The sequence below is a fragment of the Taudactylus pleione genome, unplaced genomic scaffold (assembly GCF_031769625.1).
Source record: "Taudactylus pleione unplaced genomic scaffold, aTauple2 ptg000212l, whole genome shotgun sequence".
Taxonomy (NCBI): Eukaryota; Metazoa; Chordata; class Amphibia; order Anura; family Myobatrachidae; genus Taudactylus; species Taudactylus pleione.
In genome coordinates this window covers 700,519-765,884 of record NW_028284614.1, presented here as the reverse complement: position 1 = coordinate 765,884, position 65,366 = coordinate 700,519, and the positions used below count along the sequence as shown (strand labels likewise).

Below are 65,366 nucleotides of genomic sequence, written 5' to 3'. Positions count from 1 at the left end.
AAATCGTTTAGAAAAATCATTGGTTTCTAAATTAACGATTTTTGCAATGATTTTTATGAACGATGAACGATTTTTTAAACATGCATACAGTGAATGTTCATCGTTCATTCTGTACAACATGAACAATTTTCTGAACGAAAATCGTTCTGTTGGACAGTCAGAATGGACAATGAACTACAAACGGAAGCGCGCATGAACGATTATCGTTCACCCTAAAAAAAATTACTATTTTTCATACGATTTAACGATAACGACGTTGTTATAGTTAAATCATTAAAAAAAATCTTTACGTGTGTACGAATCTTTAAACTTCCAGCTCTATTTAAAAAAAAAAAGAAGTAAAAAAACTTTATTTTTAAAACAGGCTGTTTTTAGGGGAAAAAAAAAAAAGACACTGGTCAATAGCGTCTCCAGCTATTATCATCACTAGATTGAGTTAGTGCTTCACCCTATCTCTTTCAGAATCACCCTTTAAAGGGATTGTCTCCCTTTAATAAATAGGCCTCCTTGTCTGAGACATAATGGGATGTCAGAAGCAATGGAGACTTGGCCAGGTGTGACATGTACAGGATACAACTGTGTGTGTTAGAGATAATCTAGTGTCACATGTTAAGCTGGGTACACACTGGGCGATATATATCGGCTGTTCAATCAAATGGGCAATATATCGCGAGTGTGTACCCCCGATATGATAGGCCGGCCTAGTGCATACCCAGCATTAGACATTGCCACAGCCAACGCTGGTCCCACGCTGCAGTACCATAGAGAGGAACTGGGCCTGGGTGCTGGAGGGGCCCCTCAGCTAGATGCAGATTCCCGGTGGCGGGGGGGTTCACGTGCTGGTCTGGGGTGAAAGGTGGCTGTGACAGGTGGTAAGAAGTGTTAGGATGGGCTAGCCCAGCCCCATCCAACCAGCCCAGGGTAATTAGTACCCCCGCATCACCCTTCCCTTCTTGGCGCCCCTGGCAGGTAGTTGGGATGCTTGGAAACTCCTTAAGGCTGTCCCAATAATACATATATAGGCAGGAGCCCAGACTACGTACATATTGGTGTCAGCATTCTGCCTTTAAGATGGGTTTCTAATGATGAAGTTTGTGACAATTCTTTTTAATTGATACCCCTTTTCCACCTAAATCATGGGTCTGACAACAGATTTGGAACACAGTTCCAAACCGGGTCAGATCCCTTTTACACTGCGGCACTGATCTGGGTTATTCCCGGATTGGCGCCATTCACATGGGTGCAGTGCTGGCCTTGGAGATGACATCATCTGCTTGTGCTGGAATGCAGCTCTTCACGTGCTGTAAACGGGTCCCATGTTGGATGACCCAGGAGCCTTACCGGAGTCCTTCCCGTGAAAACCCTACTCGACTTTTTTTTTTGGAGCCATTTTCACTGACACAAATCTCTGGTTGATACGCGTTCACCTGCAATAACCCAGGATTTTCAGGAGTATGAGTGACCAGTGTCAATGCAGTTGAAAACTTACATTTATCTTAATAGGATCACATTGTACACACAATAAAGAGCAAAAAATAAATACCCAAGTTGCTTAGAACATTTAAAATGTGGAGCAAAGGAAAGTTTGTTTTTCTTTGTATTGCATGATTTAAAAAATATATGGGCAGGCTTCCCCCTTCCCCAACTGAGTAAGAAGCATTCTTTTATTGTCTCAAATGAGTGTTCACTGCACGACGACTAAAAAAAGACACGCAACGCAAAATTTTACACAATCCATAAAATGCAACTTAACCCCCCCCCCCTCAAGTAACGTATACGTCTCACTCTAAGGCCCATTGTGTTCTTCGTAGTGACAAAATGGTCCCACAGCTGGTTTGGTTTCCACCTGCTCTCGTTTAACTTTTACAAAATATGATGCTTTTTTTTGTGTGTGTTTGTGTGTCTGTCTTCTGCCTTTTTTGCCATTACACAACTCAACAAAATGGGATTTCTTTTTTTATAGGATACAAAACATCAACAATAAACAAGTTAGCAGTGTGCATCACGTCTATCGGCATGTACAGCAAACCACTAAATTAAGTTATCTATGGGAGAAAACCCCTGCAGTGCACCATGATTTGCTCATCTGCAAATTCCCCCCACCCCCGTTAAAATTTGCACAAAACTTTATATTATTATTATTATTAGACATTTCAATTTTAATTTCATTAATAATGTACTTGCTAAGGACACATACAGTATATTATTATTGTCCTAGTTCTGGGCCATTTTCTCAGCACTAAACTGCATCATCAGAGGCAAAAGAATTGACAATTTACCCTATGGGGTATATTTACTAAAGTGAGAGTCTTCAGAAGTGGAGATGTTGCCAATAGCAACCAATCGGATTCTACTTAACATTCCACTAGCACCTTCTAGACGATAATAGAATCTGATAGGTTGCTGTGGGCAATATCAGGTTGCTGTGGGCAAGATCTCCACTTCTGAAAACTCTCACTTTAGTAAATTTACCCCTATACCCCATGTCTGGAATTCATGTCTAATAATTAGTAATCACACAACAGACTCTGCAGGAGTTTAGAATGCTAATATATTCGGAGACTCTTTTCTTACCTTTATCAGTAGATAAGTGACACCTTACCTCTCCATTAACTTGTGTTTGTGTTTAACTGTGGGCACATTTATGTAGTTTGACTGTATGTTTTGTTTTATAGTTTTGCTTATTTCCATTCAAAGGGACAGTATCCTATAAAAGTGAGTGTATTGCATATGGCAGAGTTCTGCCATCAATGCTATAAAAGATAAGCTGATGTTATCATACTGTACTTCCCTGTGTTTCAGTGTTCAGAATTACTAGGCTCTATTTATTGACCCAGCATTCAGGGATAGGCCCCGGCAGGAGAAGATTTGTGTGTGTATTATGCAGCACTAATCAATCAGATCTAATCAGTCTTCATTTGTTCACAATTTTATTCTTAGCTGGCAAAACCATAAATGACCCCTTATTGTATAGTACTGTATGTACTATCAGCCTTTAACGGATACATAAATATTCACAAAAAAAATTCCATTTGTATTTGTACAGACGTCTTCCACTGAGCGAAAATAACTAGGTGGTGCACAATGTAATGAATACCTGTTTTATTATTCATAGAATATATATATATATATATATGTATATAATCAGTTGCACTGTCTGGAGAGAACTGGGGTTTTAAGTATAATGTGTCAGGGAGGGGACAGGGGGAGCTGCTCTGGCAGGCGCCAGGTTTCATTTATTTACTAATAAATCTCTATAAAACAATAGGTAGGAGCTGATTGGTTGCTATGGGTAATGCCTCCTCCTCTTCAGGGTTGTTTAATGTCCCCGATAATGAAATGTGTAGACCCGCAACAGCTGCGCCCGCACACCCCTTAGCCTCTGTCCCAGGGGGGTAGTTAGGGTGAGCAGCGCATGTCCTGGAGGGCGTTATCATATTCCCATTCGCCCTGAGCCTGCGTACGCCTATGCTGGAGAGCAGCAGGTGCCCTAAATGAAATGTTCATCCGATATTACTTGGACGTCATGTGGCTTTCAAGCTGTTATGGAACTGCAAATCCCAGCATGTCCAGTGTAAACTTCAGGTTCTTATTTTATTTTTAACACGTCTTTATTTTGCTACTGACAGCTCCAAAAGAGCTAATCTAATACAGCGGGTGGTCTTATGCCGATTATTCTACAGCAGCCCTGAATGTAGAGTTTGCCTCAGGGAGCTATAGCCGTGCTTTTTATATACAGTCCCCAGAACACACTAAAGCTGGGCACACACTAGACGAACGGCGGATTGGACTAACATAACGGGAACATTGTCTAGTGTGTACCCACTATGTCGCTGACGATGCTCGTTCCCACGGATCATCAGCGACATCTTCCATCTGCCCTACACGCAGGGTTCGACGGGGGATGTCGTTAGCGAGGCCCATGCTGCTGAATGTAGCATGGCCCGCGCCGTCGCTCCCCGCATTGGCAGTATGTATGCACTTGACGATGCCGGCTCCCATCACTGTATCAGATGACGGGCTGGGTACACATCGTCTAGTGTGTATACCCAGCATAACAGTACATGTTTTACAGGTCTCCTTGCTGGAACACAGGTGGCAAGAGTGGAAACCAATGGAGGAGTTGCCCATAGCAACCAATCAGAATCTACCTATTATTTTGTAGTGTACTTGATAAATGCTACCTAAAAGCTGATTGGTTGCTATGGTCCACGTCTCCACTCTATTCACTGCTCGATAGATCAACCTTTAATAGTTTTGATGGCTAAGGGGTCTATTTACTAAGCAGTGTTAGGAGACAGAGTGAAAAGTGATGAGGTGCCAGCCAATCAGCTCCCAACTGTCATTTTTCAAACACAGCCTGTGAGATGGCAGTTGGGAGCTGATTGGCTGGCACCTTAGTCAACCACCTTAGTCAAGACTAGTCAACCAGCGTATGACTGAGAAGGTCAAGATCAGTATTATACAACACGTCATTGTATCCATATGGTCCTTAATGTGTTTTTTACTTCTTTAGTTTATTAAACTAAAGCTTTATTTGGATTGCCTTAAATATTTGAACTATTATATAACATATACCCATATAATGTAAGGGCCTGATCTGACTAAAAACACTTAAAATGTGATTAAAAATTTTTTTTACTGAAATTTATGGTTTTTTCGTGTGTGAGTAAGATCTATTCCTACATCTATATCAAAGTTTCCTAAGGTCTGTCCTATCTCCTGAATGAATGCACAGCGGGATCCGGGGCAGGCAGCCACCCCTCCAACGGCTCCCATTGCGAGGGAGACAGAGACCTAGCGCTGCGGAAAAGGGACGGGGTCAGTTTGGGAACAGGCGGACAGGACGGAGCAAAGGGGATGGGGTGGAGCAGAGCAGGGAGTGTGGGTGGATGGATGTGAGGAGCAGCAGAGCTGGGGTCTGGGCAGTGAGGGGCGGCGCGGAGCGGGCTGGGGTAGGCATATGTTGGGTCCCTTTACTAGTAAATAATATCAGACAACATACACCACACTGGGATTTTATTCTGGTTTTATTTTAGTTGATGTTGCATACAGCATATTAGGAAGTCTAGTTTCACAAGATGGAAGACACTACAACGGATCGGTCACATTGCTAAAAATATTTGTTGTATAAATGGTGCAGGAAAATAAAACAAGTTAAAGTCTTTTTTTTTTTTTTGGTGAGTAATGTCTACAGGTGACGTCACTGTGAGGACTGGAGAAACAAAGTCTCTTCCCTTGCATATGGCTCTTCAGGCTTTCCTGTAGTGTTTCAGGGAAGGGCTTAACAGTGTGCAAAATGGTAAGACGCAAAAAATACCTTAAGATGCTCTATGAACAACGTTTGTGATGTCAGACAACTTTCCTGTAAGACTATAACAGTTCATGAAATACTTGATTCTTGAAATCCCTTTATGTGCGGTCAATGGCTGCGCACACGGGTGGTCCCTAAGGACTGCAAAATCCTTACGACCCTTTTTTTTTTTTTTTCCGTCATTTAGGATACTGACAAAGATATGCTGGGTAAGAGACCTATATGCTGTTTGCTCACTCTTGGAAAGAATTGAATAATCTAAAATATACAACTGCTTTTATCTTCAATATTATTTTAGAACTACTGTGGTAAAAAAACTAAAATAACAAACAAAACAAAAAAAGGCGATTGTTACCTTCTTCACTAGCATGGTATAAATGTGAATATCAAGATCTGTTCCCTAAAGTTTCTCTGTCTGGCATTCGAACGATAACACTTTGAAGCTCAGCTGGTCTTTATTTTAATATTTTTTCCCCCAATGGAAGCACTCGTCACTGACCCAGAAGGTTGTTTGCATCCAGGACACTGAACATAACAAAGGTACACTAGATTCGTAAGGATATCTATGCTGCAGAACAACTGGACAATGAGCTGGTGCAGAGCGAAACGCGTTATGCTTCAAATTCCAGTCCTAGACCCAGTTTGTGGCCACCTGCGTTGATGTTCTTGCCATCGAGCAACGTAGATAATGTTAATTTGATACCTGGAAGACATAAACACTGTATGACAAAAAGCTGGATACACAGTTGCGACATGGGATTTATAGTTCCCTAGAGCTTGAGATGGAAAAGTTGTAAAATACATAAAAACCAATGTGCCCTTACACGCGTTTTACTGACAAGCTCAGGATCAGTTTTATAAAATGTACATATTAAAGTCAATGATCTTGTAATTAGCCACATGGATTATTTTTCATAGCATTAGTAAAAATTTATATTCTTAAATACTTTGAAAGGTGTAATTTCATATGGACTATCCCACAGATGCGAACCAGTCAGCCTAGTGAATGCAAGCAATAAACTAAGCTGAAACGCGTCGGAAAAGTGGAACAAACTGTGGACTGCAAAAGGGGATTTTGTGTTACCTTTTGTAACCCCTCTACAAGTTGCACCTTACAACTGCATCCAAGTACAAATGATTTATGCAATAAAGATCTGTGCACGGATATATTCATTGCTAATTAAATTGGCATTCAGAGTAAATTGGAATAAGTGTACTTGGAGACCTTCCACTAGTTAACAAAGGGTCATACAAATTAAATTAGATCATGTTCTGTCATGGTATGTGATCTCAGGCCCGGCGACAGGGGTGTACTAGGGGTACACATGTACCGGGCACGAGCGTCGGCGGGGCCCCGGCACAACCCTCTTTTTCCCCATGATGCACTGCATATAAATGTACTTTAAGGGCACGCCGCAAAGTGAGATCCTCTGCCTGGTTTGTGGTCACGTCAGCAGCAGCAGCCTGGCTCTAGCATGCATTGAATACGCCAGACTTCAGTCATCTCATCAACCAATGAAATCCTTGCGCTGCCTTCATATGGGAGGAGAGCCGGGACACGCCTGCCCAGTGGTGTGAGGATAAGCCTGCCCCGTGCGCAATGCAGGTCAGGTGGGGAAGAGTTCGAGATGGGACGGAGGAGCTTGGCCAGTGTTCGGAAGCAGGGTGCAGACCGCGCAAATGGAGGGGAGCTGAAGCGTCACACATGTGTGAAGGTTAGCTCCAGCCCTGCAAGGGGATTGCAGTTTGGTCTTAGTGAAAAATGCTTTCCCTAAAAGAACACAGGGAGGGGGAGGGTGGGAGTAGGCTTCCATGGGAGATCTGGGGGGGTGGGATGTTATTCAATTTTCCAAGACAGAATTAGAGTGGGTAGGGTCTGAGATGGAGAAATTACTTTCATGATAGAATTTTGGGGGGGGCGGAGACATGACTTCCATGTGAGAATTGAGGTGGGGAACTGACTTGCAAAAAAAATAGTGTTAATAAAAAGTGTTCAGTTACAATTATAATCATAATAAAATTACATAAATAGGATATTGTTCATATACTAAGCAGGGTCCTAAACAAGCAAATCATTTGCTAACGTAAAATATCCAAATATCCAACTATAAGTAATAGTATAACAGTCTAACAGAGACACAGGGGTCCATGTACTAATAATCGAGGTACTTCCGCGATTATAATGTGTCTTATCTCGCCGGGAATATTTACATTTTTAATGAAAATATCCCTGCAACGTACCAAGGGAAACTCGCAGGGACAGCGGTTGTGGTTGTCCCTGCCAGTTATATCCCCGGCAAATTGTAGAAATCATTCACATAAGTGAAAGACTTCCCAGGGGGAAGCTGACACTGCACATGCGTACAGTGGGCCTGATTCAGACCCGCTCGCAAGCGGGTCGATGTTGGGCCAGTGCGCATGCGCACGACGGACGTGGCTCCGTCGTGCGCAATGCGCTAGACCCGGATAGCGAAGGGCAAGCCGTCGCTATGGGTCTCGCTACAAAGGGGGTGTGCTGTCGATGGTGAGTGACAGCACGCCCCCTTTGGTGGGCGTGGCTGGCCAGACGGAGGCGTTCCCATGGGAACGCCTACTGTCTGGGGTCGGCCCCACTGACATCACAAATGATGTCAGTGGGAGTGCTTTTGGCTCTGATAGAGCCAAAAGCACTCCAGGGCTTGCGGCAGACGAGACCCTACCACAAGGGTCTCGTCGCAAGCCCGATGGTCGCGATGGTCTTGAGCATCGCGACCATCTTTTTGGCCGCTCGCTATAGCTGTGGGTGGTCACCCACAGCTATGCAAGCAGCCAGGAGGCCGCTTTAAAATCAGGAAGGATGGCCCTGATTCAGAGCGAGCACTCTGTCAGAGCGTCCGGCTCTGAATCAGGGCCTGTGTCAGCTTCCGGAGCCGTGCAGGGACTGCAGGGGGATAGATCGAAAGATCTCTCTCCTGCCCCTGCAGCTTCCCATAAGCTTACAGTAGTTTACACCATCTGAAGATGGTGTAAACTATCGGTACTAAACGCAGAAAAGCTTTGCTTTTTGGAGTTTAATACATAGGGGTCAGATTGTAGTCCCCCATTGACAATAATGGGACTGTGATCTGAAGTGCTAATTAGCACTTTGCCTGAGATTTCTGTGCTATTAGCACATAGTAATAATACATAAAATTATGCAGAAACAGCAGTTCCTGCATAATTTTATGTAAAAATCAGCTTGATACATATACCCCACAATCACATTAACAAATAGCCTAATATTTACCGTAAATGGGGGTGTTAGGGTGATTTATATTGTGCTTTAGTACTTCTATATGCAAGAGTCTTTTGTATAAATGGTTACACTACGACTATATGAATACGTCTTAATGATGTTCTTTTATTTTTTAACGGTACCAAATTTTTGTGTTATGTGCTGATTTTTCTGCTCAATTGTATTTTTGATGTTTAGATTTATTGTCTTTTTTTTGTTTATTTTAATTATTTTTTTTTGTTTTCTTATAAGTATCTATATGTTGTTTATGAAAACCAATAAAACAATACTCAATTTAAAAAAAATAAAAAAAAATAGCCTAATATATACAAGTTGCCACATATTGGAGAGGGTGTGTTGCAGTGCAATTTTGTTGGAGAGGACACTGGTGTTGTGGGGATGATATTATTATTACTACATCACCAATTCCACATCACTGTACATTGCCCTGCTTATTTCAACTTTGTACCTACAGTGATAAGGGGGTCCCAAAAATATTGGTGTACTGGGCACCAAGATTGATTGAATATAGGCCCTGATTCAGAGACGGACGCTCTGAATCAGGGCGTTTTTTCTTTTTGTGTGGCCTCCTGGCCACTCGCATAGCTGTGGGTGACCACCCACAACTATAGCGAGTGGCCAGGATGATGGTCGCGATGGTCAAGACGATCGCGACCATTGGGCTTGCGACGAAACCCTTGTGGTAGGGCAGGGCCAACTCCAGGGTTTGGAGCACCCTGTGCCGGCCCTCGAGATGGCGCCCTAACATTGCGACAAATTTTGGGGCGTGGCCTAATTACCATAAGCCACGCCCCCTATGTGACGTTATGGTACGCCTCCAAATAATGTCAGGCTGGGGGTAAAGCCCAGCACTCCGCTCACTCTCCGGGGGTCCGGCACCTCTGCGGCGGTGGGGGTCCCCAGCCTCCCGATTTGACCACCCGTGGGCCACTTCGGCCCGCAGGTGGAACAGCGAGACAGTATTGTCCCGCTGAAATCGGGATGCTGGGGAGGGGTGCCGCCCCTCTACGACCGCACTGGTCAAACACCCCTAGAGCCGGCCCTGTGGCAGAGTCTCGTGGCCGCAAGCCCCAGAGAGCTTCTGGCTCTAATAGAGCCGGAAGCTTTCCCACTGACATCACTGGTGATGTCAGTGGGGCCGCACATAAACGGTAGACGTTCGCTTGGGAACGCCTCTGTTTGTGAAGTCACCCCCGGTCATGCCTACCAAACAGGGCGAGCTGTCCTTTGGTGCGAGACCCGGAGCGACGGAGCGACCGTCGCTAGCCGGGTCTCGCGCATGCGCACAATGGAGCAGGCTCCGTCGTGCGCATGCCCAGTGGGCAAACATTGACCCGATTGCAAGCGCTCAGCGCTCGCGACCGGGTCTGAATCGGGCCCATAGTTTGCTGCATTCCAAACATAATGTGTTCGTAGTATATACCTTGAGGTAACAGCATAAAGGGATGGCTTTCATTGGTCTTTATGGCATAAGTAAAATTAATATGGTTACTTCTGGCATATAGGGATCTGTGCTGCCCATATTTACCTGGAGATTTGGATTGTTCTATGTTTGTGTTGTGTGGAAAAACCCTTCAAAATGAGAAACTTTTTCAAACTGGGTGAATCTATTACAGTGTTTTTTAATGCAAAACCACATATATCCTCAAGAATTCTGGAAATCAGCTCACATTTCATAGCTGTGTAACTAGGTAAAAGTCTTAAAAAATGGTTTAGTAGCCTTTCGAGCCTGAGTTTTTGTCTAATTGACTGACACTCCTAAGAGGTATATTTACTAAAGGTCGATTTTAATTTTTAAAGCACTCTAAATCGATGTTGTGTTTCTGGGGTTGAATCACGAATTTACTAACAGACAATTTTTAACTTTTTTTTTTTTAAGCGATAGTAAATGTGTGATTTAGCCGTAGAAACATCGGCGATGATCGACTTGAAATCAATTAAAATCAACCTTTAATAAATATACCCCTAAGTAAACCCTGAACCGAATTGATAATCCTAGGAGGTTCACATACTTTTATTGATAAAGTAATTCAATACTGGATCACTCTGAACAATAAATGAATTCAAAAGTAGATGCTTTTGTGTGTGTGTTCGATTTACTGGGTTCTCGTCATCTATTACTATTACTTCGATCTCAACACATTTAAGGACACATTTATGCAGTAAATCAAAAACAATTCTCAAGGGTTCATAAAACTGCTAGCACCACAGTCAGCTTTATAAATAACATGAAATAAATCTGGCGGTAAGCTGAAAATAATGTGCTGTCTTCGTTTGTCGAACATTGTGACGCTGAGCATTTACATCAGACAGTTTGGTAGGAAGGGGTTTGAAAATCATTACCTGGCTTCAGAGTTTGAGTATATCCTAATCCAATGAGGCTAGAGTTATTCACTTTCGCCTGCACAAGAAAAACAAATGATTCAATATTTTGAATGACCTCAATTATTGCAGCTATTACTTTCAAGAAAATACACATTTCTAACACTTACAAAATTAGTAACAATATATATAATTGCAATAAGCACAGACCACTTTGTAACTCCCTTTACTTTGTTATTATGATCTATGACAAGGGTTGGATTGGCCCATGGGAGTACAGGGGAAATTCACCGGTGGGCCCCACCACTTACCCTAGTCGGGTTCCAGACTGTTCACTTGAACTAAACATTGTTACTCTATTAGAGGGTCAGTTACATGGTCTCTAATGTCTGCCCAAACCTCTTTGGGGGAAGGCCTCATCCTCTTTAGAAACTGACCACACCCCAAAGTAAGGGCCTCTAACATTGCATTCCCCAGGTGGACCCTTCATGCTCCAGTAAGACACCTTCTATGACCGCGACTCAATTCAACGCGATGCTGAATAGCCCCAGGAGAGCGCTGATAAGTCGGAGAATGCCGGTTCTCACGACTTATCCTGAATGGCGGTTCTCGCGACTTAGTCGCGAGAACCGGCATTCTGCGACTAAAGTGCTGGCCGCAAGGCTTTTAGCGCCGCGCTAAGCCGGCAAACAGCCACACAGCCGGCACTTTTGTAGGATTTCTCCTCCCACCCTCACGAGTGGCCAATTAAATAGCTCAGCCAATTGAGTAGCTCTGGGAGCACCCTCTTGGGACGTTTAGCATTGCATTGAATTGAATCATGGCCTATTGGTGCAAATAATTTGTTAACACAAATTATTATTAAGAACAAACATTTCCCTAATTATAGTGTTATCCCCCTGTAAACCCCCCCTACACATACACACACACATTCTCAGTGGCGCCGAGAGGCAGTGGGGGAGCGGGTTCTGTTTACCAAGGTCTTGGCTTTTTGTAGGGGGTCGGGTCAGTTGCTGAGGCGGCATTGTCCCCCTTCGTAGCGTGCAGCGTTGCGGGCCGGGGTCAGCTGCTGTCCTTTGCAGCGTGCGACGCCCCCCTTAGCAGCGCACGATGACGCAAACGCATAGTATCATTGTACTTTTCTTTTAAGGAGGCGTGAAAACGCCTCCAGTCGCCGGGCTTCTCCCCGCTGCCAATGGCCCTGCATATTCTGAGCCTGGTAAATGCCTAGGGGGCATCTATTTCAGTTATATCTATGCGGTTTTTCATAAAACCGATAGTTGGGATGATTTTTCTGCAAAATCACGATCCCGCTGTATAGTGTGTAGCACAGATATCATTTAAATAAAATACCTGGCGAATTTCACAGTGAATTTGCATATGTACAACCACAAGGATGATGAGGTAATCAGGAAAAAGCATAGGAAATACGGCCAGATTATCGAGAATGCGCGGACACTGCACGATATCGAGAAATTGAGGCCGAGATTTTCGGTCTTGACCAACAGATCAGATAATGGAAGGAATTTGTTTCTGGATGTTTTCTAGCTGTTTTACCGCTGAAACGATCGTTCATACACATTATATAATAAATGAGGCCGATCAACCGATTATTGGCAAATCGGACCAATGATTGTATAGTGTGTAGGTAACGTAAGTGCCGATAATAGCGATGACAGTAGTTCTAGCGGGCAGAGGGCTGGGGGTGGTACAGCTGCAGAGATCCGGGAGACTGAGAACACGGGTGAAAACTCGCATTAGGCGTTTGCGACCTAATTAAATCGCTGCGTGTACGCAGTGCATCTTTCACGCATGCGCAATGGCTAAATAAATGCTCTCAAGAAGGTATGTAATATAAATAGCTGTGCAGACAAATACAGATTTGGGTGCCCTGAATGCCCAACCATTGATGTCCCTCGGTTGACTACGATGGTCTTGTGTATACTTATACAATGGGCTCACAGGTGAATGAGCTGCTCATTGTTCCAGGCACCCAAAAGGACACAGGCACCTTAACCAATTCACTGGCAATATTTCAATTAAGCTGAAAACATATTGTTACGAATGTATTAAAATACTTTATTGGAAAAAAAATATGCTTAGGGTAGGTGCCAGCTGCCCTCCATCTGCTGTTGTACTAAACATACTAGTATCACAATCCCTCCCCCCTCCTACCGTGTCCATAGGCCACCATTGGCAATAGATATCCCACAGCGATTATAGATCTCATTAACATCACCCCCCACTCGCTAATAGATACCCCTGTTGTATAACCTCTGCATACCCAATGTAACATATCATTGCTTTAATAAGGCATTACCTCCCATCCCCCACTCCAGTGCAAATAAATCCTCCCCCCAGGGGTATTACTCTCCACCTACATTAGGGTATTACCCCCACACACATGCAGAGCGCAGTGGAGCCTGTGTCAGGGAGGACTGATGATCAGTCTGCACTGCTGCAGCTGACCTCCGCACTTGCAGAAATCAGCCATATAGTGCTCGGGAGAACAAAGTTCCCCTCCTCGCACTTTAAGTCCCCGATGCATGCTCTCCAGAATACTGTTTGCACAGCATTCTGGGGCGCAATTCCGGCACTGGTGTCGAGGGTCACGGACCGCTACATCACTGCTTGGGGGGCCGGGGAGCCAGAGCAAATCCGTAACGCACACATGCAGAACGTCCTTATTTAAACCTGGGGAAGCCGCGTGGCATCACGGTCGCATGGAAGGAGACTGTCAGCTAATACTAAGCTATAATGATGTCAGTGGACAATATAGCGTTTCATTTTTTATTATGCAGGATGGTGAGTGGCTTGCAAGGTGGGAGTGGTTGTGATGCTAATAAGAATGACTGGGATTGGTGGGTAGCTAGGCGGAGCTGTATCAAGCCTTCTAAAGAGGAGAGAAGTAGTCAATAGCAACCAATCAGCTTCTACCTATCAGCTAGGAGCTGTTTGGTAGCTATGGGAAACTTCTCCACTTCTCTAAAAGACCTGATAGATCTCCCCCATAGGGTTATATAGTAAAATTGTATTTAGGTGACATTTTTTTACTAAACCGCAGCAAGCTGCACATTTTTCTACATTCAAAATAGAAATATAACGGTGTATAATGTGTTGTGGTGTTTAGAATGCCATTGACTTACAGAGAAACAAGCATCTGAATCGATCTGATATTTGGCTGCAATTCCAAAACGTGTGTTGCTGTTTCCTGCTGTCCACGCCAAATTGATGGCCGTCTCCAATTTGTCATTTACCTTCTGATATACAGAGCCGCCAAACTCTGTACCGTCATTCCTGTTGCAGCACAATACGTGCCCGTTGAAGAAAAGAGAACATGCTGTATAAGTGCGGTTACATGGGCAGGTTGGCATATGCATTAAACATAAAACCTTAGCAAATCAGACTTTCAAAGGTCACCTCATTTTTTAATGCAGCTCAACCTTTGCAGTTATAGGGCTTGATTCAATTAGCCGCGGTTAATTACCGCGGGCTAATTGATCTGCCGGGGTTGTTCAATTACAGCCCATGGTAGCCTGCGATCTGCTGCTAACACAGATTTCAGTAAGAGCCAGAGGAGGCTCGAACATAAATTTGCGTTAAGTGCCCTGATTGCCGGGGCCGCAAACCTGTTATGCCATAGCTTTGGGAACTTATCCCGGATGCTATGGGATAAAGCGCGCAAGCGGGTAATTTACTGCACGAGGAAAAAGGCTTACACCCTTTTCCCGGCGGGGTAAATTTACTGCATATAATTGAATCCAGCACATAGGCTCCCAACTAGAGTTCATAAAAACCCATAATAGATACTAAGCAATGAATGTATAGGATGTTGAACTTATTCGTAATCTCACCCATGGAAATACAGCACTTTCCACTGGATTAAAAAAAAACCATGTTCAATGTTTCACAAATATACCTGAAGGATTGGTATTGATTATATTGTTATAGCAATATAGGAATAGCGTATATAACTGCTACCTGTGTCATTTATGCAAAGGTCCTAAAACACTTGGAAGTGTATTTAATACTTTTCTTTACTTACACATTAGTGTGCAGCTGGAATTCATCCGTTTTATAGCCCACAGCGAAGTTGCTCTGTGAGACTCGTGACTTGGTGGATTCGAAAGTCATCTGGTAGCCGGCTAGCCATCCCTCGTAGCCAAACACTGCCGCTCCCCGTATCGATTGACCAGCGATATCGAAATCCATATCACAACCCAAGTTAAGGTGCTCCCGCTTGAATGCCGTCTTAATTTTCGCATTCTTCTTTCTAAATATTTAGGTAAAAAGACACCGGTCAGGTCGCTCTTCACGGTAAACAAACTAAAATGGCTTTTGGGGAAGAGTCCTGTAATCTCAGCTTCAGCGGGCAATGGCAGACGGACCATTAATGACCCTAAATTGAACATCCCTCTGTAGAAGACGGTCTTCCAGGGTAACAGTAGGGATTAGGAGAATATCAAATATGGAAAATAAAATGAAATTTCATTACGCAGCCAATCAAAATGAGTGAGGACTTTGATTAAATAAGTAACATTTCAAACTGATGCTAATCAGCCAATCACACGGAATAGCATCTGAGCGAGGAACACATGTCCTGGCTTTAATAGCAGCAATGGGCACCATGCTAAACAATGGCCTAGCTATAGAGGGTGCAAGGGGGCGCTTCCTATGGGGCCCGACGGCTTAGGGGGCCCGTCGGCCGAGCTAGCAACCCCCTGCAGGGGATGCCTGGTCCCAATACGAATGTTGTCGGCTGCAGATGGAAAAACATTGGGGGGGGGGGCGTGACCTCACGCATGCAGAGGCATGGATACACTGGCATACACGGGCGGATACTCACATTGGCATAAAATAGTGAGCAGTCTGCTGAGGGCCAGAGGGAAAAGCAGATGAAGATACGTCCGAATTAAAGTCGGATGTTCCTACTAAATGGGCAGGATAATAGTATCATTTCCCACCTTCCTCAAATTGGGGGTGATTCAATTCAACGCAACTTGAATAGCGCCTGGAGCTATTCAATTCAGTGCGCTGTTTGTGCGGGCTAAGGATTTTTTCTCGCACCCCCATGGGGATGCGATGAGAAATCCGACCAAAGTGCCGGGCTCTGCTTAGTGCGGCGCTAACAGCCGCGCGCCCGGCACTTTGGTCAGAGAATGCCAGTTAACGCGCCTTAACACCCTTGTTAAGGCACGATAACCGCCATTCTCCGACCACAGAACTCACTGAATTGAATAGCTCCGGGAACTCGCTCCCGGCGTTATGCAATTTGTGTTGAATTGAATCGCCCCCATTGGGACTGATGCAGAGTTGAACGCAAGTCAGTTTTGCGGACGCACCTAGCGCGCTGTCACACTGTGCCAGCTCTGGAGTTCAGCTTCTGTAACTACCAGCTATGCAGCGGTTTATGTAACTCATTCGCATCTCCACATGCGGATGAAAAGGCATAGCTGGGCGGTAAAGGGGCGTCACAAGTAGGCGGAGTTTAGCAGGGGGCGTGCTGACGTATTATTGGACTATGCAGAGCTGTGCACATGTATAAATACACCTGTTTCCAGACGCAGGTTAGAGCTGAAGAAAGTGCGCTCTGGTTATACTGACGGGTACGAAACCAAGCACACCGATAGAGGTGGTGCGGCTTCAGAGATTTGTACAACTCAACATTCAGGCGAAGATCCACATATTTAATTCCATGAGGGTATGTACATAGATGTGGAGTGCTTGGAAAACAATCCACCATAGTCATGTGCATTCATGTCAATTCCACATTCTTATTTCAGAAACAATTCATCCAGTGCTTTCATTCATAGCAGATCACGGCTGCATAGATTACAAGTGTCGATTCTAATATAACACTGCCGATTAAGTTACAGGTCTATTGCCTAAAAAATAAAGAAAAAACTTTTAGATACGTCAGTAATGGTCTCATGTAATGGTGGCGGTATGCAGGCGGCAGTTAGAGCTCTGCCCTGCAGCCCAAACTTCTAAAAACATACAAAACAGTTCAGCACCTGTGAACGCAGTGTTGTGCAAGGTGCTGTCATCACACTAATAACAGGGTTTTGTTTTCTCAAATCTACTCAAGTTTCAGCTCAGTACAGCTGCTGGACCCGGAGAGATCAACCGTCGTTGCTGCTGCCATCTCTGTGTCACCCTTCATTCCCCTTGGTAGCTGCAGTTGCCACCACAACAGGAGGAGGAAATAAAACTGCCCTGGCTCTGTGTGCAGCGGTGAGTCTGATGCCGACATTAAATACCGGGCACACAGCCACGCTGAGGTGAGGTATGACCTTGCAGCATAATAGTGAAAGCCTTTTCCAGAGCTCTTAGATTGTAAGCTCATTTGGACAGTGACATCTTTACCTGCTCTTACAGGTCATATATTGTTGCATCATGACCCCCTTAATGTAAAATACTAAGTATTACATTTTGGTGGAGAAGTTTCCTATAGCACCAATCAGCTTCTAGGTCAGTGTTGGCTAACCTTGACACTCCAGCTGTTGTGGAACTATATATCCCAGCATGCCCGGCCACAGTTTTAGCATGCCCTAATAGCAAAACTGTAGCAGTGCATGCTGGGTTATGTAGTTCCATAACAGCTGGAGTGTCAAGGTTAGCCAACACTGTTCTAGGTAGCATCTAACAAGTACACTGGAAAATGATAGGCAGCAGCTGATTGGTTTCTGTGGACAACTTCTTTTGAAGATTTCATAATTGTCCCCGTTAGTCAGATATGATCCCCTCCCCAGGTGGTTAAGCTGAATGTTCATCTGCTCACTGGTGACTCGGGGCTCACCGTGCCTGCGGGCAGCCTTAAATTGTGGGCAGCGATAACAAATCATGGGAAGTTAATTCTCTTCACTGGTTGTGGGGAAAAAATGCTGTGTAATGTTGGAGGCAAAACAAGTGGTGTCTTCTGGGTATGTGGATAAAAAAAAACACTCGGGATGTAATAAACAGAACAGCTATGTAATGCAATGTGTCTCTGCCTGATGTAACCATGTGCAGGGAAGGAAATCGTTACAGAGAGGGGACAGTGACAGTCTGATATCTATTGTTTTATTGTAGAGCAGGGATGGGGAACCTCAGGCCCGGGGGATGTATAAGGCCCCCGAAGTAATTTGGTCTGGCCCTCTAAGCTGTTTTCTGCTAGCCTCATCTGGCTAGCAGGGTGCCTAGAATGGCACCCTGCAGCCAGAATCTATGCAGCAGTGCCGCCTGAAGCGTCCTTAGGACGCTGCAGACGGTTACAGCTCCCCGGAGCATCCTCAGGATGCTCCGGGCATGGCTGTAATCACTGGGAATTGTGGCCCCGCCCCCTTGTGACATCACACGGAGGGGGCATGGCCTGCCCCAGGCCTGCAAATAATGTTATATATATCAAAATGGCCCTTGGCAGAAAAAATGTTCCCCACCCCTGTTGTAGAGAATGACAGACTATATGATAGAGGTTTGTAGTGGAATGTACAAAGGGTTCACTCTAATTGCCAGAATGGTAAAGTGTGTGATTAATGAGGTTTATAAACACATTAATGGCACCTTTCAGTAGGCAGAGCATAGCTCAGCATCCCATCCGTTAAGCTAGCCACAAACTGATAGCTAGCTATATATCGATCGCTCGTTTGAACGGGTGATATATCTATGTGGCATTGCCGGGTGTGTACAGCAGATATGTCTGTGAGCAGATGGCTTACATATCTGAAAGATAGAGCGGCCATCTGCTGGTGTGTGCGGGTGACACAAGCTGTGGGACCCGGTGGTGATTGACAGCTCAACTGGGTGGACGATCTAAATGCCCGCCCATTTGAGCTGTCAAACCCGTCGACCTAGTGTGTACCCAGCTTTAGCATTACTTAGTGAACAGACTTATCAAGTGGAGTGGAGGTGTTGCCCATAGCAGCTAAGCAGCCAATCAGATTCTATCTATCATTTATAACATTATAGCCAGAATCTGATCTTGTGCCATCAATTTTTTTTTTTTTTTTTTAATTTATCCAGAAAACGGTCTGCAGAAGTGCACCTAATCCAGCAAGGTTCACTTCACCCAACTGCCCCCACGATGTGGCACAAATCAAGGTGCACGGAACCCCCAAAGAGGATTTTGTGCTGCCACTCGGCTGTTTTGTTCTTCATAATTGGGATCCACTGAGTAATTTACAGTACATCACCCTCCACATAGTGGAAGCAGCTAATTTGTAAGCTAAAATAATATGTATACAAAGTAGATGGCAGTAGTACTACAACTTTTTTCTAAATCTTAAATCAGTTTTATAATATTCAATCAATTTTTTTTTTTTTTTTTTTTAGAAACCATTAATAAAGCAACACTTTGATCATTTACCTTAAATGTTATTATATTTCATTATTACCATGCTCAAAACATGTCCAGCCATAGATGAAAATTGGGGACAAACGGACAGCGCAGACCTAAAAGTGAATACAATTAATAGAGGAGCAGGACGCACCAGTGATCTGAATCAGGTAGGGGAGCACACAAACATCAGGCCCAGATCAACAATGGGTCAGAAGGGGGTACAGCCCAGGGCTGCCAAATAAAAATAGGCCAATCATCATGACAGCAGGATGATGACAGGCCGCCCAGCCGGTCACGGTCATCCAATAAATCATACGTTTTCAAATTGTTTATTTTTATAAATTTTCTTAAAAAAATTATGCAACTTATAAGTATTTAAGTATTTAAAGAGATAATGGGGCTGACAGTGTTGGGGGGTGGGGGACGCCTATGTGGCCACAAGCAGCACTGGTCATAGCTCCTCCGCTTCTCAAAATAGGCCCCTGGTCATTTTCAGTTCCCCAGGCCCATGTTGCCCTTAATCCGCCCCTGGAAAACTTGACCTGAAACTGAGGACAATAAGCACTGACACCCTAGTGTTATGCCCTGAGAAAACCTGTATGCAGAATGTTAAGCGATTAATGTCAAAAAAGTCAATAAAGATATAATACATTTCATGTTCTTATCAACCCAGCAAACATGTACCAGCAAACAAAGACTCCTTAGTGCAGACATTGAAGCACAATCACTTCTTACCCAGTGTTAGGAGAGAACGAAGAGTCAAAGGTCAACTTCAGTCCTTTTGCAAGCTGAACAGAAAAGAAATTGGCCAGTTGCATTTACATAGTTCAGAAACAGACTAGTAATGTGCATGTACGTTAGAGGTCTCTAGTAGTCATTACCTGATCTTCTACAGTGATCTCTGTGCCTAGTGTGTTGTCTGTGTTCCACTTCTCTGTGAAAGTCAGGCCGTATTCTGACCACTTGTATTTGGTTTCCAGGCTGCCAGTGACCTTACTGGTCTCGGCATTTGCAGATCCTGAGCTTGTAAATTCCTGGAAAAGGGGGAAAATGAAATGGTAATGAACTGGCAGATTATATATATATATATACACACACACAAACATGTTTCATTGCGTTATCCACCTACTGCTCCGACTGTGGAGCCACAGCATCAATTTGCAGACCCTGAAGGGGGCAGAGCTTATGAGAAGTAGGTGGGCTTCAAGATCATGTGAGTGCGGCTGGGTTGATTGTTGTGTGTGTGAATTGGAAACTTGATTGGCTTTTAGGGGAGATTTATAAAACCTTCTAACCAAAACAAGCCCATAGCAACCAATCAGATTGTGGCATTTATTTAGTAAATGCTGTAAAATGACAGCTAGCATCTGATTGGTTGCCATGGACAATTTCTCCACTTGTCCTCTGTTAGGTTTGATAAATCTCCTCCTTCGCTTGGACGAACAGCAGGCATCAAATATTTACCCAGCTAAGATAAAAAGGTAACTACCGAGGAAAATCAGCCAAACTTGCTACGTTCTGGGAGACCTCAGGAACTTAGGGGAATAGGGCGGAGAAACACACCGTCCCTAATGAAGACGAGGGCATGATGGTATGACGTGATTTATAACTCATAGAACAGGGCTGGGCATTTGAAACTTGCATTTGTTTCCATGATACCTCCAGCATCCCCCCTAGCATTAATGGGGCCCCACACAGTCATTATAAATATTTGGGAGCCCATTGAACATTTCTTACAATCATGAGCAGAAACAATAGCGTTCGCTGTATAGCAGATCCTGCAACACAGCTATCAATCCATCTATATCATTTAGACAGTACTTCATGAGTTAAAAAGTTACGTGTCTATGATAAATGGTGTGCCAAGGGTGTTTAAGACCCAGCGCTCCAGCTGTTGTGGAACTAGACATCCCAGCATGCCACGCCACAGTTTTCACATTACATAATACCAACACAGTGGCAGGACTTGCTTGGATGTGTAGTTCCACAACAGATGTAGGGGTGGAAGTTGAGCATCCCAGGTGAAGCTGAATAGAGAATACAGAAATAGGATTATTTTATTCAATAGGATTATGGTAAACTCCTGATTTATAAGGAAAAGAAAAACAGCGCTGCTTTCACTCACTTGCTCAGAACTAAACAAAAAGATGATGCCTTGTCCACATAAAATTTATATTTTAATACATATTCAATAAGTGCACACATTGGGATAATACATAGCATGCTACGAAAAAAGAATAAAAATATAATTTATAAGCACCTCTCAGCAGGAAAAATGTATATAACATCGCTCTGCAGAAATCTCGGGTCTTGGGAAAAAACCTTTCAGGGCTGTGTTACTGGTGCACTCAGTGCCTCTCTGGCACTTTCCTATCTCACTACTCTGCCATCTGAACCCAGCTACCTTGAATGCTGACCTGTACAAGGAGCTCCGGTGTCAGTGTGCTCCCCTGTGTGTGAGCACCCCGTGCCATGGTCACTGCACACTGCTGCACAGCATATTTGGCCGGAGCTCCAGGAGCTGCTCACCTTTGCAAAATATGCAAATTACAGGGCTTGGAGCTGTTTTTTTTCTGAAAACTTCTCCAAAAGCCCTTTAATACATTCCATTGAAACTAAAATAATGTGAAATGGGTGTGAAAACACTCTTTTTACGTTTATTTAGTATTAAAAAAATATAAATTAAAAAAAAAAAAAAAAGATAAATAGGACTCTAAGAGAGGATTCTTTTATATACATTTCTCCTGCTGAGAGGTGCTTATAAATTGTATTTTTATTCTTTATTTTTAGTATGATATGTATTGTGCCAATTGGTGTGTGCTTATTGCATATGTATTAAAATATTAATTGGTCAATGCATTATCTTTTTATTTCTTAGTTCTGAGTGAATGCAGGGCTGTTTTTATTTTTCTTTGGGCTCGATTCTATTGTGCGCGAAGTGAATAGCGCCAGGAATCAGCTCCCGGAGCTATGCAATACACCTCACTGCTAAGCCCGACTAAGGATTTCTTCTCACACCACTCCAGGGATGCGAGCAGAAATCCGACAAAAGTCCAGGCGCAAGGCTGTGTTCTGCCCTTCGCGCCTGGAAAAACAGCATCTCGCCGAGAAGTTAGGTCGGGGAATGCCCGTTCTCGCGCATTAAACAGGGTGTTTAGTCGTAAGAACGGGCATTTTCCAACTAAACACCGCTCAGAACTGAAAAGCTCCGGGAGCTATCTTCCGGCGCTATTTACATCGCGGGCACTTAGATCAAGCCCTTTATTTGCACTATTTTGGTTAGCGACCATTTACTACAGCAGCTCGATTCACTCATTGTTATTATCAAGGTAGATTTATATACAACTTTTTGGTATATTGATTTTTTTTTTTCTTTCTGAGTTACGAGACCTGGGCAATAAAACCTTCTAATTTATAATCAGCAAAATCTTATGACGTCCTGCCGTGTTACTTATGTAATTCTTATTTCTTATTACATTGTCCCAAGCTATAAACAGAGAGTGTGCTGTAATTGTACACTGAATGAACGCTAATACAAATTGCCAATTTAGGGTATATCATTTCTACATAAACTTCACACCGATCAATGAAAAAGAACAGAACTGACGAGCCAGGGAAATTCACACTGTGCCTTTATAGTTCTGCTCAGGGCCGTAGCTAGGGTAGTGCGGCCGGTGCCATCGCACAGGGCACCACAGGTCAGGGGGCGCTGTTTGGGCCTGTCAAATTTCTGTTTATTATCATTCTTGCTTGTAGCTTCCTCTTATTTCATCCCCAGCCTCTCCTGGCCTCTCCTAACTCTTCCCTGGCCCTTCCCCATGAAGCCATGGCCCTTTTTTGGGTGCATTATGTCCCTTTGAAAAATGAGGGGGGCGCCAATGCCCTTTCTGGCACAGGGCACCAAAAAGTCTAGTTACGGCTCTGGTTCTGCTGATGGGAAAAAAAAAATATATATATATATATACACACACACACACGCCCATAATTAAAGTTTAATCATTAAAGTTTTCATATTTAGAGCTGTCCGCAGCTATAACTAGTAGGTAGAATGCTACCAAATTTAGTGAGTATACTATTTAAGTCATGGGGAGAAGGATTGAAAACAGAATTTAGTTCCAAATTCTGCCAATAAGGGAATGTATGGCGCCTTACAAGGTAAAATGGATGAAAAGGTACCAACAAATTAATTACTAAGAAAAATCTAAAATTATATTTCACCATTTTTTTTTTTTTTTTTATTATTATTATTATTATTATTATTATTACATTTTTGTTTCCCTTTGCAAAAACTGAAAAAGGAAAGAAAAAAAAACTGAACTGAAAATTTGTATTCCAAAATAAAAAAAAGTGTCCAGATTTGCATAAATCTAAAGCTTCACTAATATATATATATATATATATATATATATATATATATATAATGGATATTCTCCATCTAACTTGAGAACCAACCGCTGCCCCCAGGCTCTTCCCCGTACAGTGTAGATGCCATGCACACAGCATCTATTCACCCGCTGCTCTGCTATGCTGGCCAATGTGTATTTGTGACATTACGCAGACAGGTTTAGCGTATTTATCATTCACAATCAAAAAGAAAGTTTGTGGAACCTGTGCTTCAAAATGTTGCTGCTGAGAAGGATAAAAGGGGGTAGTCCCTAGAAATACCCCAACATAAAAAGGAAACAGTAAAGAAAGAATACACTAAGCACAAACAAATTAGGTAAGATAAGAGATATAAAACATATAAATATCTCTCTCATATATATATATATATATATATATATATATATATATATATATATATAAATATTTAGACCCGTAGGTCCGCAATAAATGTCTCAGTCCACAAAAATAAATGAATAAATATGGACGGATATAAAAGGATTACTTTGCCCCAAATAGTAAATATCCTTTCAGTTTGGAAATTCTAACAGGTACGTCAGCCACCAGTTCCAATGATGGTACGGAAGACGAGGATTCCTTCAACTCCCACGATTAGAATTCCATATGTAAATAAAGCAGTGAGGGATCGTCATTTTATTACAACAGTATAAAAATCCACTGAACATCAGTATACAGTAGAAGAATAACTATAAAAGGAATCATAGAATAAAAATCCACAAAACAGTAGATATTCAAGGCGTACCAGATAGAGTGGAACATACTTGCATAACAGAAAACCACATCTCCCTGGATCAGGAATCTGTAGAACTGGAAAAACAGTACAGAGTGGAATCTTCTCACATCCCCAAAAGCAGAATGGGTCGCCTGATATCCTATTACCAACGCATTTTGCTGTTGGGGATGTGAGAAGATTCCACTCAGTACTGTCCCACTTCAGCCCGCGGGTGGTCAAATCGGGAGATTGGGGACCCCCACCGCCGCAGCTGTGCGGCAGTGCCGGACCCCGGAGTGTGAATGGATGCAGAGCGCATGCACGCGGCAACCATTCACTGACGGGAGAAGGCTGGGGGAAGCCCAGCCAGTGACGGAGGGCTAGGCTTTACCCCCAGCCTGACATTATTTGGAGGCGTGCCATGTGGGTACGCCTCCTAACAACGTCACTTAGGGGCGTGGCCTATGGTAATGAGGCCACACCCCCAATTTCGGCCGCACGTGATGACAGGGCGCATCCTAACGGTCTGGCACAGAGTGCTCAGACCCTTGGAGCCGGCCCTGCGTACCATCATTGGAACTGGTGGCTGACGTACCTGATAGAATTTCCAAACTGAAACTACAAGGATATTTACTATTTGGGGCAAAGTAATCCTTCTATATCCGTCAGTATTTATCCGTTTGTTTTTGTGGACCGAGACATTTATTGTGGACCTACGGGTCTAAATATATAGAGATATATATTTTATCTATTTTTCAATGCAAACAGATTAGGTAACATGAGAAATATATTATATTTCTCATGTTACCTAATCTGTTTGGACTTAGTATATTCTTTCTTTACTTATCAATCACAATGTCTTCTGCTTCAGGAAAAGGACGGCTGCAGCGTCCAGTCTTACCAGTCCATTTTCAGACTTTGTTTTTAGATCAAGCTTGATGAAGCCAAAACCTGCAAAGATAATAAAAAAAAAAAAAAAGATAAATGTGTGACTAATATAATAAAAATATAATATAGCACACATCAAAAACTGGGCCTGATTCAGACCCGCTCACAAGCGCTTGAGCGCTCGCGAGCGGGTCGATGGTATGCTCTGCGTATGCGCAGCGGCCGCAAGCCCCGGAGCGAGATAGAAATTCTCTCGCTCCGTGGCTCACTACAAAAGGGGCGGCTGTCTATGTTGATCGACAGCTCGCCCCATTTGTAGGCGTGGCTTCACAAACGGAGACGTTCCCATGCGAACACCTGCCGTTTGTGGGCGGCCCCACTGACATTACCAGTGATGCCAGTGGGAGAGCTTCTGGCTCTATTAGAACCAGAAGCTCTCTGGGGCTTGCGGGAACGAGAGCGTCCGTCTCTGAATCAGGCCCACAGTTCTATACAGTAATTTATTTGTGAGTAGTAAAAGAAAAATGAATCTGTAGAATGATGTTACAGGTTGAGTCTCCCATATCCGAAATGCTCGGGACCAGGAGCATTTCGGACTTTGTATTATTCCGGTTTTCGGAATACCTGGGGGGGGGGGGGGGACCGGCGGGTGGGTCCGGAAGGTGTCGCGCGGGTGTTGCGGTGGTCCAGCGTGTGCTACAGATGTCCGGCGGGTTTCGTGAGGGGTCCGGTGACTGAGGCGGAAGGGTCCGGCAGGTAAGGTGGAAGGGTCCGGCGGGTGCTGCGGCTGTCACGAGGGTCCGGCGGCTGCCGTTGGGGGTCCTGAGGGTGATGCGGGGGGTGGCCTGGCGTGTGGACCACACTCAGGCCGCTAGTCATTGGCCGCTGATACTAGTGACGTCACATATGCACCGAAATATTCCGGTTTTTGGAATAACGGATATGGGAGACTCAACCTGTATACAGTTAGCCACACTGACTCCACATTTCAGCAGGATAATACGTATAATACAGAATATAACAAACGTTTTTCCTCTCCATGAGTACATCTACTGTTTGTTTATAATAATAATAATTACAGCAATTTCATAGATGGCATTTTCAATAGAGGTAGCAGAGCCAAAATTGATAATAGGAGTTTCTCACTGTAAAAGCAGCGGCTCTCTCCATCTAAGGTGATTTATTCTGTGTGGGTCCATCTGAAATCAGGAGCCAAGGGGCAAACGCAGGGGCCAAACATATGGGGAAAACAGCTGCATGTAGGAGCCGCTGGAAATCCAGGGGTGCCCCATTACGGTATCATTACGGTCGACAGTAAAAAGGTTGACAATGAATAGGTTGGCACCAAATTGCCAACATGCAATAAGGTCGACAGGGACAAAAGAACAACAGGTACAAAAGGTTGACAATGACAAATTGTTGAAACATGATTTCTTTTATTTGCTTTTTCAACATTTTTAAGGTTAGTGGTCAGGGTTAGGCACTATGGGGAGAGTAATGCTGGGTACACACGAAATGATCATCAGCGATAACGATTACACTGAACGACCTCCCTTTAAAAATCCTGGTGTGCTGGATAAACGATATTGTTCATCCACACATCCAAAAACCACCAACAACCCACGATCAACGATTGCAGATCCCTATGGAGAGATAACGATATCGTCCAGATTGGCCTGCGTGCATGGACGATGGTCGACATCGTCCAATGGGAGCGCGCATCGCTGCTCGTTCATTGCATACACACAAAACGATATGAACGATATATCGCTGAACAAGATTGTTATCCTTCATATCGTTGAAATATATCGTTCCGTGTTTACGCACCTTTAGAGTTAGGCACTAGGGGGAGAGTTAGGTTTAGGTACTTGGGGGAGGGTTAAGCACCAGGGGAAGGGTTAGGCACTAGGGGGAGGGGTTAGGCACTAGGGGGAGAGTTAGGGTTAGGCTACGGTTAGATTTAGGCACTAGGGGGAGAGTTAGGGTTAGGTACTTGGGTGAGGGGTTAGGCACTAGGGGGAGAGTTAGGGTTAGGCTACGGTTAGATTTAGGCACTTGGGGGATGGTTAGGGTTAGTCACTAGTGGGCAGGCTAGGGATAGGTAAGGTTTAAAATACAAAAAAAAAAAAAAAAAATACATTTTGTGTGTCGACCATTTGACCATGTTGGCCTATTGCATGTCGACCATTAGATGTCAACCTGCACATTGTCAACATAATACCAGTCAACCTCTTATATCACACACCCCTTCTATTAGGTGGCAGTGCTGCTTCGATGAAAGCTTTACACACTAATTTAATAAAGGAACAGTATAATAGACTGGTGAGTGTATGTGGCCTCCTTTCATTTAGACGCCTATATCTCAGGGGTCAGCAACTCCTGGTACATCTGTCAGACATGACAAGTAGATCAGAAAGGAGCCCGTCTGCTGTCTTTGCTATAGAGATTCTAAAGCTGGGTACACGCTATATGATGTATCATACAATACACCGTTCCATCACAGATCATATACATACGGATATAAATCGTATACATGGCATAGTGTTTACGCCCAATTCGTCATTTACAACGGTCATTCATCGCATCGTCCCATCTGCTGATTTGCACGGCAGATAGGACGATGCAATGGACGTCGCGGTGCAGTTACATACTGCATGTGATGATACATCGCGCCGCTGGATGCCAAATCGCGCAGTGTTTATGGCGCATGCAATGTATCGTTACATCGCACCGTCGCTGAGTCACACCATTGTATGGTGTGTGCCCAGCTTAAGAACTAGAGCAGACATAGGCAACACCTGGAACTAGTGGCACAAGGTGGTATTTGAAAGGTGTTTTGAGTAACACCTGCAAATTGGTCCCTCTCCTACAACGCGCGCTGGTTGCTATGGTCTACTTACACAACACTCTTTAGAAGTCTTGGTACATGTCCCCCATACATATAGCTTGTTACAATATATATTATAAATGGTTAGTATTTTGTATGCATAGGGGAATAACATATTGCTGATTGGAGGGATCAATAGGAAGGGAGTGCTGTATGTACAGACTGGCAGCACCGCTGGTTTCCATGGAGACCCTTACACAACCCATCTCTCCCGGGGGGGCATGTAGCACACAGATCAGCTGCAAGCATCGACCAAATGCAGCGATACAGTCTGTCACGTGTACGCCTGCTCTGCTAACCTCCTCACTGCCACCTCTGTGCCACCCTGCCAGCTCACTTACCGTATCCTTTGGTGAAAACATCCCGAGCAGATTTCCCTAGATCAGCATAAGGCGGAGGTATAGCCATTGTCTACTGACAAGAGAAGGGAAAAAACAAATTGAAAAATAGAAAAACACGGCAACAATTAGACCAAATAATAAATTAGCCAAGTACTATTATATTTTAAAATATATATAAGTTTTTTTAAGAAGTCCTGTGAGTGCTGCAGCCATTCACATAGATTGATTTTTATATATATATACACACATATATATATATACTGTACACATATACACACACATATATTTATATACATACAAACACAAATATATATATATATATATATATAATTATATATATATATATATATATATATATATATATATATATATATATATATATTTATTTGTTTATTATTTTTTCCAGACCATGGCACAGTAGTAATGCAAGAGTTCCTCCTCCTACTGCAGTTTATGTTGTTTGATCTCTCATTCTGAGCTGCTGCCCTTGCTGGGAAGAGCTTACAGCGTGTATATTGTCCCGCAGATAACGTGTTAAAGAAGTCATGTACATAGCAGTGCTGTAATTAACCACAAACGCTGGAAAAATAAAGGAAATTGCGATGAATCACAGCCAGAGTTACTCTGTCCAAGCAGAACGTCAGCACCAATTCGTCATGCAAGCATGGCTTGTTACACCTAAAGCCTTCTGGGTAATCTGCCATTTTACATTCCAGTAAGGGCTTAGCACACCTGTCACCCGATATATGTGAGGCAATATGCTATGGCCGCTCACTGTATAAAGATTAAATATAAGCTATTATTCCACAGTTGACATGATTAAAAAAAAATATATATATATATATTTTTTTAAATATTCTTTTAATTATCTTTAACGTACTCCCCTCATACAACAAAAAACCCTCTTCCCTGTCTAGCATATACCTAATCTAGCTTAGTGCGACATATGGACATCGGAACTCCATATATATAATGCCACGTCAGGGCAGGGGACTAGGGAATAATGCAGCGCATGTCAGCAAACACAACGTACTGTAATTGCCAAAGTTTTTAAGATCTGTCCCTGGAAATATCCCTATTTTTCAGTACTGTAACAACTGTGTAGTGCAATTCCTCATATATTTTACTTTAGGGGGAGATGTATCAAAGCTTGGAGAGAGATTAAGGGGGAGAGAGAGAGAGAGAGAGAGAGAGAGAGAGAGAGAGAGAGAGAGAGAGAGAGAGAGAGAGAGAATAAAGTATCAACCAATCAGCTCATGTCATTTTACAGTGTTTGAAAAATGACAGTTAGGAGCTGATTACTTGGTACTTTCTCTCTCTCCAAGGCTTAGTACACAGACCCCTAAGTACCAACCAATCAGCTTCTGTCATGTTACAGGCTGTGTTTGAATACTGACAGTTAGAAGCTGATTGGTTGGTCCTTTATCTCTCTCAAAGGTTTGAAACATCTGCCCCTTCAAAGATGCCAATTATCAGCGGCTTAGACCACCACATGGAGAACAGCAATAAGCCAGATTGGAGGGACAAGGTACTAAGCCTTGTAGAGAGATAAAATGGAGAGATAAAATGGAGAGCGATAAAGTACCAACTAATCAGCTCCTGTCAATTTGAAAACCAGCTGTTTAGTAAATATCCCCCTTTCTCAATGGAGCGACTCTACTCATCGCTTGATCTCACAGACAATCTAACATAGGTAATCACCATAGTAATTAATAGTACATGCCATCAGTAAGAGCCATGGATAACTGTAAATAAAACCAATCTAGTAATTATCTTCTTGCACACAAATATAAATAAGCAATAAATGTAGAAGCTGAATTGTGTATCGTAGCCCTGCCCCCTGCTTTACAATGCCGGTAATCTCACCATTATAGAGCAGGGGGCGGGGACGCGATGACACGATTGCACCGCCAAGCCCCCGCACCTCCCCACCTATGTTACCATTACGCCCCCTGCTGCGCTGACCTGGCTGTCGCCTCCCGGAGCTAGGTACAAAACACTGGCCGGGCATAAAGGACAAACAGAATGACAGGCACACACACACACTTTCCCGCTTAGTATATAGATAATTATTTAAAACACATTTTATTATGACCTTGTTCAGTGAGCATGTGATTATGCAGACTGTGGGGCACCAAGTTCTGCTAAGCCTGCATCATCCTCGGGTTAGATGCATATAGCCAAATGTAACGTGTTCCTGGAAATTATTTTAAAGTTAAACTGTTAGTAACTATGGCAGCACAGAACAGCATAAGGTATTGCAGAGGAGTATAAGCAGGCTGGAGAAGGGAGGCATAACTATAGTTATTCTAGTAGATAAATGGCAAATATTTATTATAAGAACTACTACAAAATGTGAGCAAATACTTCGAATTACACCTTTCTATAGAAGTATTCCTTTTCAATTATATAAAGAATAAGGATAAACAGATGTTTATTTAGAATGGAAAATTAAGAGGTCATTTGCATATCTATAGATTGTAAACTTGCGAGCAGGGCCCTCTTACCTTTATGTATGTATTTTATGTATGTATATATGTCTTTTACAACCCAGTAAAATGTTAATATTGATTCAAATTGTAAAGCGCTCTATAAGAAACTGTTAATAAATAAATATGCATACCGGTGCCTAAAAATTGTGAGATAGTTAGAAGGGATGTAGTCGGCATGCCGGCGGTCACGATACGGGCGCAGGAATCCTGACCGCAGTCGGAATCCTGGCTCTGGCAGCCAGACAGTAAGTACTAAGGTTAAGCTGGCCACACACATAGCGATATTTTACCCGATCTGGCCGATTCCGACACATTGGAACGTCAGATCGTGTAAAATATGGCCAAATCCTGAGTAAATCTTGAGTCCCCACTCACGATCACGATCCGCATCCCCGCTGGTCGCACATCGCATCGTCAGATCTGCCATGCAGTAGGGCAGATCTGACAATCTAGGACACGATGCACTGTGAGAGTCTGGATGCAGGAGAGATCGTATGAAGATTGGACCCCAAATCGTGTACAGATCATGTGCTGAGCTGCCGGGGAGAGTTTCAAGGGAAATCGTACACATCGGCTCATCGTGTGCTGATCGCTATGTGTGTGGGCACCTTTAGGCTCTAGGGGGCAGGTTAGGCTGCGGGGGTGGAGCGTTAGGGTTCGGCTACGTGGTGGGAGGGTTAGGCTGTGGTAGGGGTGAGTTAGGGGACCGCCGGGATTCCATACCCAACCCAGTTAGGATGGCAGGGATGAACACACGGAAAACAGCCGACAGTTCCTCACTCTGTATACGAGGAGGAGGTTTCATTTAAATTTTTTGGTAAAAACAGACTCCAACAGGTCAAAAATTTCTATACAAGAATTAACTCCACCCCCTCCTCCATTAAAACTGAGCAGAAGGGCTGGCGTCCTTTCCATTGAACAATGAGTCTGAACTTTGAATTAACGCCCACTAAACCCATACTACAGTACTGTACATTGCTGTCACTGGCATGATGACACACAGTATACGAATAGTTACTAAAGAGCAGATAAGAGTTTAAAATAGCTATGGCATCTATAAACCTTCACAGGATTGTAAAACATGTTGATGCATACAGAAACCTTAGGACACAGAAATTACTTTATAATGACCATTTATCAAGCCTCTATACCAGCCGTACGTTGCGCCCTGATTCAGAGATGTGCTATATGGAGGATGGAGAGGATGCTGCACGGTAAAGCCGTTTATGTGCAGTAGCGCACTAGGGGCCAGATTCAGCAGAAGACGGAATTGCAGAGCTGCACACAAGTGGCTGTGCCATTCCGTCCTGCTAAAATGCAGATGCAGCAGGAAGTGTTTGACTTTCCTCGCTGGATCTGCGATCCCAGTGCTGCAACCGAGGTTGCAGCCTGGCATCACCATCGCAAACATCATGACCATCCTTTGAGCAGGCTGCCAAGGCTGAAGCTTCCCGCAGCCTGGCCGGGTCCTGGGAGCCTGCGAGGTCATGAAGTCTGCATCCATGGACGCAGACCCTGGCCTCGTCGCTCCCGAAAAATGGGGCCAACACGTTTCGGGGAACGCATGCCATCTCCGTCCCCCCTCAGCTTCCCTGCCTGTCAATCTGGCATAGCAGGGCCCGAGTGTGAGGCAGAGATTCCCTATAATTGGGAATCTGTGTGATACTAAAGATCTGCCTCCTCTGCTGAGTCAGGCTCTAGGTCGGAGGTCGCGTATGTGATGTCAGCGCACCTCAGTTGCTTTGGGGACTCTGCAGGAACAGGGCGGTGACAATGCGATTGCATGGAACCACCCTGACTTGTAGGAGTGAATCTAAAGCTCAGTGCGATTCTGTGCCATGTGCCTACGGGCAAGGTGAGCTTGTTTCAGACGGGTCTCTTGCACTTAGCATGGGGCTGATGCGCGTGCCGATACTCAGGATAATGGCTATGGTGGCCGGCAGGGGCGTCGGAACGATTTTATGTTGGGGGCGGGGGCCGCAACATACAATCATTCCGGTGCCACCCTCCTCCCCTCCATGTTACCTAAGCGGCGGGCGCAGACTGTCAGGGGAAGTGTAATTTGCGGTGCTTTAACTTATAGGCCGCACATCACACCTCCTCCTCCGTGCGGTGCAGGAGCTGTGCAGCCTATTACTATAAATCTACACAGCCCCTGACAGTCCGCGGCCATCACTCCTTTGAAATCTGAAGAGCCACCCTCTTGCCCTCCACCGGTTTCCGACACAAAGTGTGGCCTGTGTAAAACCAATGGGCGGCACGGGTTGTCCGCTTGCACACGCACGAAGCCCCGCATTAGCCGAACGGATTCTCGCATCAGCATAAGGTAGTAAATATGGCTTCCGCGCCTGCCCACAGCTATCGCCACTTTACATGTGACTAAGAATCAGCCCCAATATGTTACAGTTCTGCACTTCAGCCAAATATTGCAAAGTTATTGATTCAATGAAAAGGTTGATTCAATTAAGTGCACATCAGCCATACATACATACATACATAAGGTAGCCCCAACATTGCGCATTTTAATATGTACCCCTATGGGGCTGCCAACTAAAATGCACAATTTAGGAGTGAAATCGGAGCAATTTAGGGGAGATACAGGACGCCATTGCTGGTGTTCCAACGCTGTTACAATAGAATATCGCGGACATCGCTCACACATCACCCCTAACTAAATTGACCCCTAAGTGTCAGTGCACTGCCCCAATAGTGCAAAGATGACCCTGCTCATTTCATCCGGGGGCAAATGTTTTACCAAACCATGGAAGAAAGAGAATGAAGTCACATCTGTGCGTAACTGCACTACATCATGGCTAAACAGAGATAAGTAGTCTAATCGCTGACTAGCGGTCACTCACTTTGCGATGGATTCCTCTGTGAGTCCGTAATCGTAATGCGATCCCTGCCCACGCGTAATATGGCTTATACGCATGCGCAATGGCAAACAATCGCTCAATCTGCGTAAAACAATCGCCATTGCGTCCATCTCTGAATCGGGCCCTCTCCTCACAGCCTATGGAGGTGAGGGGAGCGCAGGATCAAGCTACCGTAACTGGTCATTATAAGAGTATAGTAACTGAATCCAGCTAGTAATAGTGTAGATTTAAAAAACCTCACTATTTAAAAGCACTTTTTAGCTCCATTTGCTCCAAACTGTGAGCTAAAGGCAGCAATGAGCCAATTTTAAACAGCATATTGGGGCCTATTCATCATTACACAATTATCAATAGTGATAATTTTTTTCAAACACGCTGCGAGTTTAAAAAATGTTTAGGAGGCATTCATCCTGCCTCACTAACACAAGTGTCACTTTTTGCAGAGTCAGCTTTTCCCCATGCAGCTGAGGTATCCATAAGGATTTCCTCACTGCTGCGTCTCTCCCCCTAACCTCTTGTCTCTGTAACTACCTGCACCGGTCCCCCGCCCATCTGGAGCTATAGCCAGGGTTTTTCCCTTCCACCGCACCTGCCGCCCCGCCTGTAACCCCTGTAGCTGCCACTGTGGTTAACCCTCCCTCTTCCTCCACCCCCCCAGCAGTAACTGTTCTGCGCTGGCCCCCACGGTATACAATCAGGAAGCCGGCTGCCGGAATCCCGGCTGCTTTATCCCAGTGTAGGATAAATGACCGGCGTCTATATCTAGACGCCAGTCATTTCCCCGACGCCGGGAGACCGGCGCCTGGCATCCCGATTGAGGGGATGCCGGGCGCCGCGAGCGGACAGCCACGGGGGGAGGCTTAGGTTTAGGGCACCCGGGGGGGGACTTAGGGTAAGGCACCCCCCCGGGAGGGTTAGGCTAGGGGGAGGGAGGGTTAGGGTTAGGCACCCCCAGGGGGGATTTAAGGTTAGGCACCCCCCCGGGGGACTTAGGTTTAGGCAGTGGGGAAGGGGTGGTTAGGGTTAGGCACCCCTAAGGAGGGTTAGGGGGTTAGGTTAGGTCAGTTTATACTTACCTTAGCGACGATCGGGATTTCCAGCGCTGTCGGGCTTCCGCTACCAGGAACTCTGCTTTTGTCGGCCAGGCGCTGCCAGGAATCGAACCGGCGGTATTTCATACCGATTCCGTCCCCGTTGCCCTCTGGCTTCTAGGTATCTGTCCCTGCCGCGACTGCACATCTCCCGGACGCTACTGTGGGTAACACTCCCTCCTGGCCCCCCACCCCGGTATGGAACGATCATGCTGTGGGCACCGCTGCCCATTCCCCCACCTGTGTCTCAGAGTGGTGTACAGTATCACTCACAAGTTCCGAAAAAAATGTTTTTTTGGACCTTGATGAATTGTGGAAATTAGCGAGGCACAATTGTAACCAGGAGATACAGTATCTGTGATATCTCCTGCATTACTTGATTGATGAATGGGGCTGACACTCAAATTATACAAAATTCGGTGAAAATTTTATTTTTCACCTATTGTATAAATTAAGTGATGGTGAATAGGCCCCTAAACCACATAACACTGTACCCTAGATTATTATTAATATTACATTTTATTTATAAGGCACCACAAGTGTTCCGTCGTACAGAGAGCAAACCAATAAGACAATACAGGATAAAACAGTACAGTACAAATAGCGCTACAAATCTCCACACAGCCACTGATGCAATGAAATGTACAGCGTCAGCTGAAACCTGTAGCCGTCAGCGTGGGACACTACATAAGTCCCTTCTGCATGGGTAATAATGGTAAGCAATTCACTTTATGCAGAATTAATTCATTTGATTTAATGATGCAGCAACCATGCCAGTGATCCACTTTAGACACCGTGTCGCCCAGAGCTGATATTCCTACGTAGATTTGCCTGTGTCCCAGGGTCCCAATTATCACAACTGCAATACTACAGATGCCTTTTACAGCACTAACGTTTTTAGAACTGGTGGCAAGAGGGAACTTAACTCGTTTCCGAAATAGATGGGAGTTCATTGTGGCTGTTTAGGCTTTTCCCCCGCTACTAAAAATAACAGTTATATACTGTACGTATTTCTGTGTAACATAAGGATACGGCCACATTTCCATGCCCCTGGTGATACAAAGGGGCCTATTCATCATCGCTTAGTTTTTACAAAAGCAGTTGAAAATGAACATTTTCGGGCCATTTATCACGAAGGTAAAGCAGGAGCTAATCACAGATCTCCTGTTTATCTTCCTCTCCCGGAATGGCCCGCTGTCCCCATACACTAGTATCACAGATATCTCCTGCTTACCTTCCTCTCCCGGAATGGCCCGCTGTCCCCATACACTAGTATCACAGATATCTCCTACAATACCTTCCTCTCCCGGAAAGGCCCGCTGTCCTCATACACTAATATCACAGATATCTCCTGCTTACCTTCCTCTCCCGGAATGGCCCGCTGTCCCCATACACTAGTATCACAGATATCTCCTACTCACCTTCCTCTCCCGGAATGGCCGCAATCTCCATACACTAGAATCACAGATATCTCCTACTTACCTTCCTCTCCCGGAATGGCCCGCTGTCCTCATACACTAGTATCACAGATATCTCCTGCTTACCTTCTTCTCCCGGAATGGCCCGCTGTCCCCATACACTAGTATCACAGATATCTCCTACTTACCTTCCTCTCCCGGAATGGCCGCAGTCCCCATACACTAGTATTACAGATATCTCCTGCTTACCTTCCTCTCCCGGAATGGCCCGCTGTCCTCATACACTAGTATCACAGATATCTCCTGCTTACCTTCTTCTCCCGGAATGGCCCGCTGTCCCCATACACTAGTATCACAGATATCTCCTACTTACCTTCCTCTCCCGGAATGGCCGCAGTCCCCATACACTAGTATCACAGATATCTCCTACTTACCTTCCTCTCCCGGAATGGCCGCAGTCCCCATACACTAGTATCACAGATATCTCCTACTTACCTTCCTCTCCCGGAATGGCCGCTGTCCTCATACACTAGTATCACAGATATCTCCTGCTTACCTTCCTCTCCCGGAATGGCCAGCTGTCCCCATACACTAGTATCACAGATATCTCCTGCTTACCTTCCTCTCCCGGAATGGCCGCAGTCCCCATACACTAGTATTACAGATATCTCCTGCTTACCTTCCTCTCCCGGAATGGCCGCAGTCCCCATACACTAGTATCACAGATATCTCCTACAATACCTTCCTCTCCCGGAAAGGCCCGCTGTCCCCATACACTAGTATCACAGATATCTCCTGCTTACCTTCCTCTCCCGGAATGGCCCGCAGTCCCCATACACTAGTATCACAGATATTTCCTACTTACCTTAGTCTCCCGGAATTGCCGCTGTCCCCATAAACTAGTATGGGGACAAAATTCGTGAAGCTCCGAAAATATAATTTTTTCGGCGCTTAATTGCGGTAGCATCTGCCATCTTGCCATGGATCCATCCGTCCCTGTCCGACTCCTTCCGCCGGACGTCGGCGCTCTTGTGTTCATGTGTGGCCTGTAAGTCACGCATGCGCACAGCTCTCGCGAGCAGTGAAAAGATTCACTGCTCCCAGTGAAGCCGTTCGCTGGGACAGTTGATTTTCGGATCAGCTGTCTCAGTGCCGAAGCAATGATGAATTGCTCCGGTGGCTGCGGCAAGTCAGTGTGTTAATTATTGGGGTCCGTTCGGACCTTGATAATTAACATCATGAATAGGCCCCAAAGTAATTTCGACACAGGAAGTACTGCATTGCTTAGCTATCCGACTGATATTTCAATATACCTCAGTGGCATTTGAATTACATCATGTTAAAACACAAAAAAAAAACCACATATAAAGTGCAGAGTGTGTGTGTGTGTCTGTGTGTGTCTGTGTGTGTCTGTGTGTGTCTGTGAATTTGAAAATCTATATCGGTTCGTATTTACTTTTTTTAAATATGTGACAAAAGAGGAAGTTGAACATATGTGGAAATGCACTTGTATACGCCTCCTAACGTCTTCGATGGCCTCTGCAATGTGTTCCCACTGATAATAATGTTTTTCAGCATCATTGGAAAGAAACACGAAAATGACCTATTGCATGGTAAAGGCATAACTTTAATACCAGTGGGTATGTACCCTAATACGTACGCTGTCCTTCTCAGAGCTACGTTTTCTCAAAATCTTATTGTTTTCACTTCAAAAACAAGATATATTCAGCATGTCGACATTCAAAAAGTTGACACCGTAATGTGGAATGTCATAATCTCGACATGGTTAAAATGGCGACACAGTCAAATTGTTGACTACTAAAATGTCAGCACAGTCGAAATGTTGACTCATTAAATGCTGATTGCCAAAATGTCAACACATGAAATGTCGACACAGCCAAAGAAATTTTAGGGTTAGGCTTAAAATTGCACAGCCCTCGATAATTAAGTATCCAACTCGCGAGTAGCAGCGATGGATATAAATTCACCAGAGCAGTTCAAAATTTGTCCGATGCAGAGACAGCGGATTCTTTTTGGAGCAGAGAGACTTAGCACTGCCGATTCTGACTCGGCAATGCTAGTGCGCCTGTGTGAACTGTGCTTCATTCAGGCGCACAAAGCCACGGCGTCCGGTGGTAGGAGCCGGACAGGGGCAAAGGGACCCAAAAGGGGTGTGCGGGAGCAAACGCCATCTGAAGACGGCAAATGTTCCCGCAATCAAGCTCCAAAAATATAATATTTTCGTTGCTTGATGAATTTATGTCCTAATACTAGTGTATGTGTACAGGTAGACAGATCAGGGCTTTACCGAAGGCAGGAGACATCTGTGATATCTCCTGTGGGGATGTAGTCGGCATCTCGGCGTGCGGGATGCTAACGGTCTAAATAACGGCGCCGAAATCCTGACAGGTCGGGATCCCGGCACCAGTATCCCGTCCGTCAGCATCCCGAAGGTAAGTATCGGGGTGCAGGGGGATGTTAGCATTAGGTAGCAGCTTTAGGCATTAGGGGGAGGGTTAGGGACCGGGGAGAGAGTGTTAGGATTAGGGGGCGGGGAGGGGGAGGGTTAGGGTAGGGAAAATACCTACCAGCAGTTCCTACGGGTGTCGGGAATCCGCTGTCGGTATTCTGAACAGCGGCATCCGACAGCCGGAATTTCATACCCAACCCCTCCTGTGTTACCTTTATAACGAATGACCCCGATCCTTCATTTCTACAGAAGTAGACGCCTGCTTTTGTACAAATCAAGTGAAGATGAATTGACCCCTAGGGGTCTATTTAACAAAGGCAACAAGCACTAATTCCTGCAAAAATAGTATTATTTATTTTTTTGCAGAATTTAGGGCTTCTAACGATTTATCAAACCCCGTGAATGTCAATAGCTTTGCCATATGCAAAGTATATTTTTCTAGGACATTTTTTCAGGCCGCTCAGCCCACGGGTGGGAAAAATTGCAGTGCAACGCTCACTGCCGGGGAGTAGATGCTGCGCGCATGCGCACGACATCTATTCACAGAGAGGGGAGAGCTTGGGGGCAGCAGCATGTCCGTAAGTGCTGGACACGCCCCCCAAGAGTGATGAAAAGGGGGCGCCTATTAAAGAGATGCCCACTTTTCTCATGGCCACGGCACATTTTCAGGCCTGCCCTGTCCGCTCAAGACCTAGAATGAACACTGTAAACTATCTGTTCGCGTCGCACTCCGGAGGTAATGCAATGTGACCGGATCCTGCGCAAATTGTGCAGGAATCTGCCCTCATCTTTTCACATGACTGGCACTGTAAATATGCCGCAGTTTTACAACGGGCGCTCATGTGAACTGCAGAGGCATGCCATGCAGACAAGGGAAACAATCCTCCCAATGCCCGCGCAATTTTTGAGAGCGGCCTGCTTCCATTGCATCCCTTCTGGAACACAGTATGGACAAAACCTACTCATCTAGGCCCCTCAATGAGCTTCTGCATTTTTTTAAATAAAGAATTGGCCAGGTTCATCTTACAACATGGCTGCCATCTGTTAGTATTGAACGGTCACAGTGGCACGTATTACATTATTCAGGCCTAGGCACGCTCCTGTAAACATGTGGTAAGCCACCGTAGTATTCCAGGAAATCCACGCTGCCTGCAGACTTTGAGTGATTTCTCTTGACATGTAATCCTGATATAAAACCGTGATGGGATTGAGCTATCCTGTAACCGATCTACATGTGTAGGAATGCAGTGCCTGCTATAGGTCACGTCTATGCCCCCAGGGATTGATGCCAAAGTGAGGAGCGTCCTTCATACTCAGGGGTCAAATGACACCTGACGGCAGGGACACGACAAATGGCTCCAGTCCTTACAGCAATATAAATGTTCCTTAATCTTCCCAGTTTATAGACTATTATACAGATGACGAATGAAACCACATGTATGTCATTGTACACTGAATATTCTGTGTGTGGTGCGCTGTCCTATTTGAGTAGATCTAACAACTGTGCAACCAGCTCACATAATACCACATAGGACAGCATCTAATACACTAAAATAGCCGTGCCAATCTATTATGACCTTGAACGTGCTTTCCAATGGGCTACCCGTGACGGTATGTAATAAATAAAATAGCCGATGTAATGGAATGAGGCCTGTGTAGAACGTGAATATTACAATGTGTTGAAGGCTTGTTTCAAGGTGAATGGTCCAATGGCTGCTTTGAGGTTAACAGAATTCACATTTTGTTTTCCCAAATAGTAATGTGCAAACATGAATTAAAAAACACTATACACATGGCTTTCACTGTAAAGGTCATATACTAGATAGATAGATAGATAGATAGATAGATAGATAGATAGATAGATAGATAGATAGATAGAATAGATTCATGCTCATTACATTCAAAGAGAGATGCATGTATGTACACTGTTTAATTAGACGCCTACAGTCAGAACATACTGACAACCTCATCTATAGCAATATGCAACTAAAGCTATAGATATATTCCATATATAGATGCCCAGAGGATTAATGCATGCAGACAATGGATTGCTGCTCTCTCTGGTAGGTTGTGGATAGAGAGATCAGGCCTCCCTGCAGATCCCATTCTGCAATGTGGATTATCATTTATATAAAAGCACTCATACATCTGGTCAGCATATGTCATTAGTGCTACTACCGCCCAATCTGCCTTTACTATGCCAGTTTTACACTACTACAATCCCACACCCGGCGCCATGCACATATACAAAGGTCGCAGAGCAGGTCTGGCCTCCCCTATCTGCAAGATCTGGATGGTGGTGATAAGGGATCAGCACAGCACGCCTCTAAATATAGACATTGGCAGCATGGAGGCTGCAGATGATCTATCAGGTAGGGCTTTGCCGTTTAGAGAGCAATTCCAGGGCTGTTCTTTACCTTTTCAGTTCCAGAGGCTGCGGTCTCTGCTGCTTTAGATCAGACTGACAGTCAGGAGGAGGAGGAGGGGGGAGGAGGAGGCGGAGCGCTAGGGGGGGAAAGCCTGGGAGAGTGGCCGTGACGTCAGCAACACACCCTCTGCAGGCTGATACGCAATCAGATGCCTGCTGACTGCTGTGCCCTGAATGGATCCCTCCAGATTACAGGGAATGCTTGAGATCAATGATACAACAGTGGAGTAATACAGTACAACAAAACAGACATTCAATAATAAACACTAGAAACTGTACTTCTAAAATACACAAAACAATAAATATCACAGCCAAACAACCTCAGCAATTATATATATATATATATTACATTAACACCAATTTAAAGTACAAAAATATGCTTCTTAATTTATTATACAGTATTCTATTTATTGCCATCAGGGCTTTAATAAGCAAATATAGATTTTGGCCCCCCTTAGTGGAATAAACAGTATCAGCTTATTTACCTACTACAGTTTCTGCATAATTCTAATTAACACCTCTATGTACTAACAACCTAATGCAGGAGATTTCACAGAAATCTATTGGTGCAGATTGCAGTCCCCAATATTATTAATGAGGACTGTGATCATCTGACCCCTATGTACCAAACTCCAAACTGCAAACTTTTCGGAGTCTGGTCCCACTGGTTTGTGTCATGCTAATATGGTGTAATACACTTTATGCCTAAAGAGGCATTTTCCCAGGAAAGGGATGACACTGTGTGCATGCGCAGATTCATATTCCCTTTATTGCAACGGATATTTTTTATTTAAATGTAAATATCCCTGCTATGTACTAAAGTTAACACACAGGAACAGCCTAGGCCCCTTGGTGCCGTGCATGTATATACAGTATATACAGATGCAGCAGTAGGGCCATCCTGCCTGAGAGGAAAAGGGTAAACATACCATAATAAATGTACATATAAAAACCAGTAGGAGAGAGAAATGAGCTGTCTAAGCACACACACCTCATGGTAAGACGCCTGTCTCTTTTTGTTGGCAGCTGCTTTCTGGTCTCTCTGGTCCAATTCACTGATTGAGCACTCAGATCAACACAAACAGCAGACTCGGTTGCTGCCACTGGGCATGTACAGCAGCTCCGTTCCGTCCGTTATACTGTATGTTGTTATGTAGCTCTAGCAAAATCATATTGTATACTACTACTTTTGTGGTCATGATCTGAGCTGCTGACAGGGAGGTGGGAGTTTCTGGGCAACTGGAAACCCCCCTGCATGTGCTGTTTTCCTGTGGGTGGGACTTTCAATGCTGACAAGATGCCCAATCTAATAGAGAGGTGAATGTGTGAGATTAATGGTAGGGATCCAAATAAATTGTTTATTTTGTTTAGTACTTTCTGCTAATTAGAGTTGGGATAATATTAACTATATGTCTATCTTTAACAGATCTTTAATTTGTGCTTACATCTGCATGCTGAAAATTGGATTTTTACCACCATCAATTATACTTTCTCGTTTATGTTGTGAATTAACTTTTCCCTCCTATTGGATAAACTTAGCATACTGTACATTATGTAAAGCTGACATCAGTGACCAAAGTTATTTTCAATTAAGAAGTTGGTTGATGTCTTACCTGGCTTTTTTAGTTTTTATTTATGATATTCTTTGTAAATGTTATGTGAATCTATTCATAGGTGTGCTTGGGCTCAGGCAAAGGGATGTTCCAGAAGACACCCCCACTCCACCCCCGGGTCATAGGATGCTCACCCTTACCACCAACACCCCCTTTTGCCCTGGCACAAAAAAAGCCAACCCGCTGTTACTCCCTCTTCCCTTAGAACATTCACTACCCATCCAACCCTCCCTCCTCTGGGGGCCTATTCATCATCACTTAATTTTCACAAAAGCAGGTGAAAGCGCACATTTTCACCTGCAATTGTAATAATGAAGTTATCAGGCCATTCATCAAGAAGGTAACTTACCTTCCTCTTGCGGAATGGCTCGCTGTCCCCATACACTAGTATCACAGATATCTCCTACTTACCTACCTCTTGCGGAATGGCTCGCTGTCCCCATACACTAGTATCACAGATATCTCCTGCTTACCTTCCTCTCCCGGAATGGCCCGCTGTCCCCATACACTTTTTGGGGAGACAGTTTTTTTTTCCCAAGGGGGCGTGGTCATGCCTCCTGCGATTAGGCCACGCCCCCTCTTTACCGGGGCCCGGCGGCGCTCTCTACGCCCCTGCCCATACACTAGTATCCCAGATATCTCCTGCTTACCTTCCTCTGGCGGAATGGCCCGGGGTCCCTCCCTATACACTAGTATCACAGATCTCTCCTGCTTACCTTCCTCTCCCAAAATGGCCCGGGGTCCCTATACACTAGTATCACAGATCTCTCCTGTTTACCTTCCTCTTGCGGAATGGCTTGCTGTCCCCATACACTAGTATCATAGATATCTCCTGTGTACCTTCCTCTTGTGGAATGGCCCACTGTCCCCATACACTAGTATCACAGATATCCCCTGCTTACTTTCCTCTTGCGGAATGGCTCACTGTCCCCATACACTAGTATCACAGATATCTCCTGCTTACCTTCCTCTGGCGGAATGGCCCGCTGTCCCCATACACTAGTATCACAGATATCTTCTACTTACCTTCCTCTCCCGGAATGGCCCGCTGTCCCCATACACTAGTATCACAGATATCTCCTACTTACCTTCCTTTCCCGGAATGGCCTGCTGTCCACATACACTAGTATCACAGATATCTCCTACTTACCTTCCTTTCCCGGAATGGCCCGCTGTCCACATACACTAGTATTACAGATATCTCCTGCTTACCTTCCTCTTGCAGAATGGCCCGCTGTCCCCTTACACTAGTATCACAGATATCTCCTGCTTACCTTCCCCATACACTAGTATCACAGATATCTCCTGCTTACCTTTCTCTCCCGGAATGGCCCGCTGTCCCCATACACTTTTTGGGGAGAGAGTTTTTTTTTTTTTCAAGGGGGCGTGGTCATGCCTCCCACGATTAGGCCATGCCCCCTCTTTACCAGGGCCCGGCAGCGCTCTCTACGCCCCTGCCCATACACTAGTATCACAGATATCTCCTGGTTGCGCCATGCCCCCCACCTGGCTGAGAACCGTATGACTCCTTGTGCATTTACAAATAAATTGCATTATTTTTTTATGCAGAGAGTTTCCATTTACTTTGGAGTAATATCACAGCGCTGCTGATTAATAAAGCAGATTGTCATTACATTGCGAGGCTCATCTTGAAGGTGAGCGTCATAATAATAAGGTAGACCCATCATGATGTAAGGGAGAACTTATCCACATGTAAGTGTTTCATAGACAGCCGTGACTCAGCTCTTCCCAGTGACTTGGGGGTTGGAGAGCTGGACAGTAACGTTATCTGTGCACAGTGCGATGAATGAGTCTGATTGTGAAATGTCGAACTTCACGCCACCTGTTCACCTATATCACCGTCACATTCAAAGCATGTGATCACTGACCTAGACTCCGCCGTACAATTATGGCTCGCAGTTGCTGCACCATCTAATAATAACACGGTCGCAGGAGCAGAATAAACCAAGCAGCTTGCTACATTAGGCTCATACCACAGACCTCCCATGTTACTGGCCTTAAATGTCACTGTGACAATCTGTCTCTTCCAAAAAGAAATAGTCCTTGATGTACACATGTCACAAGTGCAAAGTTCATGTGCAGTTCTATGTGCTGCCTATGGATATGTACCCATTGTCAACATTCACAGGGAGAGATGTACTAAGCCTTGGTGAGAGATAAAGTACCAGCCAATCAGCTCTGCTTGAAAAATGACAGGAGCTGATTGGTTGGTACTTTATCTTTCTCCACTTTATCTCTCTCCAAGGATTAGTACATCTACCCCACTATGTTGACATCCTGTTCATGTTAACATCCTGAATGTCGATATTCAGAACATATCCTCATTATGCTGATGGAATGCTGAGTGGCGACATTTTGATCATTGTCAAATATAAGACATACGAGTACATACATTGTGGAGTTACTCTCGCTCTTGCTTTGTCTATTAATGTTGTGAAGCAGGAAGCATTTACTGCGGTATGTATGTAGAAAAGGGGTGCTGGCGGGGGGTGAACAATTAGCCACCCCCTCTGCGACTAGTGCTGGGTCATGACTGCGCATACGCGATTACAGGAGTCAACATACTAAGGGATATATTTACTAAAGTGCAGAGTTTTTAGAAGTGGAGATGTTGCCCATAGCAACCAATCAGATTCTAGCTATTATCTCTTAGAATGTCCTAGATAAATGATAAGAAGAATCTGGCTGAGGGTGTTCAGTAGTCATCCGCCCCCCTGTCCTCCACCCCAGGGCCGGCTCGAGGCATGTTCGACCAGTGCGGTCGAACAGGGGCGCCACCCCATAGATGGTGGACCCCTCCCAGCCATTCACGATTTCAGCAGGACAGTCCAGTTTTTCAGGCACTGCCCCGCTGTTCCACCGCGGGACAAAGTGTCCCGTGGGCGGTCGGGAGGTTGGGCACCTCCACCGCCACAGCTGTGATGGCCCCGGAGAAGAGGAATGGATGCTGTGCGCATGTGCGTGGCATTCACTCAATGCAGTACTGACGTAGTGCTGGGCTCGTCCCCAGCCTGACGTTAACGGGAGGCATGCCATACGGCACGCCCTCAAAAAATGTCATTTAGGGGGCATGGCCTATGGTAATTAGACCATGTCCCCATTTTCGGTCACATGAGCCTTCGCAGCGCGCAGCTAACAGGCGCATGTGTCCGTCCTGCACCGGGCACGGCTCCCCCTGGACCCGGCCCTGCTCCACCCACCAACCTGACCTCTGCTTCTTGTCACCTCCTGCAGCACCACTTCCTTCAATGGTCTGAATGTGCCATTATGGGGCACCTCTGTGCCCCCCTCCCTTTGCTTCCCTCTTAATTAACCAACTCCCCTCCCCACCGCTAATGTGTATATCATGCCACTGTTTGTCTCTATCATCTATTTATTTATTTGTGTCTGTGCTTTCTCCCTTTTCTGAGTTTCCCTATAGCCCTATTATTTCATACCACCCAGAGCTCTAGCGACCGACCAGGGTGATGGTTGCGATGGTCATCACCATCGCGACCATCGGGGCTTACGACCAGACCCTAAGGTTGGGTCTGGGCTCTCGTAAGCCCCAGGGAACTTCCTGCTCTGTTTGAGCAGGAAGTTCCCCAATGACATCATCAATGATGTCAGTGGGGCCACCCCCAAATGGCAAGCGTTCCGACTGGAACGCCTCCGCTTGGCGGGCATGCCCCTGGCCCGCCCAGCAAACGGGGCGAGCTGTCACTCAACATCGACAGCTCGCCCCGTCTTCTACAAGACCCCTAGCGACGGAGTGCCCGTCGCTAGCCGGGTCTCGCGCATGCGCACGATGGAGCCGGCTCCATTGTGCGCATGCTCTGTGGGGACCATCGACCCGGTTGCAAGCACATCGGCGCTTGCGACCGGGTCTGAATGAGACCCAGTGAGCCTTATACAGAGGTGAATGCAGTGTCAATTCTGGTTGCAAGCGAGCAATGTTTTCAGTCTGCGCATGCATTGTGATGGTTACCGCCGGGGGACTCAGAAGGAGTTTGCAATTTGCACACAAAGAGAGACAATTTCAATGGGCGCACCTGGATGGTAACAGGGGAGTGGCTAGCTAGACGCGGGCATGTCGCGGGCAAATCACGGCCAACGACTGCATCTTTTTTCAAAGTTACCCTGGGACCGTTTGCAATGTTCCAACGGATATTCTAAGCAACCATAGGGCTGATCTAATGTCTGAAGGTGCGACCGATGTGTGTCCAATGATATAACTTATAATGCAAAGTGGCGGGTTTGAGTTGCAGCCGGTGGGCATCTCTGGGCCTGATTCAGAGATGTGTGTTCATCCGACGATGAACGTACATTTCTGATTGTTTGGGGTCTGCGCCTGCGCAGGACCTGTTCTGCGCATGTGCAGAACGGGTGCTGCGATCTCACTTGCAGACCCCCCTAGCTGCAGCATGATATACATGCTACGATGTTTGGGGGGGCGGAGCGGGGGCGTGCCTGGTCACAGTTCCCATAAACGGGGGCGTGTTGACCCCGGTTAGGGGGAGGGACGAGGTCAAGGTCTGCATTAACGGACGCAGATTCCTGGCCTCTTACTTTGTCAAGCCCGTTCAGGCTGCGGGAAGCTTCAGCCACTGCAGCCTGAACGAAGCAGCAACTATCCAGAACATCGGTCGCAATAATTCCGATGGTGTTCCCAGCCTGCAATGTTGGTCACAGTGCTGGGACCGCTAATGCAGCAACGAGGTGTCTGACAACTCCTTCTGCATTTGCATCGGAGATGAACGGGGATCAGGCCCTCTGTACGAATCCTATCGGCTGCGGTATTGAAATAACATGCAGTTGCGCTGTGTAAGAAAACGCAGTCGCGGTCGCATTACCATGAACTTCTGACCCAGGCTCACTTTCCCCTGTGCTCCTCAGTCCTTCCTTTCCTCTTGCCCAGCATCCACCAGTCCCTTTCTGCCAATGCTGCACCCTTCACCCTTATCTTCTGCCTCTGCTGTAATAATACTTATCTACTCTCACTGTAGCCTCAGTTGTCTCACTGTAGCCTTAGTTTCCTCACTGTAGCTTCAGTTGCCTCACTGTAGACTCAGTTGTCTCACTGTCGCCTTAGTTGTCTCACTGTAGCCTTAGTTTCCTCACTGTGGCCTTAGTTTCCTCACTGTAGCCTTAGTTTCCTCACTGTAGCCTCAGTTACCTCACTGTAGACTCAGTTGTCTCACTGTATACTCAGTTGTCTCACTGTAGCCTTAGTTTCCTCACTGTAGCCGCAGTTGCCTCACTGTAGACTCAGTTGTCTCACTGTAGCCTTAGTTTAATTTTCTTAGCTGGCAGAAGTGGAACCTTTTGTGATCTTCTGCAGTTGTAGACCATCATCTTCAGGGTTCTACGTGCTGTATATTTAGAGATGTTCTTCTGCATACAAAGTCTGCTATAACGAAACTTAGTTTCAGTTACTTTCATCTTCCTGTCAGCATGACCAGTGTGGCCATTTTTCCTCTGACTCTCATTAATGTTATTTTTACCCACAGATCTAACGCCAAACTTGCCTACTCTACCGGAATGCCAAGGGAGACTCCGAAATCTCGGGTGGCTCTCCCGAAAGCCCAGAAGAGCAGTGAAGTCTCCCGAGGCTATCTGCGGCCGGCCACCCACTACCACAGTTTGACGACACATTGCCGGTAAGCTACAAAAATCAACAAGTTTGACTAACGCTCGCTGGATGTTCTTTGTTTTGCACATTATTCTCTGTGAATTCTAGAGACTATTGTGGGTGAAAATCCCAGGACTTACTGAAATCTGGTACCAACAATTATTCCATTGTCAAAGTCACTTATATCACATTTCTTTGCCATTCTGTGTTTGGTCTGATGAACAATTGAACCTCTTGACCATTTCTGCAAGCATTTGTACATTGAGTTACTGCCACATGATGAATATTAGATTTTAACATCAGTAAGTGGGTATATAGATGGAGGACCATAAGGGTAATTTACTATAAGCCCACAGCAGTGGCATCACAAGGTGACACCTGCCCCGGACTGCCCCAGGTGTCACCCTCCGAGGTGACACCAAAATACTGGCTCCTCCTCTGACCAGGAGCCGAGCAGTGCACCTTAATGTTATGGTGCAGTGCCCAGCTCCCAGTCACTGAGAAGGAGCCGGCAGTGGACGGAAAGTCTCTGGGGGGCAGCCCGGCATCTCAAGGGATTGCCGGTCATGCTGCAAAGGGGTGTGGCCTCATGACAGGCCCCCCTTTTTCCAGTTGTGATGCCACACCCCTTCCCAGTGAGGCCACACCCCTTTTCAGAGGGTCATGGGAGCGCATTGGCTGTCACCGACCCCACTGGCCCACAGTAAATACATTTATGAAGGAAGTAATGTAAAAGAAGAGATATGTACAATAACTAATAAGAATAATAAACATAAATCATATAAGACATATAATATGTGAAAAACTTATATTTTCACTGGCAATAGGGGTCATTGCCCTTTTAATATTAAACTCTTGTATCTATAATATGCAACACATTTGTGCATTTGAAGCTTTTTGTTACTTTGGTTATAGTGCACTGAGAAATGTTTCTATGTTACTGAGATGTAAATTCGGCGCCGTGCCTTTAAAGTGCAATGTATAGAAAAACTGACTGCAGCCCAGAGTACCAAAGCGGGAGATATATCAACCCACCAATAATACAACCAGAAAAGAGAAAAAAGGGGAAAAAGTACTCCAGCCGCTGTCAGGTTGATATATTAATTATTAACAATCAAAACAATTAATATAAAATGCATACATGAATAAATAAATTAATATAAAATGCATACATGAATAAATAAATTAATATAAAAAGCATACATGAATAAATAAATTATCTAAGACCAAATCCCCCTTTCCTAGCAGCTCAGAGTCTGAGATTCAATAACAGAACACTAACAATGCATGTAAACAATTACTGATATGAACATTTATGCCAAGCGCAAACGAAATCTGTCTATAAATGTAGACAATTGTATCCAGTTAGGTACTTGTGTAGTCCAGATAGCAACAAATAAAGAAAGTCAATCCTTGTGTCGTTATGACAAAGAAATATGCGTATAGCAGTTTGCAAAGCTTGAAAGATAATAATGTCATAAATAGCTCAACAGTTGATATTCCTTAGTACAGCTGATGTAATAAGCCGTCTGCTTAATTTTATATCTGCTTTACTTATACAGCGCTGTGCTGCTTGTGTTAATGGTATTTTACAGCAAGCTCACAGACACGTTAGCAGCTCACCAGCCCTGCCGTCTCCGTCTCCGCCGTAACCAGTGCAGTGAGCCGTCTGCCCGCTCCCACAGCACTACACTGGTGAATCAGACGAGTGAGTAATTAATGCTCTAATGGAGTGATCTCACTGTCTTTGCTGTTTTTTGCTGTCCCGGATATTGACCGATGAAATAAATTCATCCAAGTAACTCTACGCGTTTCTCCGCCTAATACACAGTTGGCGGCTATCTGGGCAGGTCCTCCTCGGCTCCCTCTGTCACTCCCTGGTCCCTCCTCCGGCTCCAGCTGCTGCTCTGTGTTCTCCCGGCAGAGCACAGTAAAGTTGAAAAAAAAAAAACTAAAGTTTTAAAAAAAAAAACCTCCTCTTCAGCGGGAGGTCCGAGGTCTGCGGCTGCAGCCTGTGACAAGCGGCCAGGTAGGTGGGGGAGGAGAGCGGAGGGAGGTGGGGTTGGCGGGGGAAACAGAATAACGCAGCTGTAATCAGTGCTGCGCATGCACCGCTTTTGTGATGTGAATTACATCGCAAAAATGACAGCTTTTCGGAATAGATACTGATGGAGAGGAGGAATGATGAATTCCTGTGGAAATTAGGTAGAACTCCTTGCGAGTTCTACCTAATTACCTCCATCAATTTTCTAGTTATGAATCAGCTCCCAACTGTCATTTTTCAAACAGATGACAGTTGGGAGCTGATTGGCTGGAGCACCATTATCATATGCAGCGAGTTTTATCACTAGTTGTGAAGGCTCCTAGGGTTGTTCGACCAGTGCGGTTGAACAGGGGCGCCACCCATGGAGGGCGCACCCCTCCCCAAAATCCCGGTTTCAGCGGGACAGTACTGTCCCACTGTTCCACCCGTGGGCCGAAGTGGCCCGCTGGTGGTCAAATCGGGAGGTTGGGGACCCCCACCGCCGCAGCTGTGCGGCGGTGCCGGACCCCGGAGTCTGAATGGATGCTGCGCGCATGCGCGTGGCATCCATTCAGTGATGGAAGAGGGCTGGGGGAAGCCCAGCTAGTGAGGCTCCCCCCAGCCTGACGTTATTTGGAGTCGTGCCATGCAGGCATGCCCCCAAATAACATCATGTATGGGGCGTGGCCTATATTAATTAGGCCAAGCCCCCATTTTCTGCCTGTCCTGTGTGTGACTGGCAGGTAGTGCTTCCAATGGGAAGCCACTACCAGTCACAGTGTAGCCAGTGCAGTCACGGGCAGCAACTGGATCACTGAGGTAGAGGATTTTATTTAAGGGGGCTGCAGCCCCTAGAGAAAATCCACCACTGCTGGTTACTTGAGGTGAACCTTGTGGTTACATCATTGGATACAATGTCGCGGTTCCCACCATAGAATGCAATGGAGATTTCCCACCATTGAAGTCTATGGAGGAGACAGGCTGACCGCACACAGCCAATCAGCGAGCAGCTCCGACGGAGACGCCCGCTGATTGGCTGGCGGATCCTGCAATGACTAGGCACACGTGGGCCCCAGTCATTCGTGCGGAGGAAAGGTATGTGTAAACACATACCTTTCCTCCTGTCCAGCATGGTTTCGGGAATTTTCGGTTTGTTTTTTTTAACCCCCTGGATGCTTACATGGAATGAAGAGGGCCTGAACTACGCATAGGAGAGGTGAGTATGTTTTTTTTTATTATAGGTACCCCTATGGAATTCTACTGGACAAGGGGACATGATCCCCTCAGGGATACTAGGTGAGTATGTGTGATAGTGAGTGTGAGTGTGCAGGTATGTTATATTAAACTATTACTGAAACGGTGTGTGTGCGTGTTGTGTTTTTTTACGTATTTCTTTGGCTGTCGAACTACAGGTACCAGCGGGCCCATAATGCCCCGCATGCTGGTACTTGTGGTTCTCCAAGTACCAGCATGCGGGGGAGGCTTGCTGGGATGTGTAGTACCACAGCTAAAGACAATATTAACACTTCTATTTTACACTACACTTTGACATTATCAACCTGGCACCCACCACCCATGGGTGCCAGGGATAGCCCCGAGCTATCAGCTGGGGTGCCCTGGAGAGGGGGACCCCTTTATTGGGGAGGCCCAACTCCCCAGGGATTCCCGGCCTAGGATCACTAGTGGTCAGGGGTAATTCTTTGGCCGGGGAAACCGGTGAAAGGTTTTCCCTGGCTGTGGCATTACCCCCCCCCCACTAGAAAGAGTCGGATGCTACAGGGGACCCCTACTCGTTTTGTCTCCTTTTTTACCACAACCAGGGCTGGCTGAGCAAAGCCCTGTTCTGGTTCTTAATATACAAGGGACCCCTATGCATTTTTTCCCGTGTATTTTTCGAACCAGAACAGGCTTTAGAAAGCTCTGGGCTGGTTATGCTTTTGGGGAGGGGCTGCACGTCATTTAAAAAACAAAAAACAAAAACGATTTTCATATGTACACACAGAAAAATGCACGTATCTCATGGAAATGTGCATGTTTCTGTGTTACTGTGACCTGCTCAGGATATACTCGCTATCTTGAAGCTGGTCCATACATGCCTACTCTACTGGGAATTGTGGGAGGCTCCCAATTTTTCGGGTAACCCCCCACACCCCCGGAAGAGAAGGCATATCTCTTGCATCCCGCCCACTTCCTCGTGAAGTGGGCAGGATGGGGCGATTTTACCTGGAATTTTCGTGTCCGTAGAAAAGGGGTGGGGCTAAATGGTGCAAATCATGTCACTTAGGACCTCCCCCTCCTCACGGACCAGCGAATCGTGGGGGTTCTCTGTAAAGGAGGCGGACCTAATGCCGTCTATCGTCTGGTCCCGTCCCCCAAAGAGGAGAGCAGCAGGTCCCCTCCTGCTGCTCCCGGAAAGCTGCCCAGGAAGGTCGGCAAGTATGAGCTGGTCTATTATTTGGGGACTTTTGGTTATCTGTTTTTTGCGAGTCTGAAACTCGCACCCTATTACATTGGGCGAGTTGATTGTTTTAAATGGGAAAACATCTGGATGCGATTTTGACAATGGCAATTTTTAGTAACTCTGAAAAAATGCGAGTTTACATGAACTGACACCCTGCTACATTGGAGAGTTGTGAAAAAGTGCGAGTTTACCACAAAACTCGCAATTTACCAAAACAACCTATTACATTTGGCCCCTGGTGTCTTATTCTAGACATTGTCTACCTTTTTACTGTAGACCTTTCAATCCACAGCCTCATAAAATATGTGGACAAAGGGAAACTCAACCCTGTCCACCACCATACAACTGAACATAAGGGGATGCCGTGGAAAAAATACTGATATTCTAGGGTGCTGTAATTCAAAAAAGTTTGCTGTAGATCAACTATTTTATTTTTTTTAAAGCTGCTATATCAGAAACGGCCTGCAGGTGTCAGGAAAGAGCCAATAATATGCCAGACCAAACTATACTGTGAAGCTGAGCGATATTTTCAAAAGCGTTTCACATTCCATTCTGTATTTGGCTGAAAGAAAACCTGTTTGACCTTCTTATTAAAAAGTTATGTCAGCAAGAGCATGGCTTTTTATTGCTTAGTAAGTGTATTTCCCAGAGTTCATATCAACCCCATTGTTTACAAAGTTGTGATGGCGAGCTATAGTTTCCGTTGCTAGAGCACCGCTGCTTAATTTTCCGGAATTAAAATATTTCCTAAATTACTGCTGGGACCATTTATGATAATTGTCTCAGCACTCTCAGAAAACACAGTGGCTTGTGCTCAGGGGACCAAACTTAGGCCACCTGGGCCCGTATTCAATTAGCCGTAAAAAGTCGGAGACTTTTTGCCTATTGTACTTCCGCCGCTTTTCGCCTGTTTGGGACGCGAATTTGCTGCACGCGCATCCCCGTGTTTTGCCCTATTCAATTACAGAACAGGCGACAACGCAAATAGGCGAATGCATAACAAGCAGAAAGTACGGAATAGATTGGGGGAATCAGTCTGTTCCCCAAAATAACATGCACTGACACTGGAAATCATTTGTGATGTGTACTATTAGCCCTAATTAACGTACTTTGTGCCCTTAAGTTTGTTAAAAGCTTTCAAGAAGCATTTTTGCACGTGGTGAAGAATGATATAAAACAGTATTTTTTGGTTAAAATAAATAGTCCAGTCAAATTTGGGGTACTTGAAAATAGGTGCTAGCATATTCTTGTGTCTCTAAAGTGCACTTTTAACAAATGTGAAAAATCCAGTTCTGGGCTGGGGCTGGGACCAGTCTGGGGACACTGCATATGGGGCCAGCCTGGGGACACTGCATAAAGGGCCAGTCTGGGGACACTGCATAAAGGGCCAGTCTGGGGACACTGCATATTGGACCAGTCTGGGAACACTGCATAAAGGGCCAGTCTGGGGACACTGCATCAAGGGCCAGTCTGGGGACACTGCATAAAGGGCCAGTCTGGGGACACTGCATATTGGACCAGTCTGGGGACACTGCATAAGGGGCCAGTCTGGGGGCACTGCATATGGGACCAGTCTGGGGGACACTGCATATGGGGCCAGTCTGGGGGCACTGCATATGGGGCCAATCTGGGGGCACTGCATATGGGACCAGTCTGGGGGCACTGCATATGGGGCCAGTCTGAGGGCACTGCATATGGGACCAGTCTGGGGGACACTGCATATGGGGCCAGTCTGGGGGCACTGCATATGGGGCCAGTCTCGGAGCACTGCATATGGGGCCAGTCTGGGGGCACTGCATATGGGACCAGTCTGGGGGCACTGCTTATGGGACCAGTCTGGGGGCACTGCATATGGGGCCAGTCTGAGGGCACTGCATATGGGACCAGTCTGGGGGCACTGCATATGGAACTAGTCTGGGGGCACTGCATATGGGGCCAGTCTGGGGGCACTGCATATTTCAAGTTTACATTATTATAAGGTCAGGGTTTAAAACATTTTATTATTATTACGAATGCCCCACCTGGCTACTTCTTGATACCACCCGGCTGGAAATTTTCTCTGGGAAGAACACTGTACTGGTATAGTGATATAGTGATATAGTGATGTGATCACTCATTCATGTAATATAGCAAAACTTGGGGGGCAAAGCCATGCTGAACAACAGTATACTGTTTATTTGCTGGAGCTTTAGAGGGCTCAGAAATTCCTTGCTATGGAGACATTCCCACAAACCTACATGTATTTCGCACATCAAACCATGGTTCACTAAGGCGGAAGTTTTCAACCAATGAGAGGTCGGAACAGTTTGTGAAAATATCTTAATAAGACGTCATGGCAAAAGTCAGGATAGGGAGAAGGGATTTTACTTTACTTTGCTCAGCAGTGCAGACTATGGTGGAAGAAGTAGAAGAACAGGATTTTGAGGGTTAATATTATGGGCATTTTAATTTTGCTACCATTTCGGCCACACAAGTGTCAATAATCATCAACTGCCCAGATCCCAGAACTAGCGGTCTGCCTGCAACTACCAGCTAAAAGAAAAAAACGAAGGGGAGGCGCTAATTAATTGATTGAAAAAAATATTACAACTAGCAGCAAAACAAAAAAGAGCTTGTGCCAGCTCTAACAAACCAACATGAAATTTTACAGACAATAGTTTTGCGCTCTTAACCTTACAAATGAATTTCAGATCAAATGGACTATCTTTTTACTCCTACACCTATAATTGGATATACCATATCCAATTATAGGTGTAGGAGTAAAAAGATCGTTCATTTGATCTGAAATTCATTTGTAAGGTTAAGAGCGCAAAACTATTGTCTGTAAAATTTCATGCAACTACCAGCTGCCTGGAGCCATGATCTAGCACAGTGCCCGTAATCACCAATTGCCAGGAGCCAGGAACTAGCACAGTACCTGTAATCACCAATTGCCAGGAGCCAGGAACTAGCACTGTGCCTGCAACTACCAACTGCCTGGAGCCATGATCTAGCACAGTGCCCATAATCACCAATTGCCAGGAACTAGCACTGGGCCTGCAACTACCAACTGCCTGGAGCCATGACCTAGCATAGTGTCTGAAATGAACAACTACCCAGATCCAGGAACTAGCAGTGTGCCTACAATTACCAACTGCATGGAGCCATGATTTAGCACAGTGCCTGTAATTGCCGATTGCCAGTAGCCAAGAACTAGCACTGTGCCTGCAACTACCAACTGCTTGGAGCCATGATCTAGCACAGTACCCGCAATCACCACTTGCCAAGAGCCGGGAACCAGCAGTGTGCCTGCAACTACCAACTGCCTGGATCCATAATCTAGCACAGTACCCGCAATCACCACTTGCCAAGAGCCGGGAACCAGCAGTGTGCCTGCAACTACCAACTGCCTGGATCCATAATCTAGCACAGTACCCGTAATCACCAATTGCCAGGAGCCATGATCTAGCACAGTGCCCATAATCACCAATTGCCAGGAGCCATGATCTAACACAGTACCCGCAATCACCACTTGCCAGGAGCCGGGAACTAGCAGTGTGCCTGCAACTACCAACTGCCTGGATCCATAATCTAGCACAGTACCAGTAATCACCACTTGCCAGGAGCCAAGAACTAGCACTGTGCAACTGCCTGGAGCCATGATCAAGCACAGTTCCCGTAATCACCAACTGCCAGGAGCCAGGAACTAGCACTGTGCCTGCAACTACCAACTGCCTGGAGCCATGACCTAGCATAGTGTCTGAAATCAACAACTACCCAGAGCCAGGAACTAGCGCTGCTTGCTTCTATGGTTGCCAAATGCCAGGATATAGCGCTGCACTTTGACTGTAGTCACTAATTGGTCAGACCCAGGAAGTAGTGCTGTGCCAGTAATACCAACTGCTGGCAATGGACACTCTGCCTGTGGTTAGCACCTGCCCCGATCTAGGAACTAGCACTGCACCTATATCCAGCAACTGCACTGGAGCCAAGAAGTAGTATAGTGGTTCTATACATGATGCCACAATTGTTATTCTGCTACATAACATATCAAGTGTTTCCCCTTCTTTTTAGATTGCAAATTTATATGGGCAAGTTAATTTTTATCTTATTTTTCAAGTCACCGGGCAGGATGTACTAAAGTGAAAAATGCTGTAAAACCCCCAAAAATGCAGTTTTAGGGGGTTTTACTGCATTTCCCATATGTACATCGCTCCGGTGCTCCCTCCTGGTGGGTAACGCTATCTTCAGGTGCCGTTACCCAATAGAAGCCTATTGGCTTCTTATCGGATCCCTCCCATCTCCCCCCGCAGGTCTGGTGTTCTTCTGTGCATGCTGTGGGAGGGGAGGGTTAGGGTTATGCTGGGTGCACACTGAACAGATATATCTGCATATGATGGTCGTTCATACACGCTAAACGACCATCATCTGTCTCTGGTCGTGTCCCGCTGGCAGTGGGCGTGTCCCAGCCCCCTCCCCGAAGCCTCTGTTGCAAGTGTACACACTGCCTGATGGACAGATATATCTGCCATCGGCTGTGCAGCAGAGCCGACACGATATGTCTGTGAATGACATCGTTAACAGACATATCGCTGGCACACACTGGCCGACGGCCACCCGATAAATTGGCCAATCAATTGATTGGGCCATATATCTGTCAGTGTGTACCCAGCATTAAGCTGCAGGAAAGGGGGTTTAGGGTTAGTTTGCCTGACGGGAGGTTTAGGGTTAGTCTGCAGGTCGGAAGGGTTAGGGTTAAGCTGCGGGAGGGGTGGCTTAGGGGGAGGGTTAGGGTTATAATATTTACAAAAATCTGGCAGAATTCTGACCGTCGTGACCTCGTACCCAAGCCAATGTAACATGTGCAGAGAGATTTAGATGTGAGAGGGGCGTGCCCAATGTCAAAATCTAAATTACAGTATAAAAATAAAGGTGTCCTGTATTTGTGGGTTACATGCAAAAGCAGCCAATATTTACCCTGCATGCAAAATGTATTTACACAACCCTTGCAGTGAAGCATGACTTGTTCCAGATACAAAGTTAATGGACCTATACATCAGCAATCAATTGGGGCAATCCTGGGTTTTGCAGATGATTGTGTAAATAAATCGGCAAAGCATAGGGTTCACTGATTGCCCATTCTGACCAAAAAGTGATCGGAATCAGTGAATCAGGATGTCCAACATGTTGGATTTCACCGACCAATCGGGGCAGTGTATGGCAACGATCAGCTGATTTGCAGACTGTTAGTATTTAACTAGTAAATTGGGCCCTTTCATGATTCGCAGATCTGATTTTAGATGAAAAATATCTGCAAATCGCTGAAAAATTTTGGCAATGTACGGGTACATATTGGTGAATTGGATAATTGTTAAATTGGGGGAAAAAACTTGTGCGAAGGCACAAAACGGAAGTGATGCGATCACTTCACTTCTAATATATCGCAGGGATGGGCTACTTTCGGACTTCCCTGCCTCTGCATGTGTTTTTTTTATATTCGAGTACATGTTAATTTCTTACACTGCTAATAGCGGCGATAGACAATTACAATTGTCGGGTTTAAAACCTGATAATTCATACATATGCCCCTAAACCCCTCTAGTTTGTAGCAAAAAAAAATATATATATCCTTCGTTCTTATCCCTTTACATCTACCAGTAGACCTGACAATGTACCACACGCAGCCCCACATTTATGCAGAAAGCCATGAGAAACACAGACAGTTATTGCAGGTGTTCCAAAGCGTCACCACAGAAATCTTATTGTTCTTACAGTGTCGTAGTTATCTCAAGATCAACCTTTATTTTGTATTGAGATACAAACTATAATAACAGGTGTTCGGTTTTCTTTCACCTCTCTTGTATTGCAATAAAGTCTATAAAATGTATAATATACAACACAAATTACACTGCTGCTTAAAGGGTGTTGGAGTCTAAAAATATAAAATCTATATATTACATTGGCGTCACCTGGAAGGATTCTTCTTACAGCCATGCTTATAAAGGGATTCACAGCGATGAGGGATTTTTTCTTTTAAATTATCCTAGAGGAGGTTTTTCATTTGGCTTAGCTATTTTGTTGGCTGAATTTATCATGAAGTAGAGATGTGCACTGACTAGGGAGGCCAATCCCAGGCCGTTTTCTCAATCCAGGGATTGAGTTGGTGGTGGCACTGGCAGGCAGCAGCAGGACTCAGGGTTGGACTGGCCCACAGGAGTACAGGGGAAATCCCCGGTGGGCCACACTGCCTGTGGGCCCACCCTCGTCTTCTAGGTGTCAGGTTCCAGACCTCAAATTTTTGATTGTTACACTTTTAGATGGTCAGTTACCTGTAGGAACAGAACAACTGATCAACATGGGGGCTTGGTTCCCTTCTATAGAAACTACTAGATTTGCTTAATAGTGGCTGGCCACACCCACTCTGGTGGAGTATCACATTCCTCAAGCATGGGCCCCCTACCACTGCATTTTCCCGGTGGGCCATTTATGCCCCAGTCCGACACTGGCTGCACTCCTTCCTCCCCCTGTCTCTCAGTCAGTATCTGACTCCCTCCCCCATCTCTCTCTCTCCCTCCCCCAGTCTTTATATCTCTCTTGCCCCATTCCAGGCAACCTTCCCCATCTCCCGAGTACCAGCCATTGCTTGTTTGCTGTGCTCCTGTCTCTGCAGCTGCCCAGGCTGGTGGTGGGCTCTATGTTGATACCGCAGCCAGAGTCCTCCTCTGTTTAGCATGGTGCTGGCGAAAGGGTGTGTGGGCGGGGGAGGCTGGCATCAGGCTGCACAGCATAAATAAAATTCCTAAACAGCGCATGCGCTGACTAGTCCCGAAATCCCAGGATTGGAAGCTCCAATCCTGGGATTCAAATCCCGATGATTTTAGGCCAAAATCCCGGGATCCCGCCGATCCCGTTCCCAGGATTGGCCACGCTAACACTGACCCCTGTGTTTTTGGATCTGGATTCATCTTTGTGTTTTGGTTTTGCAAAACCACCCACAAGTGTTTTGGTTTTGGATCTGTGTTTTGTTAGTAAAAAAAAATTGTTAAAAAGTTTTTAAAAACAGCTAAAATCATGTCATTGTTGCAATCCAAAACCCAAAATTCTCATTTAAAATCCAAATTCCAAACTGCAGGTAGATCAGAAGCGCAACTCGCACTTCTCCAGATCTCCTCAGAAGTTCAGAGCCGCGACTTGGATGTGTCCGGATTCATGAAATTTGGGTGGATTTGGATTTCTGGAGAGTCAAACCGTGCATCTCTATCATGAAGTGTATGTATTCAGTCCTACCTCCTCTACAGCATACACCAGAATATACTGTATGGGTGACTCTGAGTCACACAAAGTTTTTGCACACAGCGCACGTGCAGAAGCGACTTTGCGTACGTTCGTCCTATTCTGAGTTGGAAGCAACTTGGTCAGATCTGTCTTTCCGTGAAAGAGGCCATTTTGGGGTGGGAACTGGGTGGTGGCCAAGCGATCGCATATAACCACCCTGATTTGTGGGAGCATCTAGGGCATGTACCTAAAGCTCCGTGCGATCCTGAGCCGTGCGAACGGGGAAGGTGAAGCCTGTTTCTGACTGATCTCTTTCGTCAAGCATGGGACTGGTGCAAACGCAGATGCTAACGATGACAGTTGCGTACAATCAGTGAGCGCACCGGTTTTCCGCTTGCACGTGCATGGTCCCCCGCATTAGTCCTATGGCTAATACAAGGTACTGTGGATCAGGTCCGTCCTTACCTCTTAAGAAAACAAATGAATAAAAAAGTAAAAAAATGGCCCTGATTCAGAGCCGGACGCTCTGACCAGAGCGCTCGCTCTGAATCAGGGCCCACCTCCATTAATATGGAGCGTCCTCCTGCACCCACAGCATATACGAGCGTGCAAAATGATGGTCGCGATGGTCTTGACCATCGCGACCATCAGAACTGCGAGCAAAAGCCTGCGGTTGGGTTTTTCAACCGCAAGGCCAGGAGTGATTTTGGCTCTATCAGAGCCAAAATCACTCCCACTGACATCACTAGTGATGTCAGTGGGGACGGCTTCAGACGGTAGGCGTTCCCTTGGGAACGCCTCCATCTGGCAGGCACGCCCCCGGCACGCCCACCAAAGGGGGCGTGCTGTCAGTCACCATCGACAGCACGCCCCCTTTGATGAGACACTCCGAGCGAAGGAAAGTCCTTCGCTCGTCAGGTCTCGCGCATGCGCACAACGGAGCTCACTCCATCGTGCGCATGCGCAGTGGGGACCATCGACCCACTTACGAGCGGACAGCCGCTCGCGAGTGGGTCTGAATGAGGGCCAATGTTTTTACGATTTACAAATTGTTTTTACACAATTGGCAGTGCAATACACCCACACTGCCCCCCTGGACCGCCGCCCCTGAGATGGGTAAGCCAATGCGTATCATGTTATCAAGCCACCCAGACCACACACTCCAATCTGGAAGTGGGTATCATAGGCGCTACTTATCTGGAACAAGCTCCGGAGGCTTTACTTCCCGGTGCTTGGTGCATACGTTGATTGCAGTCAAACCTCCGAAAACTGCATTTTTGGAGGTTTGACCATATTTTTCAGTATAGTGCATCCCGCCCCAAATGAAGCAAAACATTGTAATAACATTAGAAAACAGTACAATGGGCGTATTTGGGATACAGTCAAAATGCTGACAGCCGGCTAGCGGTCTGACTAAATCCCATCATCTAAATACCGACGCGGGACTAAAGACAGGTGTCGAAATCCTGATGCCCGCCTATATCACAATGCCGGAACCTAGACAGATGGCTTCCCAAACAAAGGTAAGCCAGGCAGTGTTAGCGCTTACCCGCGGTGGGGGAGGGTTAGGTTTAGGTACCCCCGCGGGGACTTAAGGTTAGGCACCACCCTGGGAGGGTTAGGTTTAAGGTGCGGGGAGGGGGGTTAGGTTTAGGAACCCCTGGGGGGAGATTAGGGTTAGGCATCACCCCGGGAAGTTAGGGTGCGGGAAGGGGGGGCTGAGGCTTAGGCACCCCACGTGGGGAGGTTAGGATTAGGCACCACCGGGGGTAGATTAGGGTTAGGGACAGTGACGGGCTGGGACTACTACTGGGGGCACTACAAGGGGGAGAGCACTACTGGGGGCTCTACAAGGGGGATTACTACTGGGGGCATTACAAAGGGGTGACTACTACTGGGGGCACTACAAGGGGGAGAGCACTACTGGGGGCACTACAAGGGGGGGACTACTACTGGGGGCACTACAAGGGGGGACTACTACTGGGGGCACTGCATAGGGGGTACCACTACTGGGGGCACTATATAAGGGGCTTACTACTGGGGGCACAAGGGGCACTGCACAGGGGGGACCACTACTGGGGGCACTGTATAAGGGGCACTGCATAGGAGGATCACTACTGGTGGCTTGTATAAGGGGGTCCTCTCTTGGGGCACAGGGGGCACTGCATATGGGCACCACTACATGGGGCTGCCCCATATCTTTATTTTTACTTTACATTAATTCCAAATGGACCCGCCTCCTCCCTGGAACACTTGAGGGAGGGGGGGTGCCTAAGCACGCACGTGCTCTGGGCATCCTGGCTACACGCTACTCTTCTGCAAGGGCCACCTGCATGCATTTGCCCCCCAGGCTAAAAGTTGCCAGCCAGCCCCTGATTAGGGACCACTAAGGGAGGGTTAGGGGGGGGAGGGTTAGGGTACTTATCAGCCCCAGTTGGGATCTTCAGTGTTAGGGCTTGCAGCATCGGGATTTTGTCAGACGGCTTCCCGGCTATCTGCATTTCATACCCAACCCGGCGTATTTGCATACTTCACTAACTAATGGTGGCAGTCTCACAGCACTGAGGCAATGCGTTCTATGTGCAGAGTTTGTATGTTCTCCCCATGTTTGCACGGCTTCTCCCTGGGTGCTCTGGCTTTCTTTCACAGTCCACTCATGGTTTAATGCTTGTGCAGTAGAGAATTTAGACTGTAAGCTTCACTGGAAAAGGAAGTGATGTAAATGATTACACTTTCTCTGTAAGGCATGGTCTGATTTGTAGATGCTATGTAATATGGTTGTTATTATTATTACTATTATTATTAAAATTAAAGACGAAGAATTATAATTATTATTAATTTTATTAATTTTATTATTATTAAGTAATAACTACAGGTCATCTTTAAAAATCAGTGCATTGTGTCTAGAATAATCAATTAATGACTTATTTTACACCCAAAAGGGTAAAATAAGAGGCATAATATATTACTGCCTCACAACACTGTGGTTGTGGGTTTAATTCCCACTATGGCCCTGTGGAGTTTATATATTCTCCCTGTGCATGCGTGGGTTTCCTCCCACACTCCAAAAATATACTGCGTTAATTAATTAGGGTGATTGATCACCAACAAAAAATAACCCTAGTGTGTACATGTGGTAGGGAATATAGGCCCTCATTCAGAGCCGTTCGCTATTTGCGGTCGTTCGTTCAAAAACAAGGGGTGGCTATTCAAATGATCCGTTCGCAAATTGCAGTCTGTTCACACCTCTAAGTCTGAACGAGCGAGCAAAACATACGCTGGTTTATTTGTTAAAAACGCCCCCTGGCCGCTCGCACCATACGTCATGTCCGCTATTTATTAGATTAATCGAGTACATCGACCAGCGTATGAACTGCTCGCTATTCTTGTGGTTGGTGTTTGCTACCACAAATTTGCGAGCAGTTCTGGCTATAAAATAACCCAGTGACGTGGTCAATGACGCTGCTGTATTAATTATGCACACCCATAATACGCCCGTTTTGACCTTTAAGCACGCCTGCGTTCGGATCTCCACTCCCCATTTTCAAGCACCTTCCCCTGTTACCACCCACATACGCCTCATTCTGTCACTCAAAATAGCAGGCACTCGCTATATTGCGTACCAACGATTTTCGGCCGCACTGACTGGTTCGCGCATGCGTACTAAAAACCGTATGCATGCGCAGATGTGCGAACATCGCTCGGAACGAGCGTACTGCCGCTAGCGAGTGGCTCTGAATGAGGGCCATAGATTGTAAGCTACACTGGGGCAGGGACTAATGTAAATGGCCAGATATGCTTTGTAAAGCACCCTGTATATGTGTGTGCTGTATTAATAACTGTTAATAAATAAAAACTGTAATACTATTTATATTACTAGTATTATAGTCTTATAAGTATCAGTATAAATATTAGTATTGGTATCACTGTGTATTTACTATTGTTTCTTTAGTAGTCATTGCTAATTTATGTCATATTCTCTATTAAATGTTTCTGCTCACATCCACAGTTTCTTAGGGTCACATAAATATATATATATATATATATATATATATATATATATATATATGTAATGTATATATGTATATATATATATATATATATATACATATATATATATATATTGTATATATGTATATACATATACATATATATATATATATATATATATACATTGTTTATGTATATGTCTCATAATGGGACATGAAATACATCTATGTTCATAATGGTTTATTTTAAAATTGAATAATTGAAGCAAAGGGAATTGTTAATCCAATAAATTAAAAAAAACTTTGTATGTATGTTTACATTGCAGTTAAACTTCATGCCTAACTTGCATGTTGATTAAATGTTACAACACAAACTGACTTTTAAACTTAAGTGGTAAAAATACTATTTAAAATGAAAGAAAAGATAAATGATTTAAAAAAAAGAGAATTCAATAATGAATCGAGGGCCTGATTCAGAGCCGGACGCTATTTGCGCTCGCTCGTTTAGAAAAAGGGGCCGGCTATTTAAATTGAGTGCTCGCTCTTTGCAGTCTGTTGACGCCTCTATGTCTGAGCGTGCGAATGAAATATGCGCTCGCTATTTTGTAAAGACGCCCCCTGGCCACTCGCATCCTACGTCATCTCCGATATTTATTTGATTAATCGAGTACATCGAAAGGCATCTGAACTGCTCACAGTGCTTGTGGTTGGATTTTCCTACCGCAATCATGCGAACAGTTCAGGCTAAGAGACAACCAAGTGACGTGGTCGATGACGCTGCTTTGTTAATTATGCACACCCTTAAAACGCCTGTTTTGACCGTTTGGCAAGCCTGCGTTCGGATCTCCACTCCCCGTTTTCAAGCACCTTCCCCTGTTACCATCCACAAATGCCTCATCCAGTCACTCAAATTAGCAGGCATTCGCTATTTTGCGAGCACACAATTTCCGACCGCAATGACTGGTTCGCGCATGCGTATTACAACCCATACGCATGCGCAGTTGTGCGAACATCGCTCGGAGCGAACGAGCGGCCGCTTACGAGCGGCTCTGAATCAGGCCCCAAATACAGAAATATTTAAATTCAGTAACATTTGGGCAATTCTTTTACACTAAATTTAATCAGTTCTAGGAAAAGAAATAAAATAAATTACTTACTCA

At 45.4% G+C, this 65,366-nt stretch overlaps 1 protein-coding gene across 3 annotated transcripts; it reads right to left on the bottom strand.

Moving 5' to 3' along the window:
- Nucleotides 1-5,012: 5,012 nt before the first annotated feature.
- Nucleotides 5,013-41,313, bottom strand: VDAC1 (voltage dependent anion channel 1). 3 transcript variants are annotated; one of them, XM_088478228.1, is made up of 9 exons: nt 41,224-41,313; nt 28,460-28,532; nt 25,245-25,294; nt 20,109-20,261; nt 19,963-20,015; nt 14,956-15,183; nt 14,057-14,207; nt 10,932-10,989; nt 5,013-6,017 (listed from the first exon to the last, which is right to left on the bottom strand). In XM_088478228.1, the coding sequence occupies exons 2-9, from the start codon at nt 28,524-28,526 to the stop codon at nt 5,926-5,928; spliced, it is 852 nt and encodes a 283-aa protein (XP_088334354.1). In that variant the 5' UTR covers nt 28,527-28,532; nt 41,224-41,313; the 3' UTR covers nt 5,013-5,925. The 3 variants fall into 3 exon arrangements, with proteins under 3 accessions (XP_088334354.1, XP_088334355.1, XP_088334356.1); XM_088478229.1 differs by having other exon boundaries at nt 28,460-28,529; nt 41,224-41,311; XM_088478230.1 differs by lacking the exon at nt 41,224-41,313 and adding an exon at nt 30,555-30,576 and having other exon boundaries at nt 28,460-28,529.
- Between the last annotated feature and the right edge of the window lie 24,053 nt (nt 41,314-65,366).

Coding starts and splice junctions, on each gene's coding strand:
- VDAC1 (XM_088478228.1), bottom strand. CDS start 28,526: ATGGCTATACCTCCGCCTTATGCTGATCTAGGGAAATCTGCTCGGGAT. Junction 14,208..14,955: donor TTCCAGCTGCACACTAATGT/GTAAGTAAAGAA, acceptor GTGCTGCAACAG/GAATGACGGTACAGAGTTTG. Junction 10,990..14,056: donor ATTCAGATGCTTGTTTCTCT/GTAAGTCAATGG, acceptor TTTCTTGTGCAG/GCGAAAGTGAATAACTCTAG.